Here is a 72,089-nt window from a genome sequence, read left to right as displayed (position 1 = left end):
TTTTTAACCCGAGAGGCATGCGCGGGCGCGCCTAACCTCATGCATGGGCGCGCCTGATGAGAAATTTTGAGCATCCGAAGACAGAGAGTCATGCGCGGGCGCCCCTCTCTTTAGGCGCGGGTGCGCCATCGCCAAAGTCAGTTTTTTGGGTTTTTCGGGAAGGAAACCTTCGGAATTTCGTGGGCTTTTATTTATTGGATTTGAAGCACATATAAAAGGGATTCTTTTGCACATAATTGAAGGAGAAGCCGCCGCATAGAGAGAAACACATCAAGGATCGATCGAGAGAAGATTTTGAAGACTTTGGAAGAGAAAATTCTGCACAAGTTGGAAGAACATCAAAGAACAAAGACGAAGATAGATCGTCCGGACACGGAATATCGAATATTTGGATTTGTTTTATTTCTCTTGAATTTATATTATTGATTTGATGTCTAGTTTCATGAATATGATTTGGTTTCAACTATTTTTGATTATGAACTAAACTTTTAAGTCTAGAGGTTGACGTAGCTTGGTCAAGACATATTTATGAATTATTGATTTTAATGAATTAAGTTCTTCTAAACTAATTGTGATTCTAGTTTTGATAGTCTTTTCAATTTACTGGCCATAAATTGATTTGTAATATTTATTCAGAATCCGGGACTCGGGAAAGGGATTTAGAATATGATCAATAAAATTCACACTATTAATTGTTTATATGACTCGGAAGAGCTAATAGCTTTAATAGAGCCTAGAAAGAACATTGTTTTACACATATCATTACAAGTAGATTTTTAATAAGGATATTTAAATCGATCTGTAATTGATACACTATATTTAATACTCGGGAGAGAGAAATAGTATAATTTATGTGTTCTTGGTTATTAATTGAATTGAACTCATGAAAATAGATTAATTAGGAATGAATATTGTCGAGACTAGGTGAAATCAAAACCTCTAGAATATTTCTCTCTGATTGATAATCTCTTAAGGATTGTGTGTACGCGCGTTTCACAAACTTCTTTATTTATTTAAATTTGTCAGCAAATCTCTAAAGTTTAATTTTCTAAATAAAATTAAGACTATTTTAATTACAAGTATTGAATATTTTCAATTTACTCCTCGTGGGATCGACACTCTCTTTATCACTATATTAAAACTTGACACTCGTACGCTTGCGAGTATTTTTCACAACAAGTTTTTGGCGCCATTGCCGGGGAGTAAATTTTGATTTTTTTTAGTCTTATTACCAATTAGTCTAAGTTTTAATTTAGAGTTTTTATTTTATTTTAAGTTATTAATTGATTTGTTCTTATTTTTAAATTGCAGTTTATGCGACGATCTCAAAGTGCGAATTCTTTACTTTTTGATTCGGAGATCGAGCGCACTGCACGTGCTTTGAGAAGAATTAGAAGAGAAGAAGTCAATAACATGGCTAAAGAGAATGTGAATCAAGCTCCCCTGGTGCCTATCAGAGATCACTTCAGTCTAGACCTGGCCAAGGACCGGGTTGGGCCCGGACCCGGCCCGGAACCGGGACCGGACCGGCCACTAGGCAGTTCGGTCCCGGTTTTCCCTTAGGAAAACTGGCAACCCGGCGGGTTGGACACGTGGCGCCCATCGGGGCGCCACATGATCCAACGACCACTAGCAAGTGGCCGTTGGATCTCTCAACGGCCACGATTTCGTGGCCGTTGAAACCCGCCGGGTCAACCGGATTTTTTCTTTTAAAAAACCTATTTGTTATCTATAAATACCCCCCAACCTCCTTTCATTTTGTTTACACAATTCTCTCTTTATTCTCTCTATTCTCAATTCCTTTTAATTTCTTGAATTATCAAAAATATCAAGTTTTGATTATTGGTTTATTGTCAATTGTTGATTTATTTTCATATTTATACAATTACAAATGTCCGGAGCGGGATCAAGTCGTAGGGGTGACAAAGGAAAAGGAAAGGAAAAGAGCATCATACCACCCGAGGTCGAGTATCCTCAATTCAATGTCGATGGATTAGATCTTGAATATTTCGATGATGAAATTCAAGAAATTCGACAAGAGGCGCAACAAAGATAACAAGTTGAACAACAACCACCACCACCACCACGTCATCATGCAAGTCAAGAAAGTATGAACGATCCGGCGGCCTCTCAAAGACAAACTCGAGCGGTGCCTCGCATGACATCCGATATCTTCACCAAACACTTCGACAAGGTGACGCTTCCCTCCGGTGATTTGCAAGCCAAATGCAAATATTGTTCAAAATGTTACAAATTTAAACAAGGAGGTGGTTATGGAACTTTGACGCGGCATATCGAGAAAAATCATTCGGTGGAAATTGGTATTGATCGTGGTCAAACTCAAATTCCGGCATTCTCTTCTCAATCGGGTAATGAATCTCAACTATTTAAATATAACGAAGCTAGATTTAGAGAAGAAACGGCTAAATTTTGTGCGGTTGAACAACTTTCTTTTAGTTTTAGCGATAAATTATCTTTTAAAAATTGGCTTTCTACAAGTGCAAATCCTTCTATTAGACGTATTCCAAGAAATAGTCTCAAATGCACAATGAAAAAGTTAGTCGTTGATCAAAAGAAAGAATTAATTAAGGAATTTTATAGTTTGAATAATAAAGTTTCTTTGTGTTCCGATATTTGGAGTGATCATTGGCAAAGTTGTTCATATATGAGTATTACATGTCACTAGATTGATAATAATTGGAACATTCAAAAAAGGTTGCTTGCATATAGATGTTTCAACGAATTACACACGGCACAAAATATTTCGCAACTTATATTTGTTATTTTAGAAGAATATGGTCTAACTACCAAAGTTTTTTCAATGTCTTTTGATAATGCTAGTGCAAATACTTCTAGTATTAGTGAGCTTATTGAAATATGTAAACCATCACTAGGTGGAAATTTTTTTCATATTAGATGCACATGTCATATTTTAAATTTGTGTGTTCAAGATTGGCTAAAAAGTTTAGGCATACATATTCAACCAATTGGGAACGCTATTTATTATTTATGGACGCATCCTCAAGTTATGAAGCAATGGGGAAAATTTTGTAGAGTAAGTGGTATGAAGCCTAAGCGGTTTGCACGAGATGTTCCAACTTGTTGGAATTCAACATATAATTTGTTATTATCCTCTTTTGAATATAAAGATTTATTATGTACATTTTTTCATCAATTTGTTCAACCTCGTGATATTTATTTGTTTTCAAATCAATGGAACATATGCACTAGTATTTGTGAAATTTTAAAAGTTTTTAATGATGCTAATGACCAATTATCCGGTGTTTATTACCCTACTTCACATTTAGTTTTAACACATTGTTGCAGCATTGCTTGTATTTTTCATGAACATGTTAATTCTAATGATAGTGCTTTATCACAATGTATTCTCGTCATGAAATCAAAATGGGAAAAATATTTTTTGCTCATTCCTGAAATTTTTTATGTGCTTTTGTTTTAGATCCTAGACTTAAATTAGATGGCTTAAGCGACATGTTAACATTATATTATGAATCTTTGGAGCCTATTGCGGAAACGATTCCTTCTATCTCATTGATTTTGTTTAATATTAAAACTCATTTACTTGATATTTATAATGAATATAACATCAAATATGGTGGACAAATTGTTTCACATGAAACACAATCCACTGCAACTAGTAATGTTACTTCTAAACTTACTAAATCACAACTTTTATTAAGGGAATGGACGAAACGTCCACGAGGATCCTCAAGTTCCAGTTAGGAACTTGAGAATTATTTTACCACTACTTTTGATTTTAGTAATACAGATGAGGAAAACTTCGACATTTTGAGATGGTGGTCGCAAAAAACACAAATATATCCAATTTTGGCTATAATGGCAAAAAAAATTCTAGCTTCTCCGGTTTCAACAGTTGCAGTGGAGCAAGCATTTAGTATTGGAGGAAATACATTGGACGAGAGACGTTCTAGCTTAAGGCCGGAAAATTTGGAAGCCCAATGTTTGCTCAATGATTGGTCAAAAGCCGCTACTCGAACACAACATATTCAAAGTGATGAAGAAGACCAAGATGATACCGAAGGAACATCCGGAACTACGACGGGAGGAAATGCGAGTGAAGTGGAATAAAATGTAATATATTTGTAATATTAAGATTAAGTCATAAGATATTAAGATGTTGAAATTCTAATATATTGTTTATTTTAATAAATGTAATAGATTTTTATTATGGAGACATGAAATATTTGATTGAGATTATTTAAAGAATATGTCTTATTAAAAATTTGTTTAAAAATTTAAAAAAAATTAAATTTCGAAGGTGCAGCGCCCCAGCACAGCGCTGCCCCTTCGAATTTAATTCGAAGGTTTAGCGCCCCAGCGCTGCCAATACAGCGCTGGAGCACTGGGGCTCTGCCCCTTCGAATTTAATTCGAAGGTTGAGCGCCCCAGCACTGCATTGGCAGCGCTGGGGCGCTGCAAAATATATATATTTTTTAAAATAGCACGGGTTAGCCCGAACCCTGAACCGGCGGTTAACCGGACCCGGACTGGAACCGCCGGTTCACCGACCTGGACCGAAACCAGCCATTGGCGGTCCGGTTAAGGGTTGGCTAAAAGCCAACCCGAACCCGGACCGGACCCGGACCGTGGCCAGGTCTACTTTAGGCCAACGATCCAGGCTCACTATTCTGGAATCGCTCAAGGGACCATTAACGCCAACAATTTTGAACTGAAGCCGTCGTTGATCAACATGGTTCAACAGAACCAATTTAATTGGAGCGCCACTGCTGATCCTCACCTACACCTACGCACTTTCTTGGAAATATCTAATACGGTAAAAATTAATGGTGTGTCTGAGGATATTATACGTTTACGCTTGTTTCCTTTTTCTCTCAGGGATCAAGCAAGGAGTTGGTTGCAGTCACTTTCTCTAGGGAGCATTACTACATGGGAGGATATGGCGGTTAAATTTTGTAGTAGCCCGTATCCAGATAACGATAATGAGTAATTTATCGTGTGATCATGTTAGATTTAGTAAAAATGTGATTAAGGAGACTTCTAAATGGATTAACGGAGCCCGGGAATAGACCCAAAATGATCAGAAATGGTACGGGGGGTCAGGCAGATCAAAAGCTCCGAAGTTAGGATCGGAAGCTCTGATGAACGATCGGAAGTTCCGATCAAATTACGTCATCTATGACGTTTGGTTGATCGGAAGCTCCGAACAGGATCGGATGTTCCAATCACCCCTATCCGAAGTCAACCAGTGAGATTTTGACACATGGCAGATGAGGATGTTCGGAAGCTCCGATGGCAGGATCGGACGTTCCGATCAAGGATCGGAGGTTCCGATCGATGTCTTTAAATATGAGGTCCGAGGCTTTCATTTCTTGCCAATTCCTAGTTCCTCTCCTTTGCCTGCAAGACTCTATTTTAGGGTTTTGGGTACTCTTATTTTAGAGTTGGAGTAGGGAATATATTTAGTATAGTCAGACAGTGTCTGACATAGTAGCGGAGCAGTGCTCGAGGCTGTGGAGCTGCAGCAGGGGTGTGCCCCTAGTTGCGGGATAGTCGCCATCAGTGGGCTGACGACGGACGCAGGTATAGCTATGGTCTCCTTAAATTATTTAGGAGTATGCAATAACTTAGTTAAGGCTTTTAGAGTTTATTGAATGATGCATGAGTATTTGCATTGTAGACTTGATGATAGGCTTGGAACCTAGAGTGGGACTACTAGGACTGCCTTAGAAAGGTACGTAAGTACTGACTGAGATTGCCAGCGGATATGCATGCTTATATGTTGCATTTATGTGTTTGCATGTTATTATTGTTATGCGGCATGTGCATATCATCTTGTGCCTGTACATCTGTATATCCTTTGAGATGAGCCAGTTAAGGTTGCTCAGCCCTATTGGGACGTTCGATATCGAGTACCCTTAGGTACTGATATCTAAGGACTTCGTGGTCCGCGTCCGTGATTCGAGAGTGAGTGGTCGCACACAGTGGTTAGCTACCCCGATGTGACGAGCTTATATCCCAGGCGCCAGTTTGAGCAGTTTGTATACAGTTATCCCAGATATGGATACCATGTCATTTGCATGCATCATATTTGTATGTCTATCCGTGCTTTCGTATTGAGCTTAGAGCTCACGTCTAGTATTTTCTGTGTATTTGGACACCCCATTCGACGGGGCAGGTTTAGGTGCAGGATTGAGCACCAAGAGCTTGGAGTGGTCAGTAAACCATGAAGACAGCAAGATTAGCTGTAGGTTTTATTTAAGTTATTCGATTGAGTTGTATAATCGAATTTGTTTAACCGGTTGTATTTCGCCGGTCTGTTTGTATTTAAGTCTTCCGCAGCAAATTATTTTAAATGCATGCTTAATTATGCTCTTAACTCTGATTAGGTAGTGGATCCGGGTCGGGTCGCTACAAATTTCTTGCAAAATATTTTCCACCTTCCAAGTCCACCCAACTGAAAATTGAAATCAGCACTTTCCGGCAGATGGATTCTGAACAGCTCTACGAGGCGTGGGAAAGGTACAAAGATTTACTTAGACGTTGTCCTAACCACAATTTTGCAGATTGGGAACAGATCGAGTGGTTTTACAACTGACTGAATGCGCCTACAAGGATGTATGTGGACTCTGCTTCTGGAGATACCATATTTGCGAAGGACCCTATACAGTCCTACGATATGCTGGAACAGATGACAATCAATAGCTTTCAATGGCCTTCTGAGCGTATGGAAGTTAAGAAGCCAGTTGGAGTGTATGTAGTGGATCCTCTCACATCTATCACTGCCCAATTATCTGCATTGACTACACAGGTAGCTGCGTTGAATAAAGTGAGTGTTAGAGAACCAGCAGGTGTTTCAGGTGCTATGGACGAATCTCACTATCCTGAACAAGTGCAGTACATAAATCAGAGAGGTTATGGAAGCTACAAAGGTAATCCTTTCCCAAATTCTTATCATCCTGAATTGCGTAACCATAAAAATTTTTCTTATGCAAATAAGGGAGAAGGGAAGCCTTCTTTGAAGGATGTTGTTAGTACTTTCGTGCAGGAATCGAGTAAGAGGATTGCGAGGACTGAAACTCGCCTAGATAGCCTAGAGACGCACGTGGCCAACATGGGCGCGGTGTTGAAATCCATGGAGACTAGCATTGGACATTTGGCGAACGCACTGAAAGATAACAACCGCGGCCAGTTCCCAAGTAATACTGAGGTGAATCCCATAGAACACTGTAAGGCCATAGAGTTGAGGAGTGGGAAATCAGTTGGAGTCCAAGAACCTGCTAATGAAGAGAAGAAAATTGAGGAAGAAGTCAAGGAGCAACAGTGTGAACCTGAGCTGAAACCGATGTACAAGCCGCACTTCCATACCCGCAGAGATTCAAGAAGAAGGCGTTGGACGAACAGTTTGCCAAGTTTCTTGAGATCTTCAAGAAACTTCACATCAATATTCCATTCGATGATGCTTTGCTGCAAATGCCAAATTATGCTAAATTCTTGAAGCAGGTGATGTCTAAGAAGCGGAAGTTGGAGGAGTTCGAGATTGTTAACCTGACTGAAGAGTGCAGTGCTATCTTACAAAAGAAGTTACCACAGAAATTAAACGATCCAGGGAGTTTTATGATTCCTTGTATTATTGGTTCTTCTAATTTTAATAAAGCACTTTGTGATTTAGGAGCTAGCATTAATTTAATGTCTTTTTCTGTTTTCAGAAGTCTAGGACTTGGGGAGGTGAAGCCCAAGACAATCGCATTGCAGCTCGCCGATAAATCTATCAAATATCCGCGTGGAATCATTGAGGATGTTCTGGTAAAAGTAGATAAGTTTATTTTTCCGGCGGATTTTGTTGTGTTGGATATGGAGGAGGACGGAATTATGCCTTTAATTTTGGGGAGACCGTTCTTGGCTACTGCTGAAGCCAAGATTGATGTTAAGAAAGGTGCGTTGACGATGAGTGTAGACGGTGATAAAGTTACTTTTAATTTGTTCAAGGAGGCTGAAAAACCATCCACGGAGAAGGTGTTCCCGATTGAAAAATCAAAGAAGATGGAATGTTGCTGCGAATTTGTTAGTGTTGTAAAATTTCCAAGAGAGAATAATCCGAAGTTGGTGAAGATGAAGAAAAATAAAAAGCGATCTAAGTTCAAGAGGGTTGTTGAGTTTGTTTGGATGGTGAAGGAGAATGGAAAAACCTCCAACAAATAGAGGGAACCGGGCTGAAAGCGGCATAGAGTCGGGCTATGAACTATATGTAATGAACTGGGCTGGCCCAGTTCATTCTTGAACTCATGATCTTCTCTCCCCTGGTGGGGAGTTTTTGCCCTCCCCAGGATTCCTAAATGGTACCAGGATTAAGGGAAGGAATCCTGGGGAGGGCAAAAACTCCCCACCAGGGGGGAGAAGATCATGAGTTCAAGAATGAACTGGGCCAGCCCAGTTCATTATACTATAAACTAAGCACTTCTTGGGAGGCAACCCAAACTATTTTTGTTATTTGCTTTATTTTGATTTGTTTTTATTTTTATTTTATTTTATTTTTTTTCTTTTCTTTTGTGTATGTTGAGACTAGACATCAATAATAATTTTGAGTTGTGTAGGTAAAAAACGTTGAAGCGGTGAAAGTTTAGACGCCACCCCTGCATGAAGAGCTTTGAGTGATTAAGATGGTGTCGAGTACTGACGCTCGGTGCCCAAGGTATGTGTCCTTGTTTTGATTTACTACTTTACATTGAGGACAATGCACAATTTAAGTTTGGGGGGGGTGTGTGAAAATTTGAAAATTTTGTTGAGTGGTGTGAGTTAAAAGTGATGTGTATTTGTGTTGGCCTATAATGAAAATAATTTTTTGTGCTGAAAAGTTCATGTTAGCGATATTTAATCTTGAGTTCTCACTTTCATGCACGAATGCCATGATTTTTTATACTCCTAGCAATTAGAGAAATTATGTGGATTTGTGATGTGGATTAGAGGATTTGATTCTTAACTCTTGTGATTTTTACTTGAAACTGGGGTAGATTTTTAAGAGCACAGAAGTGATTTAGGCATTTTTGAATTCGTTGAGCCTTTTTAGCCATTATTAATTTGTTAGTCATATAAATCATGAAAAAATCCAAAACAAATTGAGTAGCTAAAAAGTTCAAAGAAAAGTAATGGCGGAGAAAGTAAGGTGAGGGGAGGCCTTGAAAAGAAAAAAAAATGGATTGAAATTCTAGTCCAAATACAAGGCATAAAGATGGAGATGTATGGAGTAGAAGAAAGCTAAGACTAATGTCTGGCAATACAAATAAAAAAATTTAGCTACTCATCATCCTGCACAAATTGAAAATATTCAATTCCCTTTGCTTTGAATTCTGAGTCCTTGTTTACATTGAAATACATATGGATGTTTATCTTCTGCTGATTATACTTGAGCCTAATGATAATCTAAAAAGTCCTGTTGATCTATGTAATTAAGAGTTGAACTTGGTGGAGAGTATTTTGAAACTTGAGGGCGAGATTAATGAATCTGTGAAGCTTACGGATTGCATGATTTTATCGAAAGTTGGGTGGGTAGATGAGATTGGAAAATCACACACACACGAGAACTCTTGAAAAAATTAGCCTACATGTGTATTTAATCTTGGAATTTAAAAATTCAAAGGTCGATTACATTACTCATTATTGTTTTGCTCGGGACTAGCAAAAGTCTAAGTTTGGGGGAATTTGATAAGTGCAATTTATGCACTTAATTTATATATGATTTGGCTTTACTTTTGTGATGTATCGAGTGGATATTATGTGTATTAGTTGTTGTTTTTGTGAGTTGCAAGGATAGACGCAAAAGTAGCAAGAAGAAGAAGAAGGATGCATTATGGAGTATCAATTTCAGAAACTTACTGGGAATTATTGAGGCATCAAAATCCAATCTCCACCGTTCATAATAAAGTTTAGAATGTTTGAAGCTGATGTCAAAATTTCAGCTCAATCCGACGGTTAGATTGTGATATATGATTTTTTGAACATTGTCGCGCGATGCAGATTTTTTAACCCGAGAGGCATGCGCGGGCGCGCCTAACCTCATGCATGGGCGCGCCTGATGAGAAATTTTGAGCATCCGAAGACAGAGAGTCATGCGCGGGTGCCCCACTCTTCAGGCGCGGGTGCGCCATCGCGAAAGTCAATTTTTTGGGTTTCTCGGGAAGGAAACCTTCGGAATTTCGTGGGCTTTTATTTATTGGATTTGAAGCACATATAAAAGGGATTCTTTTGCACATAATTGAAGGAGAAGCCGCCACATAGAGAGAAACACATCAAGGATCGATCGAGAGAAGATTTTGGAGACTTTGGAAGAGAAAATTCTGCACAAGTTGGAAGAACATCAAAGAACAAAGACGAAGATAGATCGTCCGGACACGGAATATCGAATATTTGGATTTGTTTTCTTTCTCTTGAATTTATATTATTGATTTGATGTCTAGTTTCATGAATATGATTTGGTTTTAACTATTTTTATTATAAACTAAACTTTTTAAGTCTAGAGGTTGACGTAGCTTGGTCAAGACATGTTTATGAATTATTGATTTTAATGAATTGAGTTCTTCTAAACTAATTGTGATTCTAGTTTTGATAGTCTTTTCAATTTACTGGCCATAAATTGATTTGTAATATTTATTCAGAATCCGGCACTCGGGAGAGGGGATTTAGAATAAGATCAATAGAATTCACAATATTAATTGCTTATATGACTCGGGAGAGCTTATAGCTTTAATAGAGCCTAGAAAGAACATTGTTTTACACATGTCATTACAAGTAGATTTTTAATAGGGATATTGGAATCGATCTGTAATTGATACACTCTATTTAATACTCGGGAGAGGGAAATAGTATAATTTATGTGTTCTTGGTTATTAATTGAATTGAACTCATGAAAATAGATTAATTAGGAATGAATATTGTCGAGACCAGGAGAAATCAAAACCTCTAGACTATTTTTCTCTGATTGATAATCTCTTAAGGATTGTGTGTGTGCGCGTTTCACAAACTTCTTTATTTATTTAAATTTGCCAGCAAATCTCTAAAGTTTAATTTTCTAAGTAAAATTAAGACTATTTTAATTACAAGTATTGAATATTTTCAATTTACTCCTCGTGGGATCGACACTCTCTTTATCACTATATTAAAACTTGATACTCGTACGCTTGCGAATATTTTTCACAACGCGTACATCCCTCAACTACTTAGTGGTTTAGTCAGAGTTCGATTTGCAAGAGCCAGTGTGTTTCAATAAAAATTTTGCAGAAAAACTTGGCATCAATTGAATCAATGAAACAGAGATTTAAACACTACACATAACAGAGTGAGTGCAGAATGCCTAAAAACCTAAATATGCATGACAAGAAAAACAACAGTGTTGTCGGTAGTGTTGTAACACCGAAGACAACACATGCAAAGGATTATAATGCACACATGCTGAGAGACCTCCGAAGAGTTGAGAATCTCTCATGATCTAATGTTTTAGTAAAAATGTCTGCCAATTGGTTATTGGTTCCAACAAACTCCATTCGAATCATACCTTTCTCTACCAAATATCGAATAAAGTGATGACGAATGTCAATGTGTTTTGTGCATGAGTGTTGAACTGGATTCTTTGATATTTCAATAGCACTCGAATTATCACAATAAACAATGGGGGGGTTCACTCTTAAAACCATAATTGTAGTAACCCAGAACACATTTTAAGATAATAATATGTTAAACATAATTAAGGGTTAGTAATTAACCAATTCTGGGGCTTAATCGAACTTCAGAATTAAGAATTTGACTTTCAATATTTTGGCCAGTTCGGACGATCCAAAGAGGACTTCGCACGATCCGAACTTAGCAAGTCGGGGGCTCCGAAGAGGAGAGGTTAACTTCGGAGTTAAGGCACGTTCGGACGGTCCGAACTAAGGATCGGACGGCCCGAAGTCCCTTGTGCCAAGTAGGCAGGATTACTCAACAATGGATTTTGACAAGTGTCGGAATTAAAGCACTTCGGACGACCCGAAGTGGCGATCGGACGGTCCGAACTCGACGTGTCTCGCATGCAGGCAGTGAGCTGGATCGGACGATCCGAACCCCAGTTCGGAGGGTCCGAATTCATCTGGAAATTTTCCTATAAATAGGGCTCATTCGATTTCATTTTGAATTACGAATTCCCGAGTTTCCTTCTTCAGTTATATAGTGTGAGATATACACTTGAGGGCCCTATCGGTAATAGTGAGATTCTGGAATAGCAAAGAAGTTGTTATAGTCATCCAGAGTCAGCGACATCAAAGGGCTATCTACGGACGAAGGTATGGTTCGGGAATCTATTTAAGTTTTGGGAGTACATATTAGCTTAGTTAAGGCTTATAGAACTTGTGTAGTGATACGGTGAACTTTTGAATATAGGCTTGAAACCTAGGATCCTACTATAATTGAACTAGCCTAGAGGTACGTACACATTGACTGATATTGCCAGCGAGTATACATGTTTATATGTTGCATTTATTTGGCATTATTATATGGCATGATATATGATTTACCGCTTTCTATACTCATATGTCATGTGCATATACACGTTGAGCCTATACCTTGTTATACCTGATTATAGAGCCGCTCAGCTCTATATTCGATAGTCTGTCACTGAAAGTACCGCGACGGCGGGGACATGTATGTCTGACTACTCTGTGTACTAGACGAGTAAGATTGCACCAGAGGATGATCCGTGCGGTGGCAGCACTAATGTGGCGCCGGTACTGAGCATGACTTTTCAGATGACCCTTTATCAGTCATCATGTTGCATGCATTATATACATATGTTTATTCATGTTTATGTACTGGGCGTTAGCGCTCACGTCCTAGTTGTTATCTTGGACACCCTATTCCACGAGGCAGGTCGCAGGATGGACGGAGCTGGTAGTTCAAGGCAGGACTAGGGAGCAGGAGCCTTGAGGAGTTAATTATACAGCAGGATTCGATATAGCTGTATAATGTTTACTTTTAAGTTTTTCGATATAGTTGTATCACTACAGTATTAAGCCTGGATATATTTTACTAAGCTGATATGTAATTTATGGATTATGTTTCCGCAAGTTTTTACTCTGTTTAGAATTTTGTTGTATTAAGTTTAATGCATGCTATTAGTTGTCAGTTAGTAGGTGATTCCATGTTGGGTCACTACAATAATCTTCAATCATTTGGTTCATCCAAAGAAGTTGTGAACAACTTTCGGCTGCCACATATTCAGATTCAGCAGTCGAAATTGACACAATTTTTCTTACGACTATACCATGAAACCAAATTATTGACAAGATAAAAACACCCACGCTTTGTGCTCTTTCTATCATTAACATCATCAGCCCAGTCAGCATCACTAAAACCTACAAGGTTAGTGTTGGTTTCCCTCGTATACCACAATCCCAAATCCAATGTACCCGAAACATATTTCAAAATTCTCACATCTTTTAAATGGGTTACCTTTGGATCAGATTGATACCTAGCACATAAACACACACTGAACATGATATCAGGACGACTAGCAGTCAAATACAAAAGACTCCCTATCGTGCTGCGATACATGGTGTTGTCAACACCAGCCGCAACACTGTCTTTTCCTAATTTTTCACTCGAGCCCATAGGAGTTTTCATGTTCTTAACATTCTCTTTGTAAAACTTTTTCACCAAATTCTTTGCATACTTACTTTGACACAGAAAAATACCATCACTTGATTGCTTAAATTGCAATCCAAGAAAGTAAGTTAATTCTCCTACCATGCTCATTTCAAACGTAGAAGACATGTTGTAGTACCTAAAATCCAATCTACTAAATCGCATGCGTTAAATTTAATAAATATTCGAATTATTATTTTTTAGGTTTAATTGATTTAAATTCTTTATTTGAAGTATGTGCTAATAAAATATTTTTATTATTTATTCAGTGATTTTATTTTACTAGCTATTTAATTAATGTTTTTAATTGTTTAAGTTTATTTTTTTAAATGCTTTTATTGTACAATTTAATTGTTTTAAATATTTTAAAGGTTTAAGCTTGCATATTTAAATGATTTTAATTATTTAGTTTATTCATTCAAATGATTTTAACTGTTTAGCTTACTAGTTTAAATATTTTCGAGTGTCCAACTTATTTATTTAAAATAGACTAAGTTTAGCGGTTAGTTATTTTAAATTATTTCAAATGTCTAGCTTATTTATTTAAATCCTTTTTAATTTTCTAAATCATTTTAAAGGTTTTAGACTTATTTATTCAAATCTTTATTTTTATTTGCCCAAATTATTTTAAAGGTTTTTATTTCAACTTGTGTATTTATTTAAATTGATTTTAAACGTTAATCTAGTTTGTTCAAACTATTTTAATCGCTTGGGTTGTTATTTAAATATTTTACTCGTCGCCGTGACATCAGAATATTTTAAGTGTTTAATTCTTGGAATTTCATGCCTAAATTCATTTTTAGCATTTATACTTTTAATTGCTTGAATTTAATTACTTAAGTTTCTTTTAAAGATAGAGTTGCGCAATTTATTAAGTTATTTAATTTGAGATACTTGAGTTAAGTGATTTCCAGTTCCGGCAAGCGACGATGGTGGACTTCGTCGATAAATTTTCAAGAATCGTGTTTTTAGAATTTTGAGGTGGGAGAAATGAGGAGTTTAGACTGAAAGTTTGATTTTTGAATTTTTCGGGTGTCAAAAAGTACTTTTATCATTTTCTCGAGTTTATTATTTAACATTTTCGAAAGTTAGAATTTTATTAAACCCGGACTAGTAAAAACTCAATTTAAATACCTTGACTTGGAATTTTTAAACTTAGGTGTTTTAAAGGTGCAAAGTTGTTGAGGTAAAGTTGCAATACCTAGACTAACATTTTTATTAGTGAAGTAGCACTTTTAAATTACACCTACACACTACACACTCAAACATTTAACCTAAAATTTAAATCATTTTTCACAAACCCTAGCCCCAAGCCCCTTGGTAGCCGCCCCCTCTCCTTCTCCCATTTTCCCATTCGACCGCCCCCTTTCCTTGAACTTCAGCCGCCTCCACCGCCGCCGCCTTCATCGGGAAGTCTCCTAAAGAGGTTCAGCTGGTGTTTGGTCAAGAGTTCCAGCCCCTTTCCCCTTTCATTTTCGGTTTTTGGTTAGTTGGAAGTCAAGGCAAGTATATGCAATTCCTTGGGCATTCAAACTAGCTATTATGTTCTTGTGCTAAAACCCTAGTTAAGAGATTTGTATGCGTTTAAGGCATAAAAATCTCTCCTTTTTTGATAATCACAAAATTTGGTTAAACAGGAGATATAATTTGCAATTGAAATACATATAAAAAGCTCTCCCTTAATGTAACAATATTTTAAACAAATTGTTTATCACATAATCAATTTTTATTTATCTCATTTGAATATTTAACCAAATTAATTCTCCCCATTTTTGTGATAATTAAAAGGCAACAAATATGCTAAAGGAATAACACAAATAAAAAGACATATTTTATTGATAGAGAAATTTACAAAATACAGCAAAATATAAAACTAAGAGTCATCATCCGAAGAATTTGGCTTAAGAAGATCTTTCAACGTATTACATCTCTCGTGAACACCATCAAAAGAGCGTCGCATCTCCTCAGTCAAGTTTGCGATAGATGTCTGAATAGACTGAATGGCGGAGTAGTTGCGATCCATATTGATCTCAAGCTGCTGAAGATACTCAAAGAGTCGATCGAAAGGTGGAGCCGGAGTAGGTGGAGGCTGAGGCATCATAGGAGGAGAAAAAGGTAGATCGCCATAATCAAACGTATGTGAAGAAGATGGAGGAACCGTAGAAGAGGAAGGAATATCGGTGTCAGTGAAACCACCAGAAAATCATTTCTCTTGAATGGAAGGAGGAATAAGAGAAAAAGGAATGTGAAAGTTGGTTTCAGTATGATAGCGGGTGAAAATATGAGCTGGATCATGCACCCATCGAGACAATACAGGATTCCATGACAACTCCATTTTAGTGATGGAGGCATGGTCAAGAGTATAAGTCTCAGTGATAGGTATCTTATCCAAATCATCAAAGACTATGTCAAAGTGAGTCAAAATTCGGTTAATAAACCGAGCAAAAGGTAGAATGACTTTTTTTGAATTTTTGGCAGTGTGATGCATGACCTGAATTATAAACCTAGGCAGGTTAAAAGGTCGCTGAGCAACAATGTGAAAAAGGACATAAAGGTCCAAATATTCGCACTTGGAGTGGTTTCCAGCGCGAGGAATGATCGAAGAGGTGATAAGCTTTTGGATAATTTGGAAATCAGGATAAAGCATCTTAAGAGATGGTCGATCATCACCATCGTGAGGTGGTCAACCGAGAATAGTAGAAAGAGCCTCGACACGGTTAAACGCGGGACTATCCTCAGGCCATTTGAATGCAAAAAACTCATTGGGTCCATTTCTAGGAAGAGAGAACCAAGCAGCAAGATCACTTGAAGAGAAACAAATGTACCGATTTTGAACAATTGTAACAGCATATATGTCATCGATGTACAATTCAAGTTCAAAATTGGCGTAGAATTCATGGATAAGGGAGGTATAGATGAAATCTAGGTGAGAAGGCTGGAAAAACGCACCCCATTGTTGGAAATCAATAAGATCCAACAAACAAAAATGAGATTTTGATAAATAAGGGCGATCAAAAATACGACCAGGAAGAATCTGCCTATCACTATAGTCAAAAGGAATAGGTCGCAAGATAGCAGGTTGGTTAAGGTTGTGGACAAAGGATTGAGTACGAGCACGAGTGCGTCGCCTCGGATTGGCGGGATCAACTTGGCGTCGAGAAGCCATTTTTGGAGGAATATTTCGAGCAAAAGGAAGAAAGAAGTTGGATTTTGGTGTGCAAAATTCTGAAACTTTCGGCCTCTATATATAGGCCTCGGACGGAACGGACGCAACGTTCGTCCTGGCGGGTAAAATGTGCGGGAATTTTGAACTGAAATTTTAAAAAAAAGGCGGTAAAAAGTACGAACGGAAGAAATGTTCTACCATCGGAAGCAACGTTTGGTCTTTTGGCGGTAAAAGTTCGCGGTAAATTTTGAAACTGAGGTGGGAATGCTGCCAATGGAAGAAACGTTGGTTCATCGGACGCAATGTTGGTGCTTTTGGCGGTAAAAGTTTGCGGTTAAAAATATTAAACTGAGGCGGAAATAGTAGGTAATGGAAGCAACGTTCCAAGAACGTTTGCAACGATAGTGCAATGAACGGATGCAACGTTCCATGGAATAGATGCAACGTTCGGGCAGGACAAGCAAATTTTGGATTTTTCCTCTTATAATTATATTTTTGAAAATTTTATACCAAATAATACACATAAAATGTGAGCTTATAATTATGAATAAATACAATTAATTTTTATTATCCAAATTAAATTGCTCGAATTTAATATTAAGCTCCACCTTAATATGACATTAAATTTTAATTTATGTCTACAAGTTATTTCAACTCAATCATAACAAGTTCACCACGCAAACTAATAAAAGTATTTTCATCTAGTGGTTTTGTAAAAATGTCGGCAATTTGATTTGTCGTGTCAACATATTGAAGTTCAACTTCATTTTGTTCGATGTGGTCACGAATAAAATGATGACGAATATCAATATGTTTGGTGCGCGAATGTTGAATCGGATTCTTTGTAAGACATATGGCGCTAGTGTTGTCACAGAAAATAGGGATTTTTGAAAAAGATACACCATAGTCGAGAAATTGATGCTTTATCCAAAGAATTTGCGCACAACAACTACCGGCAGCCATATATTCGGCTTCGATCGTTGACAACGCAACACAATTTTGTTTCTTTGAAAACCAAGAAACTAAACAATTTCCTAGAAAGAAGCAAGTTCCACTAGTCCTTTTCCTGTCCACCTTATATCCACCAAATTCGGCATCACAATACGCTTTTAAATCAAAGAAAGAATTTTTCGAATACCACAAGCCGAGATTTGGAGTATTTGAAAGATATTTGAAAATGCGTTTTAAGGCGAACAAATGTGATTCCTTTGGACATGATTGAAATCGTGCACACAAGCAAACACTAAACATAATGTCCGATCTACTAGCAGTAGCATACAGTAAGGAGCCAATCATACTATGAAAGAAAGATTGATCTAAAGATTTACCATTTTCATCCTTGTCGAGTCTGATTGCAGTGCTCATCGGTGTGGATGATGATTTTGTGTTCTTCATCCCAAACTTCTTTAGAATCTCCTTTATGTACTTGTTTTGGTTCACAAAGAACCCATCTTTGCATTGTTTGATTTGCAATCCGAGAAAATAGTTAAGTTCCCCCATCATGCTCATCTCAAAGTGTTCCTGCATAAGCTTGGAGAAATTTTGGCAGAGAGTTTCATTAGTAGAACCAAAAATGATATCATCAACATAAATTTGCACAATCAATAAATCATCTTTAGCATGTTTGGTAAATAAAGTAATATCAATATTTCCTCTCGAAAAACCATTTGAAAGAAGAAAAGTAGACAATTTTTCATACCAAGCTCTAGGAGCTTGTTTCAAACCATACAAAGCTTTGTTTAATCTATACACATGATCAGGCAATAAAGCATCAACAAAGCCATCAGGTTGTTCAATGTAAACTTCCTCTTTTAATTCACCATTCAGGAATGCACTCTTAACATCCATTTGAAATAACTTGAAATTTCTAGAGCAAGCAAAAGCAAGTAGCATGCGAATAGATTCTAGTCGGGCAACAGGAGCATATGTCTCATCATAATCAATGCCTTCTTCTTGACTATAACCTTTCGCTACTAGCCTAGCTTTATTTCTAGTGATAGTACCATGATCATCAAGTTTATTCCTAAACACCCATTTAGTACCAATAATAGATCTATCATGCGGCCTAGGAACAAGATACCAAACATCATTGCGCTTGAAATTCATCTTGCATAGCAATAATCCATGAATCATCTAATAAAGTATCAGCAATGCACTTAGGTTCAACATGCGAAACAAAAGCAAGATGATTGCAAATATTATTAAGAAAAGATCGAGTGGTTATTCCCTTTGAAGGACTTCCAATGATAAGATCCATAGGATGATCTTTGTGAAGCGTCCAATCCTTTGGAAGTGATGTTTCCTCAACAGAAACATCTATATCATTTAAGCTTGAGGAGGCCATCTCTTCTTCGAGTAATTCTACATCATCATTGTTAGCGCGAGAAACTATAGACATAGATTCATCAAATATTACTTGCATAGATTCTTCAACTAATAAAGTGCGTTTATTAAATACTCTAAAAGCCTTACTTGAGGTAGAATATCCGAGAAAGATGCCCTTGTCAGACTTGACATCAAACTTACCGAGATTATCCTTACCATTATTATGAATGTAGCATTTTGAACCGAAAGCTCGAAAGTATGAAATGTTAGGCTTTCTCCCTCTCCATAATTCATATGGAGTTTTCTTGAGAATGGGCCTTATTGATAACGATTAATGATGTAACAGGCAGTGTTCATTGTTTCGGCCCAAAAATATTTTGGTAGAGAATGCTCACATATCATGGTCCTCGCAATCTCTACAAGTGTCCTATTTTTCCTCTCAACGATCCCGTTTTGTTGAGGAGTCCTAGGACAAGAAAAATTATGACCGATGTCTTTCTCTTCACAAAAATTTGTAAAACTCTCATTTTGAAATTCAGTTCCGTGGTCACTACGGATCTGTTTTATTGAAAGATTTTTTTCATTCTCAACACATTTGACAAAAGTTTTAAAATAATCAAAGGTATCATTTTTGTGGGCTAAAAACAATGTTCACGTGAAACGTGAGAAATCATCCACAATGACAAATGCATAAAGCTTCCCTCCTAGGCTAGCGTTCCTCGAGGGACCACATAGATCTAGGTGAAGAAGTTCAAGGGGCATAGAATTTGATACAAAATTTTTGCTTTTAAAGGATTTCTTTGTGTGTTTGACAATTTGACACGCATCACAAACAAAATCTAATTTCAAATTGAGTTTTGGCATACCAACTACTAGATCAAGTTTAAAAAGTTTTTCAATAGTACTAGGACCAACATGGCCTAATCGTCTATGCCAAAGAATGTTGTCATCAACATTCAAGGATACAAGGCTTTTAATATTTTTATACCAAATAATACACATAAAATGTGAGCTTATAATTATGAATAAATACAATTAATTTTTATTATCCAAATTAAATTGCTCGAATTTAATATTAAGCTCCCCTTTAATATGACATTAAATTTTAATTTATGTCTACAAGTGATTACAACTCAATCATAACAAGTTCACCACGCAAACGAATAAAAGTATTTTCATCTAGTGGTTTTGTAAAAATGTCGGCAATTTGATTTGTCGTGTCAACATATTGAAGTTCAACTTCATTTTGTTCGATGTGGTCACGAATAAAATGATGACGAATATCAATATGTTTGGTGCGCGAATGTTGAATCGGATTCTTTGTAAGACATATGGCGCTAGTGTTGTCACAGAAAATAGGGATTTTTGAAAAAGATACACCATAGTCGAGAAATTGATGCTTTATCCAAAGAATTTGCGCACAACAACTACCGACAGCCATATATTCGGCTTTGATCGTTGACAACACAACACAATTTTGTTTCTTTAAAAACCAAGAAACTAAACAATTTCCTAGAAAGAAGCAAGTTCCACTAGTGCTTTTCCTGTCCACCTTATATCCACCAAATTCGGCATCACAATACGCTTTTAAATCAAAGAAAGAATTTTTCGAATACCACAAGACGAGATTTGGAGTATTTGAAAGATATTTGAAAATGCGTTTTAAGACGAACAAATGTGATTCCTTTGGACATGATTGAAATCGTGTACACAAGCAAACACTAAACATAATGTCCGGTCTACTAGCAGTAGCATACATTAAGGAGCCAATCATACTACGAAAGAAAGATTGATCTAAAGATTTACCATTTTCATCCTTGTCGAGTCTGATTGCAGTGCTCATCGGTGTGGATGATGATTTTGTGTTCTCCATCCCAAACTTCTTTAGAATCTCCTTTATGTACTTGTTTTGGTTCACAAAGAACCCATATTTGCATTGTTTGATTTGCAATCCGAGGAAATAGTTAAGTTCCCCCATCATGTTCATCTCAAAGTATTCCTGCATAAGCTTGGAGAAATTTTGGCAGAGAGTTTCATTAGTAGAACCAAAAATGATATCATCAACATAAATTTGCACAATCAATAAATCATCTTTAGCATGTTTGGTAAATAAATTAATATCAATATTTCCTCTCGAAAAACCATTTGAAAGAAGAAAAGTAGACAATTTTTCATACCAAGCTCTAGGAGCTTGTTTCAAACCATACAAAGCTTTGTTTAATCTATACACATGATCAGGCAATAAAGCATCAACAAAGCCATCAGGTTGTTCAATGTAAACTTCCTCTTTTAATTCACCATTCAGGAATGCACTCTTAACATCCATTTGAAATAACTTGAAATTTTTAGAGCAAGCAAAAGCAAGTAGCATGCGAATAGATTCTATTCGGGCAACAGGAGCATATGTCTCATCATAATCAATGCCTTCTTCTTGACTATAACCTTTCGCTACTAGCCTAGCTTTATTTCTAGTGATAGTACCATGATCATCAAGTTTATTCCTAAACACCCATTTAGTACCAATAATAGATCTATCATGCGGCCTAGGAACAAGATACCAAACATCATTGCGCTTGAAATTCATCTTGCATAGCAATAATCCATGAATCATCTAATAAAGTATCAGCAATGCACTTAGGTTCAACATGCAAAACAAAAGCAAGATGATTGCAAATATTATTAAGAAAAGATCGAGTGGTTACTCCCTTTGAAGGACTTCCAATGATAAGATCCATAGGATGATCTTTGTGAAGCGTCCAATCCTTTGGAAGTGATGTTTCCTCAACAGAAACATCTATATCATTTAAGCTTGAGGAGGCCATCTCTTCTTCGAGTAATTCTACATCATCATTGTTAGCGCGAAAACTATAGACATAGATTCATCAAATATTACTTGCATAGATTCTTCAACTAATAAAGTGCGTTTATTAAATACTCTAAAAGCCTTACTTGAGGTAGAATATCCGAGAAAGATGCCCTTGTCAGACTTGACATCAAACTTACCGAGATTATCCTTACCATTATTATGAATGTAGCATTTTGAATCGAAAGCTCGAAAGTATGAAATGTTAGGCTTTCTCCCTCTCCATAATTCATATGGAGTTTTCTTGAGAATGGGCCTTATTAATAACGATTAATGATGTAACAGGCAGTGTTCAATGTTTCGGCCCAAAAATATTTTGGTAGAGAATGCTCACATATCATGGTCCTCGCAATCTCTACAAGTGTCCTATTTTTTCTCTCCACGACCCCGTTTTGTTGAGGAGTCCTAGGACAAGAAAAATTATGACCGATGTCTTTCTCTTCACAAAAATTTGTAAAACTCTCATTTTGAAATTCAGTTCTGTGGTCACTACGGATCTGTTTTATTGAAAGATTTTTCTCATTCTCAACACATTTGACAAAAGTTTTAAAATAATCAAAGGTATCATTTTTGTGGGCTAAAAACAATGTCCACGTGAAACGTGAGAAATCGTCCACAATGACAAATGCATAAAGCTTCCCTCCTAGGCTAGCGTTCCTCGAGAAACCACATTGATCTAGGTGAAGAAGTTCAAGGGGCATAGAATTTGATACAAATTTTTTGCTTTTAAAGGATTTCTTTGTGTGTTTGACAATTTGACATGCATCACAAACAAAATCTAATTTCAAATTGAGTTTTGGCATACCAACTACTAGATCAAGTTTAAAAAGTTTTTCAATGGTACTAGGACCAACATGACCTAATCGTCTATGCCAAAGAATGTTGTCATCAACATTCAAGGATACAAGGCTTTTAATATTTGTCAAAGATAAATTATTTAAAGAAACCTTGTAAACATTTTCATTTCTATATCCTTTGAAATTTATGGATTTGTCAGTCGTGAGTGATATAGTGCAGTGATGGGGAGTGACTTTGACTTCATAACCTCTATTGCACAATTGACTTATGCTTAGTAAGTTATGCTTAAGTCCTTTCACTAGGAGTACATCATCAATTAAGCAAGATTTAGAAATACATATTGAGCGGATTCCTTCAATTACTCATTTGTTGTTGTCTTCAAAGGTGACAGTTCCCTTTTCCTTTGTTTTGACGGATTGAAGTAGCTCCTTGTTCCCCGTCATATGTCTAGAACATCCACTGTCTAGATACCATATGCTAGGGAGAACATTTTTCCTATTTCCCTGCGAAAATTTATTTTGGTACCCTTTAGATCTTTTAGGTCCCAAGTGTTAGAAAAGAGAGATACAAAATGAACTTCTAAGAGTTCAATCTCTCATAGCGACATCATCGCCATTTTCCAAGAGTGCTCCCAGTAGAAGGTAGGGCTATGGCCTCTTTAAAAACCTATTTTCTTGGACAGAGCAGCGTTCATCATGAAGACCAGTCACAAGTCAAGGCAGTTTAAACCGGTCTATGATGAACTCTCTTAGATCATGATCTCATAATGCCGACTGATGAGTTGTTAAGTACTCTTAGGCCTCCATTTCATATAGCTCTTTTGATCATATCGAAATTTTAAAGATCTACATTTATGTCTAACATGACCAATTTTACAACAATAAGAGCATCTAGGGGGTGATCTCATTTTAGCTTTAGCCATAAGACTAGTAAAGTTTATTGATTTCTTACCATACCCTATTCCACCCTTATCAAAGCTACATTTCTGCATGCTTAGTAAATTATTCAATTTATTACTACTAACATTGAATTTATCAAATGATTTTTTTAAGTGAGCTATGTCATCCTTTAATCTTAGGTTTTCATGCTCCTTAGTTTCTAATTCATTTTTGAGGTTTCTATTTTCCTTTTTAAGTGATTTAGTCATATCAAACATGTGTTTATATGCATGTAGTAATTCATCATAAGAAGGTACCTCGTCAACTTCTTCAGAAACGATGTCATCACTTTTAGCCATGAGGCAGATGTTAGCTTCCTCCTCGTCATCATCACTATCGCTCAAAGTAGCTATGAGTGCTTTCTTCTTTCCCTTGTCAACCTTCTTCTTGAGAGGATACTTATTTGCATAGTGGCCTTGTTGTTGACAGTTGTAGCATGTTACTTACTTGTCCGTCTTCTTCTTGAGGTTGTTTCCTCACATAAATCTTTTGAACTTTTTTGCGAAGAGTGCCATATCAACATCACATTCTTCTTCGACTTGGGTGGATAAGGCAATCCCCTTTGCCTTGGTCTTTTCATCCTCCCTCTTTGATTCTTTCCTTGTAGACACTTCTAACTCATGGGTTTTAAGGGTCCCATGAAGTTGATCAAGATCATAGGATGCGGTGTCGCCTTTATTGGATTCAATGATGGTCGTTCTCTTGGCATCCCCCTCCTTGGGTAGAGCGCGTAGAGCTCTCCTCCATACTTGCTTGGTTGGATATTGTTCTCCAAGTTGGGCTAGCTCATTGATGATTTGAGAAAGCCTTCGGAACATTGTATCTATGTCTTCATTGGATTCCATCTCGAAGGTCTCATATTTGAGTTGTAGTAGATCGATCTTTGTCTCTTTGACTTGATTTGTTCCCTCGTGACATATCCAATTTGTCCAAAATCTTTTTTGCGGATGAGCACATCGAGATCCGGTTGTACTCGTTCATATCTAGGGAAAAATGCAAAATATTCATAGCTTTAGCATTTTGAGATATTAATTTCATATCCTCTTTCGAAAAGTCATTCATTTCCTTTGGAATGTTAACCCCTTCAACCTCTTTCATAGGTATATAGAGACCTTTCACCGTCACTTTCCAAAGGTCATAATCTACGAATTGGATGTATAGGGACATTCGATTTTTCCAATAGCCGTATTTTATGTCGTTGAAAAGAGGAGGACGATTGGTTGATTGCCCTTGAGTATAATCGCTTGCTAGATTTGCCATAGAGCCTTTTTGAAAATATTTTATAAAAAGGTGACTCTGATACCACTTGTTAGAACCTAATGGGGGGGATTTAAGTTTTATTGGCAACTTTAGTAATTTAAAGCGATTATGCAAGTACGCAAGCGGAAGACTTAAAGCAATCAAATATAAGTGCAGTAAATAAATGCGTTAAATAAATAAAGCAGTAAAAGGGATAAGAGATGCTTATGGAAGTTCGACGATAAATCGTCTACGTCTCCCCTTCTTGGTTAAGATCGATTAACTAAGGATTCACTAGCACTTCAACGTCTTGGCCTTGATGGCTTCAAGGATAGCCGTACAACTCAACACGATCACCGCGTTGATACAACTCGAACACTTGGCCTTAAGGGCTCCAAGCATAGCCTCAACAACAATTACACACTCGGACTTCACACTCGAGAGTACAACGAAAGCTCAACAACTCACAAAAAATTTCTACAATTAACTCTCTAATTGAAAGAAATATGTATGAAACTCTTGAATGAACACTTGAGAAGTATAGGAGAGGATTGCTTGAGTTGTGTTTGAAATGGACTTGGAATGCATCTATTTATAGCTGAAAATTCGGGCAGGTTCGTTGCATCCGTTCTGGCCTTCGTTGCGTCCGTTCGGTGCATATTTAATTCTTCCGGCATTGGTGACAAACGTTGCATCCGTTCGTAGGTTCGTTGCGTCCATTCGGTGCATTGCGTCTTTGGTCGGGCGAATTTCTTTCTTAAAAATTGGATCATGTTTTTTATAGAAATGTTGCTTCTGTTCGGGTTCGTTGCGGAGCGACAAACTTCAAAAATTCATAACTCACAATCCGTCAGTCGGATGGACTTGAAATTTGGATAGTAGTTTAAAAACATCCTGAATTGTATTTTGAACGGTGCAGATCGGATTTTGACGCCTCAAACGATTCCAGTATTTTTTTGAAGTTACTTCATCGTATTTTTGCTTCTTGTTCTGCGCGGCACTTTTGAAAAATTTATTTCTCATGATCTAGCCATTGGATTGAGCTGAGATTTGAACCGTAGCTTTTGAGAATTCTAACTTTAATATAATAGGTGGAAATTGGAATTGGATGACTCAAAAATGCTCAGTAATTTTTGCAATGTTCTTCTCCATAATAATGTTTATAATAATCTAATCTGCAAAGTCTCACTTTAAACGATTAGAAATAATAACCTATTTTTGTAATTATCAAAACAAGATAAGTTATCGCATTAAAAAAATTAATCTCGTTTAAGAGATTTGTATGCGTTTAAGGCGTAACAGATTTCATAGGAAGACATCGAAAAACCACTTCTCAAATAAACACGATTGGAAATATGGAAAGCTGTGTTTAATGCTTCTGCCCAAAATCTCTTGGAGATATTTTTTGAGCTCATCATTACCCTAGCCATCTCCTGCAACGTCCTATTCTTCCTTTCGGCAATTCCATTATGTTGAGGAGTTTTTGGAGCGGAGAACTCTTGTGAAATGCCCTTCTTATCACACAAAGAAGAAAAATATGAGTTCTCAAATTCCTTTCCATGATCAGTTTTGATCCTTGCTACTGTCAAAGTATGTAGGTTAGTAATTTTGGTAAACAACTTCTTCAAAACATCAAAAGTGTCTGATTTTTCTCTAAGAAATCTCACCCATGTAAAACGAGAAAAATCATCAACACATACCGAAGAATAATTTTTACCTCCATAGCTTTCAACTTCCATGGGACCCATCAAATCCATGTGCAAAAGTTCAAGACACCGTGTTGTAACACGGGGTGCGAAACACGGGTTTGCTTACTTTTTTGGCATGCACCGCAAACATATGGAACACCAGACTTTAGATTTGGAAGACCTCTGACATCTTCAAACTTACTCAAATTCTTTAAAGTCTTGAAATTCACATGTCCAAGCTTTTGGTGCCATAGACTAAACTCATCAAACTTTGAGTGTCTACAAGCCAATTCCTCACCGAGTTGGTAGCAATTATCAACTGATCTTGTATCTGTAATAACCCATCGATTAGTATTATCAAAAACTTCACAAATATTCTTATCAAACTTCACATGTAAGTCATCATCACACAGTTGACTAATTGATATTAAATTAGCGTTAAGTCCTTCAACATGTAAGATGTTATGAATTTTTGGAAACCCTTCCACATTGAGTGTTCCTTTGCCAACAATTCTTTCTTTTGCACCACCTCCGTAAGTCACTCTTCCTCCATTTTGTTCGATGTAGTCAGTGAGGTGATCTTTTAAACCTGTCATGTGCCGAGAGCTTCCACTATCAAAGTACCAATTACCTGCAGTGTTAGCTTTCAATGAAGTATAAATAACAAAACTTTTAACATCAGACTTATATACCCATACTTTTTTCACAATGGGTCCTTTTCTGTCAGTGTTGCGCTTGGTGTTGTGCAACACGGGAGGCAACACCTGCTTAGATTCCCACAAAATATAGTCATTCTTAAGCTTACGACAGAAAGGCCTGATGTGACCAGGTTTGAGACAATAATGACATACAAAAGGACTCTTCCATTGTTTTGGCTTTGAGACAGAAACATTTTTATCAACAATGGGTTTCTTACCTTTAGAAGCGGTTGAAGGATGATTTAAGGAATCACTACCTTTCTTCACAAACACTGGTGTTTTGGAAGATTCACCAGTTTCAAAAACACTTTCTTTAAAACCAAGACCAAACTTTTCATTCTTACCCATAGTCAAAAGAGAATCAAGTTTGCTTGAACTGAAATTAAATTTAGCAAATGTTGTTTTTGCTATTTCAAGTTCCGAATTTAGCAACCTTAATTCCAGATCTTTCTTACTCATGAGAACCTCCAATCTAGCCACAGCAGCTTTCAATTCAGTATTCTCTTTTGTGAAGGTTGTGTTCAACTGATTCCTCTTGATCCAGTCATAGTACAATTCCTCATAGAGTTTCTGAATACCTTCCAGAGTGTAAGCGTCAGCTACCTGATCTTCATGATCACTGGAATTATCAAGGTTAGAAGCAACAAAGCAAGCATATTTTTGAACTGTGTTGCGTCCAGGTGTTGCAACACCAGAGCCAACACCAAGTGGATTAATCTGAAAATTTTTCTTACTCTCGAGCAAAGCAAAAAGATATGAGATATGCATGTTCAGCCTTTTCCTGTTCTCCTTCTGATTCATCATCACTCAGAGAAACATTCATACTTTTCGAAGGAGATTGACACACTCATACGCATAGTGTCCATATCCCTTACATTCCCTGCATTGAACATTATCAAAATTTTTACTTGAGGACTGAATCTTACCTTCATACCTTTGAGGAGGTCCTCGAGTATTAGCTGGCTTTTGAGGCTTCTCTGAAATAGGCAGTTTAGGAAATTTTGAAGGTTGTGCACCTTTCACATCCTTCTTTTCTTTCATTATCTTGAGATAATCAGTGAATTTCTTCGAAATCAAGGCAATAAAATTTTCTTCAAGATCATATTCCTTCACTTCCTATTGAACTTCAGAAAAATCATTGTAAACATCATTAGATACTTGAAAGGCAATAAAATTACTTTTAGTGTCATCTTCGGCTTCCATCTCCATCTCATATGTGCGAACAGAACTTATCAACTCATCCAAACCCATTATATATGTATCTTTGGATTCATCTATAGCACAAACTTTGGTGTGAAATCTTTTAGGGACAGAACGAAGCACTTTGGACCCAAGTCTCTCGTTCGAAATAGGATCACCAAGAACAGATGCTTCGTTTGCAAGGCTCTTCAATCTTCCATATATTCCATGATGGTCTCTGATTCCTCCATTCTTAATTTTTCAAATTTTGAAGTTAGGAGACGCATCATTGTCTTCTTGACACTTGCTGAGCCTTCACAATGAGTTTGAAGTTTCTCCCAAGCATCTCTTGCACAAGTACAAATACCAATTAGATTAAGCATATTCATATCAACAGAAGTAAACATAGCATTAAGAACTTTTGCATTATAAATAGCCGCAGTATTTTCATCGGCTGTCCATTGTGCTCTTGGCTTTGGTCCGGGTATATCATCATCTCTCATAGGAGGTTTCCAACCATCAAGAACACGTTGCCAAGCCCTATACTCAATGGATTGAATATACATGTTCATCTTCAATTTCCAAGGACCGTAATTTGTCCCATCCAAAATAGGTGGACGAATTGCACTTGTTACGGAGTATCCATAACTAACCTGTAACACAAACCAGGAACTCGCTTATTAAAGTCAAGTGGTGGCTCTGATGTCACGTGAAAGAAACGGTGTACGTGGTTCGTTATGTAAAATAAGCAGTGTTGTACACACCACAGACAACACAGTGTAGCGGAAATTTAAAGCATAAATAAAACACAAGTAATTAATTTTGCACGAGTATAAAAACTCGTGCGGGTGTCTTAGGGCTAAATATCACTAGTAAACGTAAGATCAGTCTTACAAAGATAATCCTAGTGATTTTACGAAAAGTCAGTAAATCCTAAATTTCTCAACAAGTTGAGAAATCAAACTTGCATGATAAACAAATCAGAGTAAATATAACAGATGCAACTCCCGTAGCCTAAATTTGAAGAGACGGTAAAGATCTTTAATAACACAGTTCCCACAGTGTTGTCTCTGATGTCTTCAACACGAACGGCAACACGGGGACATGCAACAACGAAGGTTGCAAAAATCTTGCTTCAGAATTCTTCAAATTCTTCAATGAAATTCTTCAATGGTTACGCAGCGAATTGTACGTCTGAAGACCTTTTTAAATCTGTGTGTGAAAACCCCTTTTATAGATAAGCATCCAAGTCTTTGAAGGTTTCCATAGATAGAGTCCTACATGAATAAGGAAACATGTTTTAGTAGGAATAAAACTCTATCAAATCTTGCAAATCAAATCTTGATAATATCAAATAATATTATATCTAATAACTACCTTATCAAGACAAGATTTTAGCATGATAAATATATTTCTTAACATATTCGAGATATACACAAGATATTTACCAAATATTGTAACTTGTCTAGAAAATAAAATTTAATAATATTAAATTTATTAAGGGCCGAAATATCAAGGAATAAAATTCCTTTCATTAATTATTTATAGAAGAATAGATTTTTGCATTGAAACTTTGCTTGAGATCATTAGCATTTGAATAAGTTGTTATTCACACTTAAGAATTGGGTTAGTTTTCGATATATTTAGGTACTGTTTATTTTGCCATATTATTAATCTATTTATAACTTATCTTATTTCATCTCATATTTTTTTTTGTCATATTATTTATCCATCCATTAATTATATATCTTACATCAATCAAATCATTAATTATTTATCCTACATCAATCAAATCATTAAATTTAAATTACTACATTACCCTTTATAAATAATAATATCCATTTTTATTAATTATTAAAAGGTCAAAATGGTAATGTACTATTTTTATATAAAATTTAATCAATCAAATCAAATATACTATAATTTATCAATCAAATCAAATATATATTATCTATCATTTCTTATTTACTTTTTATTACAATATATTATTTATCTTTATATTATTTATCTCATCTTTAACTTCAAACGGTACCTAACTAATACCTTTTGGTTACACCGTGGGACAAAAAATTACTAGAAGTCTAGAAGTTGTTGCTTTCGTTTTTTTTTTTCTTGATCCTAAATCCGACACTATACATGTCATTTGTGCTGTAATTACATAAAATTCTCCAAACAAAGATGCTTAAATTCGATCCAAGACTATAGCGAAAAACGTCCTAGTACCCCTGTAATAATAATAATTTTATATATTGGAAATTTGGAATTAGACAAGAGTGGCGCATGGTGCAAGAAGCATATAGTGGGCTGATTTGATGTACGTTGTTAGTCCCGGCCCAAACACCATCGGTTTTTATGTCACATGCTACTATGCTAGTATTTTGAAGTCTCATCAAATAATTCGTTGTCAATTGTCGAGAGTATTTTTTTTATATTTTTTTTTGGCGTGAGAACTGACACTCCTTGCTTCTAGTAAATTTTCGAACTGACGTAATAATTAAATCATGCTAGCCAGATTTTGCACTTGACAAGTCCTGTACGACAAGCTCGCTCGAGAAAGTATTGGTAGGAAAATCAAACTTATGATAACTAGATGACACTTATCTACTTCACCAACTCGAAGTAGAAAACTATTAGACACTTTTAATACGAAAGTGGGAGTGCATTATTAATATACGTGCAATAGATTGATATTTAGAAAAATTCAAAGGAAACTCATCAATATTTAAAACTATTTTTATAAATTTTGAAATTAAGTGGAATGGCTCCATACAAAACATTATATGAAGGGAATGCAAATATATATATATATGTATATATATATATATTTATAAAATCAACAGGGGAACAACACAGTACATGCACTTAAATGTAGCTTGATGCATTTGAGGTCCTTAATTTCATTTCATCAATTCCGTAATTATTGATGCAGTTGGCAACCTATATTTGCAAGACCTGACCTAGTTCGAAGTTCGAACCTATTTCGAAAAGGGGCGAAAAAATGAACTTTTTTCTTAAAAAAACACAAAAGGGGACGACCTCCACTCTCCGGACATACGTTTTCGTTTAATCGATTTATGCGAATTAAAATAGAATTTGTAACAAGTTTTATTGAAAGTTTCTAGTGAAGCATTAGTTACTGTATCTGTAACCATTTAATTTGGGGAGATAATAGCACTTATCAAACTTGGGAAAACACTAAAGCATTGTGTGAAATGTAGTTCGCCAATTAAGTGAGATATATGGTTCAACTGAGTGGAAATTTATTTAGTTCCAACATAAATTAGGTATCGTAATATAATTTAATATATATTCTTAAAGGAAATTTAATGGTGCACGATCCCACTTTTTATATATAAATCTTATATACAGCTCGATCTATTTATTTGTCTATTATTATAAACCGGTCCTGTTAAAATAAATGTGATAATTCATGTTTTCAAAACCGGACCGGTCAGTTCGGTCGGGATCCAGTCACTAATCCGGTCCAGATTACTCCTAAAAACCGTTCTAACGATCAGAACCGGTCAAGAATCGGTCGAACCGGTGAAAACCGGCCAAGAACCGGTCAAGAACCGTTTCAACCGGTTTTTTGAATTTTTTTATTTTTTTAAATTAGTTTTTTTTTATTTTAAAACATTAATTTAATATTTTTTTATTTATATACAAGACTATTTGGAATTTGTACTTCATTAAAAATATTATTTTAGTAATGTTAGAGTTTTTTATACAAACTTTTTTTAATTAACTTATTTATTTTTAAAAATATGTAACTATAATTAATACTAGTAAAAAATGCACTCTCATGCGTGTGTAAAATAAAAGTTATTTTTATATGTATTTTTTGTGGGTGGAGTGAGTGGAGGTTTAGCGGGATAGTAGATAAAAAGATGATGAGAGGGTAAAACCGGAACAAAATTTGGTGTCTCTCAAGATAGCAGTTACTATGTATCTCTCAAATATTATAAAATAGAAGAGATTTTGAATATATTTATATGGTTATTTAGTTTTCAAACTATGATGAATAGTACATATTTTTTCTATTTATATATATATATATACATTTTTTAGGTTTTAACATTTTAAAATATATTATTAATGATATTATATTATATAAACGGTTTTCCGGTCCGACCATCCAGTTGAAATGGTCCAACCGATTGAACTATTTTTAAGGTAAACCGGTTCGATCACTAGTCCGGTTATGAAAACATTATTGTGATTTATTACGGACTGACTTTTCATTAACATATTATCACATAAATACTTTTTCAAATCGAGAAATAGCATAAATTTTTTTTTTACATAATTATGACATTTTGAGAAATGATATGTAATTAATCTGCATGTACTGCAATATTGAAATACCAACAACAACAATAACAACAACAACAACAACAACAATAATAATAATAATAATAATAATAATAATAATACTTATCTTGGAGATGGATACATGCATGCATGCTCGAGGCAATATTAAAATTAATGTTTTCTTAGTTTCTTGATATTATTCGGTTTGGAAAATGCTATGTGTATACACATAATACAGATTACAAACACGGTTACACTACAACAAATATGTTAATTAACCACACTAAAAAGACAACGGTTTTATATCTAAACTGTTGTCTTTTGATTTTTAACAACGGTTTTTACAAAAACCGTTGTCGTTGGCCGTATTTTAATTAAAAACGACAACGGTTTTTAAAAAACCGTTGTCGTATATATGTCAAAGACAACGGTTTTAAAAAACCGTTGTTTATGAGCGGGTTTTTTTAACCTATGACAACGGTTTTAATTAACCGTTGTCAATGTGTGTTCTTTTTGGCGTCTATGACAACACATTTTGTAATCCGTTGTCGTTGATATTTTTTATTTGTTTTTATTTTTTAAAAAAATTTACACCTATATAATAACCTACTACACGCTTGAGTGGTTTAAGAGAAGAAACAATGGAAAAAAAAAAAAAGAAACCCAATCCCTAGCCCCAACCCGTCGCCCCTTCAATCCAGCTCATTTCCGGCGCCCTAGACGCCGATCGATCGCCAGAAACTGGTCGTCTGACCTTCTTTCAGCTAGCCCAAGCCTTAAAAACTCCAATCGTGACTTCAATCTCGAGTTTACAGCTTGGATCGAAACTGCACTGTCGCGACCATCACTGTGTAAGTTTTGTTTCTTCGTTCTCTTGCTTCGTTTTTTTGCTTCGTGGTCTTTTATTAGATGCTGAGGTCTACGTTTACTGTTGTTTGGGCTTTCGGTGAATGGGTAGAGAAAAGGGGTTAAATATTGAATACGTATGTTTTCTGTTCTTTTTTTGGGTTCCTTCTTGAGGTCTGTCTTCTCCTAATCTTTGCTCCGATTTTCCTTTTATTTACCTCAATTTTTCAAGACCTATAGAGATTTCGACACCACCCGCCAGCCGCGGCGGTATGGTTTCTATTTTTATTTTATTATTTTTCTCGAAGGAGTATGAATTTTTATTTTCTAATTTCTTTCAAATAACGTTACTTATGCTGCAGATTTAATTATTTTTACGCTTCTGAATCTTGTTGTTTTGGTTGTGTCTGCAGGGGTTTAGGGCCTTAGTTTAGAGCTGCATCAACGGGTCAGCAATTGGTCTTATGATTTTCTTGTTAGTTGTTTGTTTGGAATTAATAATGTGCTTGATGGTTTTTTGTGGGGTTTGGATGTGCTTTACGCGATTCTATCGTTTTTTGGCAGAGTTTGTGGTTTTGTTCACGTTCTTGCTGTTTTTTATATCTCAAGCATGTGTGCGTATGTACTGTTCTTTGCGGAAGAATGTCAAATAAATTTTTTTTCCAGCTGGGCTTGATTATGAGTTTTCATTGGACTGTTACTGCTTTGAATTTTGAGAGAAAAATGGTTGATCTGTGAGAATTGATTCCAGACATTTATTACGAGTTTAGACTTGGATTTGTTTGAGAGGTCGTGGTGCTATTGTATTTCTTGTTTCAGTGCCATCTGTTCATGCAAGTAAAATGTAGTGCTACTCATCCTAGAGAGTTTTTTTCAGTTATTTAATGATTTTTTATGTGTTTTGGTAGTCTGGTGGAGTGATCTTAACGATCTTTGCTGCTATGATTCTGTGCTTGTGCGGTTTTATTCTATTTTACAAACACCATATGGCTGATCTCTATTTGATCATATAATTACTTGCAATCCTACATGTCTTTCACGGAGGTCTTATGTTCCAGTGTCAACTGTTGATAGAAAGTAATGTTAATCAATCGTATGTGTTGAGTTTTATCAGCATGCAAGTGGGGTGATGAATTTTTTTGTTCTTGGCAGGTTATGGTTTAAAGGCAATTATGAACATTTTGGGTTTGATTTGTGATATTAGAGAGAATGGTTTTTGATGCATAAGTCAGTCCATTGGCTGGTGCCTAGTTATGGCTATGCTACCTCTGGTATTAGTTCCCTAAATCTTTAGTTACGCCTCAAAAAATTGTTGATTGTGAAGCTCATTCTATCAATTAATTTCATCTAAGGATCCTGAGTGATTTAAATTGGTAGTGACTAGTGCTTATTAAACTATTAGAGAAAAAATAAATTAAAACGAAAACCTTGCCAAGTCTCTTCATGTATAGGTAAAGGGAACTTGCTAGGGAATGTGTGTAATTGATGATTGATGATTTATTTCTAACTCTGAATAGTATGAAAAGATCATGGAACTGTACTTTTTTGTTTCTGTTTTTTTTTTATGCTTCAACTTTTTTAGAGATACATTTTTTGCTCTCGCTGTTGTATACTTTGTTTATCCATTTTTTGATCTTCCTATTTTATTGCTTCCCGATTACTAAGGAATTTATCATCTTATAAGTCAATTAACTTGGTCTCCCCTATGTAAAATTCATAGCCTTTTAAAATCACATGTTCTAAAAAAAGAGGAATATTTATTTACATTACCCCTTTTGCGGGGGCTTTACGCCTGATTTTTAAAAGCAGAGGATCGTGAAAGATCATTCAGTTTATATGTTATATGCTATTTGCCCTCCAAGAATATATCCTGATTTTTATTTCTTCATCAGGATTTAGGTGGTCCAATATGGTGTTCAAAAGTTTTCAACTTGAAAATAATCTATCTTTGTCTTGTCATCATTTGATCAAAGATATAAAATCCCATTTTGTCTAATCCAGCATCTCCGCAGAAACTTGATGAATCAATTTGTTGGCACTATAAAGGGATTCAATCTTTTTACTTTTCTGCTTTATTAATGCACCTCTTATTATGAATGTCATGTACAAAACTGTCCGACCAAGATCCTCTAGATTATATATATTTCTACGCATTAGAATTGCCCAATATGTGTTCAATTGGATTCAGCAACCTTTGTGCATTTTGCTCTGCTGAGTGCCGGGACTTGCAAATTGCAAAAGACCAATTGGTTGAGAGACAATCAGGAAATCCACGGGAGAAGATAGTTCCAGGCCCGGGGATCTACAATGTGAAGGGTTAGTCTTGTTCTTTTTTTAAGTTCCCTGCACATAAAGTGTTGGTGATTAATGATGGTTCTCTAAAGAGTTGTACTTTATATGCGTGACTTTCTGAAAATCATATTATCATTGCATATTGTTATAATTTTCGAGTAAAATAAATTTGGAGTTCACTACCTTTAGGCTAGCTTACTATGTTAGTTTTTCGATGTTACGTTAGAATAGAGTAAAAATCACTAAAAGCAGAAGTGAAAATTAGTGAATTAAAAATATGGATTCATTGACAACGTTTATATTATGAGATTATATTGATAAAAAATAGATAAATCAATATTAAATACGGAAAATAGACAGAATATTTGGAATTAGAATAATATACATATATGTATGTATGTATGTAGGACTGCATATTAAGTTGTGTTATTGATGTTTCTCTTATTGGTGTCGCGACGCATGCGGTACCTAAGAATTAGTAGAATAGATCATTTCTAGCTTTGATGTACAGTAGTGCATCAATTTTTAATATTAAATTATTATTATTATTTCCTAAATGCAACATATTAAAGTAGTAAACGAGTAAAAGGAATATACAACTTTAAAACTTGAGTTTTTTTTTATGTAAAGTTTATTTTGATTAATATATTTGGTACAATGAGGTATTATTTTAGGAGTCTTTCTTGTGGCGGCAGTTGATCTATCTACTTGGCATTTTATATTTTGCCTCATTCAAACCATGTGTTGCACGTGTTTTGTGCTTATCATTTTCTTTCTGTATGCTATGTGATATTGATGATAGGAACCTTGATGTGATAAATTCCTGTTTCAAGTCTTTTTCATATTCTTGTGATTGCTTTCTTTTATCTTAGAGAAATCAATTGTTGATGTTCAAACTTATATTCAAAATTGTTAATACAACTAAGAAAGATTGTTGTGATGCTTTCCGAGCAATTGGCGAATGACAGTTGTTTATCACAAATGCTAAATGAGTTGAATAAATCCTCTTGATGTGCATTGCCCTTCCCTTTGGAGTTGCTGAGTTTTTTTCTTTTCTTTTTTTTCCATAGCAAGCGAGATATTATTTTGCTATTTGTGATTGGATTCCATGTTTTTAAATTGGTCTAAGTTTGTGTTGATAATTTGTAAAGATGGTCTCTTCTGCATTCTCACAAATTTTGAATTAAAAATGTTTTTTCTTGTAGGAAACCCGGGAGTAATGCATAAGGGTTTTGATGCAAGAAGGATTGAGTTGTGTTTCAGATCGCCTTGGTAATGCGTATAAGTCATGTCGTGAACATCGTTATCAAGAACATGTGATTTATGTTTTGATATGACTATCCTTTGGAACTACTACTTTCGTTACATTATCTTATTAGCTGGGATATTTTGAGTTTCGATTACATGGCATTATCTTCCAAATTAGATGTGTGTAACTCTTTTGGAACTTGAAGATAACATTTTCATGGATTGAATGTAGTAAATATTTTATTTTATATTGGTTTCTTTATTTATATTATAGTTCGTATGAAGATTCATTAAAGACAACGGTTTTAACATGTGGTCGGATAATATAAAATTTTTTGTTCCAGTAAACGAAAACAAATTTAACATGTTGCAAAACGACTCCAAAGACAACTGATATACACAATTGCAAAACCGTTGTCGTAAACAACAAAACACAACGGATTTACACTGTTGCAAAACTGTTGTCGTAAGCCACAAACAACAACGGATTTACACTGTTGCAAAACCGTTGTCTTACACAAAAGACAACGGATTTACACTGTTGCAGAACCGTTGTATTTGGAGACATACGACAACGGGTATAAACTGTTGCAAAACCGTTGTGGTATACTACCAAAGACAACGGATATAAACCATTGTCGTAGGGCATGCTTTTTACAACGCCTACAATTACAACGGTTTTATCCCCCCTACGACAACGGATAAAATCCGTTGTCGTTTTGCATTTTTCTTGTAGTGTTATATGTGTCATTTGAAAATACAAAATTATCTCGATGAAAAAATATCTTTTATCTATTAGTGTATTCGAGATATTATCAGATTTTATCTACGTGGAACCATAAATGGTCATGTTGAGATATTATCACTTACTAACCTCGTGTCACAAGGAATGGAGCTAGGACTGTTATGCTGGAGAGTGAAACTCAATATTATGAAATAATTAATAATTTAAAAAATAAAATATATAGTATTTAATATTTATTTACAAATTAATAATAACAATAAATACCTTTTTTACTCCTCTCAGAAAGAAAACCTGATTTATGAAAGTTGATACAAATTGTATTAAAAAATTCAGCAAATATAATTAATACTAGTGACGAACCATGCATGTCATACGAAATGCATGTGTATAGAATCTAAATAAAAACAAAATTTGTGCATTGAAATCTTGTAAAATCATGAGATGATGCGCAGCATTTGTAATTAAAATCAGTACAGCTGAAAGGTTAAAGATAGTAAAAAAATCACACACCCGCGTTTTGGTGTGACAGTAATTACCTATCTTAGTTGATGGATGTAACTTTGAATGATTTATTGAATGAATATATCAATCTGAACCTTAAAAAAATGTCATTAAAATTATTTTTATTAAATTTTTAAATTTCATCTGCAAATATAATATCTTATTAAAAAATATTGTTTAATTACTTTTGAATTTTTAAATAATTATATCATAATATAAAATTATTAAAAATATATATAATTTTTAAAGTTTAATATAACACCAAGATATTTTAAATCAAAAAATATTTAATTATTAAAAAATTTAATATTAGAGAAGCTGTAGGATCTCTGGTACATCATCACAGAATTAATCCAAATTTCCATCTATTTTCAAATTTTAAATTATTTGAACAAAACAAAGAGAGAAATAACTGATATAATCTATTATATTTTAACTATTTCATACTGTTATTATGTTTAACCCAAAAAACTTTTATTTTTCTACCATATAAACTTATTAGATTATTTTTTAATTGAAATTAAGTTTAATTAAAAAAATCAATTTGTCATTACACACAATGAATTTGTGCGAATACGGTAGTATATATATGTGTGTGGGTACACATCATGTGATAAGAGATCCTAGTGATTTCTATTTAGTAAAATAAATATTGTTTTGTAGAACATAATAAAATATTAATTTCATACATTATTTTTGTGAAATCTTGATTTTGCTATAAAAAATACCTAGAAAAATACAAAAACTATTGTGAGATTGTCTCACATGTTAATGTTATGAGATGAATGTTATATTCGATCCGACCCGTAAAAAATATTAATTTTTATGTCAAAAGTATTAATTTTCACTCTATAAAAATCGGGTCAACCCGTTTCACCGTTTCGGGACACCTACACAAAAATATCTTTTAGCTCTCAACGTTTTTCAAATCTTGAACACACACATCCTCGTATTTTCAAATTTCAAATATAAACACCCTTATTTGTACATGTTTTTCAAATTATCAACATTTGAAAATATAAAAATTAATAATCAATTTCAGAATTTCAAAAAGAGAAACGAATAAAGAAATTATCATTAATGAATAAATAAAAAAGAAAAATGAACGCGTACTTTGGCATGTGCGTCTTTTACTATTTACTTTTTTTTGAAGAGTTTTTTACTATTTACTCAATATATATATATATATATATATATATATATATATATATATATATATATATGCATTGCGTGTGTTTTGTTTATGTATGTATTTTTAAACTACTATTTTAGAAGATAAAATATATGTAATAGTTATTATTATAATTTAAAAAAAGTATTATTATTTTAAAAAACAAACTCAAACAATTTAATACACGATATGAGTTACCTTCAAAATCTGAAAATAATTTGAAAATAATTGAAATTATTGAATTGCTGAAAGATAATAAAGTGAGAGGAGGTTATAGTAACTGTTTTAGTACTTTTAAGTGAATTTTCAAAATTACCGTCCACTTAATAAATTAATTTTTAATTAAAAAATCAATGTGTTTGTTTTTAAAATTTGAAAAGTAACTCCCACGATATGTTTAACTGTTTGAGGATTTTTTTTAAAATAATAATAATAATAATAATAATAATAATAATAATAACAACAACAACTATTACATATATTTTATCTTCTATAGTTTAATAATACATATATTAGCAAACACACACATTATGTGTGTAAGTCGCTAGTATGTAATTAAAATTAGTACAACTGAAAGCTGAAAGATAGTAAAAAAAATGAAAGAGAATGAAAAAATTAAAACTAAAATGTAAAAAATGGAAGATGGGAGAGTTTTGTGAAAGAAAAAATTGCATTAAATTTTGAGAGGTTTTTATGATGTTGTTTGAAATATTTATGTAAAATTATATTGGTATAATTAGATCGGACTAAATTAGTTACTAGTAGTAATCTTGGTTTATATAATATAGATTATATAATTTTTTTTTTAAAATTATAATTTAAATTGTTAACGATAAGAATTCATCAATCTCATAAATATAAAGTAGGGCTCGTGTTTTTTAAATAAGTCCGTTACCGCATCATGTCAAACAGGGTTGGAAAAAAATATTTTAATAAGATCAAACTTTAAGATTATTTCAAATCCGAAAACAAAAAAAACTATGCTTACGTGGTGACCAATTTGGTCACTTCCCATAGAAATACCTAAATAAAAAATTATAAATATTTTGACTCAAATTTCAATATCAATCTCATTATATTAATCTAAACACTTGACTCCCAAAATCGCACTTGGTAGTTGGTACCAACTAATTCAAGTCGAGTCAGGTTAGATCTACTATTGAAAATTCTCGCATAACTTTATTTCGATCAGTTCACCATATTCAAATTAGACACTTTATTTGAAAATTGCGAACTTCTATAAACTCAAAATTGAACATCATCATCATCATCATCATCATCATCATCATCATCATCTGTTGAAATCAGTAGTACATGATACATGCATGCACCAGTAATGTAATTAATGGACCGAAAACCATTGTAAAATAAGCCTTTTTTGATCCCATGGACATTAAATTACACCAATCAACCTTGGGACTAAAGTACCTCAGTTGCATTGCCATTTTAAGCACCTCCTCACATGGCATGTCTTTTTTGTCTTTTTTTTTTTTTTTTTTTGTTACTAGGCACGATTTACACGTTGTAATTATTTTAGTTTCCAATTATTCAACTAAAAAATTTATTTGACCAGAGTCACGAATTTTAAGTAAATAAATAAATAGAAATTTGAACTTATATCATTTTAGGAAGAAAAAAAAAACTGCCAAAATCAAGCAAATTAACTTACGTATGTTGATGTTTAATGGTAATCACTATTATCGTATTGACCATAAGGTTGTCATTAAACATGGCAATGTTCCCTCATTTGGTCCACTTGAAATTGCCGAAACAATTTAAGATATGTGATCATGATAAACCTTTATGTATATTAGATCAGAATGGAAATTAGAATAGTCAATAGCTTATAAGTTATAACATATTATTTGACGCTAATGTATCAAGTTTGGGACAAACTTCTAGGCTCAATATCCACTTATATATCGATGAATTAAGTTCGAAATCCATTTTTAAAACAAATCTCTCCGCACAAAAAACAAAATAGGAATCAAAATCCTTTTTGTCGCACAACTCTTTAAATTATTTAATTTTGACTACTTAACAAGAAAATTGTATGTTTTATACAGTCTGATACAGAATAGGTTTCTTTATAAAACTGTTTCACAGATATTTATCTGTAAGATAGATTAACTCTGTTCATATTCATAAAATTTATTAATGAAATCGTCTCACACGATTCTTTGTAATATATATATATATATATATATATATATATATATATATATAATGTACAATTCAATTTGGAAAAAAATAAATATATATATAAACAAAGTAAATCAAAGTAAGTGGGCATTAATCTTTATATGGATGATGGGTGTCCAACTATATATGGTAAGATATAGCGAAAGTTCGGCATGGTGACAGCCTTAAGAATCTTTTTTCACCTCATCATTGCTTCATCACTTTGAAAAAGGTATAATGGTTATCGGGCATCGTGGCCATCCTTGCAAGCCTATAATAGAATTTTTTTTGTTAGTTTTAATATTTTTAAAATATTTATCCTAGTCTTTCACATTAGTGCGACGAGTTATGAACCAAGTCTAGTTCATAAGTTGATTTATTTCGAATTTTTAGTACTTATTAAAATTGATTATGGTGTAGTAAGTTGGATTATTTTGCACATTTAGTTATGTGTTTTGCAAGTGAATGTTGACGTAATCTTTCGGAATAAAAAGATTAAATATGGAAAAAAAAGTGAGAGAGTTATAGATAATAAATTCTTTTACAACTATTATAAATAAATTTTAATAAGGCTTCAAAAAATTTTAATGTTTTTTATTTATTATTTTAGAGTGAGATTGACGACTACCAATTCTTTAAATAAAAAAAAAAAGAGAGAGAGAGATTGACGACCACCTTTTTCGTTGGATCTTTTTGAAACTTGGATTTCCATGGTTGTCCTTTTAAATTAAATTATTGGCTCATCATGATGTCCGTACAGTCTTTATTTATTTAACGCAACATTTTATAACATAGCAAATTTAGACAAAAGTGTTTTTTTTTTCTGGAGTGAAAATGCATTTTACTTCAGATATTCTATATAATTGAAATAATGAAAAATAGTGTGAAAACATATCACCTCCGTCCAATATATAAGCTTGTTTGTTTTTCCAAACAAGTTACAAAATCGTTGAAAATAATATGATATTTCTCGTTTTAAACACGGATTACTTTTTTTGTTAGATAATTAAGAATCATGTTTTATTTATTTATTCTTCAGTTTTCCATAAAATAATAAATGCGTTTCCCTTATGAGCAAACATATTATATCAAGGGGAGAATAGGATATATTCTCGGCTCACATATTCATGATGCTAAATACACCAATTTGGGGCAAATAAAACATACGTTTAACAACAGGGATAATGACGTGCATGTATTATTGTAACGATTTTCATATTCCTTTAATTTTATTTCAATTATACGTTTCTTTTATCGTTCGTCTTAAATATATAGTCCACTTTTCATATTTAATAAATTCTTGAATGCAGGGGCGAATCAAGGAATTTTGTCGAGGGAGGAAAAAAAACAAAGATAAAAAATAGTTCATATGTTTTAATTATATAGACTTGTTTTTTCAAACTCACAAATTAAGAAAAATAATTGGAAAAATAAATATACACACAAAATTCATATTTTATCCAACTCGATTCATTCAAAAATGATTACAATTTTTTTTCAAAACTTATTTAATAGGAGTATATATATTAGTAAAATAGTAGAAACAAAATTACTAAATATATTATATAAGCCTATATATTTGAGGGAAAAAATGTGACATATATAATCGAGACACAAACAAACTAAGAAATATCTCATTTTCAATACACGTAATTGAACTATCATTCAGATATTCATCTCTCAATGGATTACGAAGACGATTCTTAAATGACATAAGGAGTAATAAACTTTGACTTCTATATCATTGACTAATTTTATGTGCATAATTGTAATTTAAAATCTAAAGACATACTAGTACTTTGATATCAAAACTCAAGGAGGGGCATCTGCCCTCCCTTGCCCCTTAATAGATCCGTCCATGCTTGAATGGTCTTCTGTAAGATGGTCTCACATATATATCTATATATCTATTCTATACATTAGTAAAATATGTCGACTAGTTTTATGCCTGTATTCAAAAGTAATAATTAACATAGAAAGTGATATATATTTCATGATTTGGATCGAGTTGAAGATTTGTCTTGCAAAATTGCTCCTTAAAACAATCTCATATGAGTTTTATTGTGCAATTATTTTACTAATATACCATATTTAATGTGTATAATTGTATTCATTTTTTTTTTCTCGATATCATTAATGAAGAGTGTTAAGAAATTAATTGCATTTCAAATTTGTTTTCCCAATAACATTTATAATCAGCGTAAAAAAAAATGAACTATACAAAGGGACGGAGGGACAATGTTATTTTTTTAAATAACTTAGATATCTGTAGTCTTTTATGAATATTTCAATTAGAAATGAGGCATTTAATGTTGGATGAAAATAATGTTATGATAACAAAGTAATTCATTAGGAAAAATTATCTTTTAGGTCTCATAACTTATAAACTCTTGGTTATGTTATGGATCAATTCATGCTTTTATTCCAGTAATTTTCTTTTTTTTTTTAAAAAAAAATTAGTCATTTTTTTATTGAAGTGCTAATTTGCAACATCCTTATGCTAGCAATGTCGGATATCATATAAGCATTTTTCGATTACACGTTAGTCGATATCATGTCAGTATTTGCAGACATACGTCATAAGAAAAATGATTAAAATTGGGGGAAGAAAAAGAAGAAAATGTATGTACTAAAACGGTCAATTAACCGACAACAAAATCAAATAAAAGTGAAAAATATGTAAGTTAGGATACAAAAAATTGTAAATTTTATCTTCTCAGAAATTGGAGTGTCCCGCAGCAATTGTGACTACCAAAAAACGAAAAGTCGACAAAAGGCAAATTTAGTTATATTGGCATGGGCCATCAATATGCTAGAGAAAATAATTAATGAAAATAAGAGTTTATTAACGAATATAAAAACGACATCAGTTTCTAATTCATAAAATTTCTACACAAGCAGTCGAAATAGTTTCATTTATATAAAATTTGTGATAATCAAGTTGACATCAATATTATACATTATTCAAATATTACAAATATTTACTCGCTAGCTAGTTGAACAAAAATAGTCACATGATTACCAGGGCTCACATCTCTGAATTTTAAATAGAACTAGTATTTTACCAAAAGATTTTAGTTTGATACTCCGACGAAAGTTTTATGATAGTACATATGTGGTGTAGATAATAAAGATGAGAAAAAATATCGAATTTTCGGCATACCGAGTTTATCGTATCGAAAAATATCGTATTTATCGAATTTTTGTTATGGTATGATAACTATACTGACTTTTTCCGTACGGTAACGATATGAAATGTGAAAATTTAGGTATATACCGGTACACCGATATATCGAAACATTATATAAAAAAATTAAAAATATATAATATTTTTAAACAATGAATTTATAATTTTTTATATTTTTTAAAAATATAAAAGTTTTTTTTGGTATAAAACGATATATACTGACACCGTACCGAAATCTCGATATACTGTAAAATTTTGGTATAATCGGTATGCTAATTATATGTACCGAAATTTTTCAGTATACCGTAATGTTCGGTATAAAAAATTTTATAGCATAATTTTCGATACGATTTACGGTATACGTTTTTCGATAAGATATACCACCCCTAGCCGATAATGCATAATGTTCATCCATTTCTTGCTCTTCGTCAATTTTATCATCCATTGACTCATTTCATATATATTATAGAGTAATATTATAGGTATAACGAAATGTGTACATCAATTTATACAACACAAAAAATTCAATAAATATATTTCATTTATCAAAATCTCGTGATACTTACTTTGAATACAAATCTTGCGATATAATAACAAAATCTCACGATTTGATTGTTGTAAAAATCGTTGTAAACGATATTTGTTGTACCTTTATGATTATTTTATATCTTATACCTATCTTAGTTCATCATTAGAAAAAAATTGAATGGATCACCTGAAAAACAATTTCAAAATTTTAACTATATATCAGCTGGGAATTGGGAAAGGGGCAAACGATGATGCTTTGTTAGGCATACAATTAAATTAGGGGTGTCAATTCGGATGAGCCGGTGGGTTTGAGTCGGGTTTGACGAAAATATTTTTTAAAAATTTCTCAACTCGAACCAACCCGAAAATGACAAACCCGAACCCGACTAACCTGATCAATCCGAACCAACCCGATTTTATTTTTAATTTTTTTAACAAAATAATTAAATAAAAAATAAGACATACAATAATAATAATAGTAATATTTAATTTAATCACATAATAACAAAATTTAAGCTTATATATAATTTAAATTTAAAAGTCTAGTTGTAGAAAATCTAAAATATACTTACTACAAAAATAAATATTTAAAAAAATATATACAAATAAACATTAAATGACGAAAATCTATTATATCAATATACAATAAATTATTTTTTTCAAACATATAATGTATAAAAATGTAGCAAATCTTTCTTAGTTTTATATAAAAAAAATATAAAAAATTTCGGGTCATCTCGGGTTAACCCGAACTCAACCCGATTAATTTTTTCGGGTTAATTTTTGGGTCAAGCCGATTCGACCCGAACCAAAAAGCCCCAACCTCAACCCAATAATTTTTGGGTCGATTCGTTTCGAGTTGACAAGTTGAATTGAGTTTTGTCATCCCTGTATTAAATAGAATATATATATATATGATCAAAAAACGTGGGCCAATAAATGATGGTGCATTCATTATCTGTCAATATCACATAACAATTTGATTAATATTATGCTAAAAGCGCAAAATCCCGAGTCCCAAGATATCATTAATTATCACTAACCTTTCAACATAGACACCCGTAATCATTAGTCCCAACAATCATAGTCAACTTTCGTCGGTAGACCCTTCTCGAACTACTAATTATGAAGATTGTGTTTCGTCTAAAAAAAAAATAATAAATTTATGAAGATTGTTTTGTGTACATTTATTATAAATTGCATCAAACATATCTCATATCATGAAAATATTTGTTGGAACATAATCACTTGAGCTTACACATTTAATTATCACAAAACTCTTGCAAAATTATTTCACGGATAAATTTTGTGATATGAGTTTTTTAATTGGATTATCCATGATAACGTATTACTTTTCATGTCACATGTAAAACTCTTTAATAAATATGAACATGATTGACTCGTCTTACAAAAGGCCAACTCTTTAATTATATGTGTTAATGAGTTTATCTTACAAAAGTGAACCCCAAATAATAAGTTATAATGACAACATCAAATTTAAATACAAATATTATATCGTGTACAGACTTGTTTTCTTATTTACTAATTTATGATGAGGTAAATTGAAAATAAGGCAATTGAAGTTTATAAATCTTTCCGGTCATAACTATGAGTTCAGATCTCTATTCCATATGTTTTTATTGAGATCTCATCATCATAAAATTATCGTATCTTCATCATTTGATACGGAGGATCGATCATGGATTTAGATTTTATTCAAATATAAAATTATTTTCTAACAATGTTGTATTTTAAGGTTTATTCAGTATATTTTAATGAAACAAAAAACGTTGGATGATAAACAATAATAATTCTTTCAAAAAAAAACAATAATAATATTTTATTGAAAAATTGATTTTCTACATCTATTTTTAAAAACAAAAAATTATTATGAGATCGTCTCACTGGTTAATTTTGTGAAACAGATCCCGACCAAACTTTTAAAAAAATATTGTTTATGTAAAAAAATATTATTTTTCACCATATATTCGACACGTCTAATAGATAAGTACCAATGACACGTAAGACCTACCGTTTTGGAAAATGGGTAATGCTACATATACATGGAGGGTTACACGTTGGGTTACACAATGCACTTTAAATTACATGATTATCCCTGCACTTTATTTGGAAGAAATCTTTCAAAAATGCATGTAGGATAATCATGTAATTTCAAGTGCATTGTGTAACCCAACGTGTAACCCTCCGTGTACATGTAACATTACCCTTAAAAAAAATACATATATTTTCAAATCTATTGAACAAACAAGTGCGAGATGGAGATTCCAGCCGTTAGTAGTGATTGTGTGCGACCTATCCTTTCTGAGTATCATACAAGTATATTTGTTACATCCAACAATTCATATTATTCTTAATTACACGATGTCCATGATTTTTTCCGTAGACATGTGAGCATGAATATGGACTAATTGATACAACCTTAAGATAATGACTTAAAGATATCATCTAATTATTACAAACCACACGATTTTATTACCAAGACACTTAACGATATGCTAATTATTTGAAAACTTCCTAAAATTTTTGGTTATTATTATTGTTGAGCTGCCACGTACGTTTCAACTTTATCACACATTATTATAAATGTACGTATGTAATTTGCTATCTTTTACGTTTGTTATTGTTATTCATCATAATTCGGTGACCGATCATCGACGGCGGACATAACAGAGGAGGTGGTCCATGTAGGTCAAGTTTGGTAGACTTCAATTCCTATAATGGTCCATACACTACTTGGGAATGGAGTAAAGGAGCCATATATACACATACACAAATACACAATAATGTATACATAACATACAAACACGCACATATTAGTTGTTTATTTTCCTTTATAATATATATTATCATATTTTGAATTTTATGATAAAAATTTATTTGGAAATTATAAATAAGTTGTTTATATGCTATGCTAATATAGTAATTCTAATATAACAAGTAACAACGACAATGTTAAGAACAAGAACAACAACAATAATAAATCAACTCTTCAAATTCATTTTAGTAATCAGTAGTTGTATTAATATCAAATCCATTGTGCATCAAGTTAAATATTTTCAATAGTTATAATTGTGATATATTTCAAATTAACGACATATATCCGCGCACAAAAACTACTATAAAACGATCTCACACGTCAATTTTGTAACATAAATCTTTTATTTGAGCATGATCATGATAAATACGACCTTTTATTATGTCAAAAGTATTACTTTTTTATTTTAGATATATGCGATTTATATCCATAAAACCGTCTTACACGAGACATACTCATATCTCGAGCTATTTTTCAATCTTTCCACAATTCAAATTTTTTTTTTGAAATCAAATCATTTCATTCAAATGCAAATTAGAGTTATGTTTGTATTGATGACGGTCGAAATAGTGAATTTTCAAACTCCCTTCACTTGTTTGGATATTCAAAATCTAAGAAAATTTCAATTACACCATATATTGAATTAATCAATTCTATCGTAATCATAACACATTTCAAATATTACATATCATTTAAAATATATTATTTCAAATTTTCTTTCAAAAAAAAAAAAAAATCCTCGGTGTAGATGAGCCAGTCGTAGAATAGCACAACCTGAAGCTTTTAATACACTGGACACTCCGAGAAAAGCTCACTCAAAAGTCACTTCTTTTCTACTCCCAAGATCTCTCTCCTTCGCTCGCTCTGCTTCTCAGAATCTATTGTACGCCAGTGGGTACACTACGCACCTCCCCTCTCCACGGAAAGGAGGAGGAGGATCCACCCTCCTGTTCCCCTACCCACACCCGACTATACACACAACATTATTGTATGTATATCTATCAACACTAACACCAGCATCGCTGAATTCGTCGGGCCCGGGGATGGATCCGCAGGGGGCAATGATGAATGACGGGGCCGGAGGTGCTTACAATTTCTCGGAGATCTGGCCGGGTTTTCACGTCAATGCGACGTCGTATGCTCTGGCAATGGATCCGACGGGGATGGACCAGAGATCGAATCGTGGTCCAGCCAATCATAATAGTTCGAAGAAACGCCGCGACGAAGATGAATGCGCCAAAGGAGGTGCTTCCACCAGTAACAGCGAGGGAGACAATTTGGTACCATTATTTTATTTATATGTTTGGTAGTGAAATTTAAGCTTTTCTGAGTTCAAGTTATCATTACCAGAGCAAATCAATTTACTTGGCCGTTATATTGAGCATAAAAAAAAATAATGAATTAATTATTGAAATAAATGCAGAGCTTCTCCATTTTCAACTTGGTAGTTTGGAAAATGTGCTTGAATCCAAAATTTTGTTCAAATCAACGTTTTGGTCGATATATAATTAATATTTCTGAGTTCACAAATTAAATATTAATTTATATTTGTGATGTATATTGTAATATATAATTTTTAATTATGTATGTAGCTGCAACTTCCAGGGTAATGTGATATACTTGCTTCAATTGTTGAAATGAAATTAGCCCATTATTTTCGTTGCGTGGGTGTGCAGAATGAAGGAGATGGTAAGAGGTTGAAGGCAGAGGGCGTTTCGAATGGGAATGGCGAAAATAAAGCTCAAAGGGAAGGTGTTGTGAATTCAGGCAAGGCAACGGAGAAAAGTGCAGTTAAAGCAGCTGAACAACCGAAGCAAGATTATATTCACGTCCGAGCAAGAAGAGGTCAAGCTACTGATAGTCACAGTTTAGCTGAAAGGGTAATGGATGCATCACCTTTCTATTTAAGTAGTAACATTTAAGAGATGTAACACCATTTTTGTAGTTCTATGCTATTGATTGTTACCAACTATTAGTTAAGTTAGGGTGGATAAGAAGCTAGACGACGCCTATTAGTCAAGACGTCTATTATGCTGTGTGGATTGTTGAAACCTAACAAGAGCCTAAAAATAGTCTATTATGTTATGAGCATCTCAAACCTAGGTTCTGCTCCACCATTTTTGATGAAGTTGATACATGGTAAATGTACATTTTATGAGTGATTTTTAACCTGTCGGTTCCTCTTGGTACAGGCTAGAAGAGAAAAAATAAGTGAGAGAATGAAAATCCTTCAAGATCTTGTGCCTGGTTGTAATAAAGTGAGTTCCAACATCTTGGGATAATTTTCGTCATCTGATTGAATACGTGTATCATTTCATTTAAATATATTTTGTTACTTTTTTCCTTGTTCATTTGATTTTGAAATTCGTGTAGCACATGGACATATTAATCTGTTTGATATGAATGTCGGGCTTCTCGGGAAATCTTATGCATGCGACTGTTGATCTATTTTGATATCCATAATTCCACTCCATGCTCATTTATAGTGATTGAATATTGATATACCTACCATGGGTATCTGACCATAAGATACCAATAGTTGTCTTTTCATGGGTTCAAGTTTGATTCTCACTCATTTGCGCATATAAGAGTGATAACAACTTTCCGAAGTTCGGAGACTGTTCTAGATACATTGCAAATGCTCTTAATAGACGAAGTAGCTAGATATGTAAAAGTTGGCATTGTTTTCAGATTATCTGATTCTTTCCATGATTCCATCTTATATTGGCGTTTCAAGGATATGCAAAAAATTGTGGTTTTGCATTTTTGAAAGTAATTATTATCCATCTTTCTCTTTGTGGGTCGATACTGCGGATACTACACTCATATTTTCTGAAATGACAAGATGATAAGAAGATTCATTTGGTTCAGGTAATTGGCAAAGCACTGGTGCTCGATGAGATAATTAATTATATCCAGTCGTTACAACGTCAGGTTGAGGTAAATCGTTTCTCCCCCCTCTGTCCAAAGCGTAGTCCCTTGAATGTATGGCGTCGGTGCTTTGATTTTAACTTATTTTAAGAATGTTCTCACTTGAAAAACGAACTCATAGTTCACTTGTCTCCCAGTTTCTGTCGATGAAGCTTGAAGCAGTTAATTCGAGAGTAGGTATTGATGGATCCTATCCATCAAAAGATGTAAGTGTTCTTGTAGCATGGCTATCAACTGCCTGAATTTTCTCCTGAACTATAGGCTATTTCAAATTTCCTATATGCCATTTAGCTTCAACCTTCGTTGGAATTTGCCTCTGTTCTTCAGCATGACTATCGCATTTTTTTCAATTTGTGAAGTTCTCTCAGCAAGCCTTTGAAACGCCGGGCATGGCATTCGTGTCTCAAGGTACAAGGGAATACGGAAGGGATTCATCACCAGAATGGCTACACATGCAGATTGGTGGCGGCTTCGAACGACCATCATGATTAACACAAATAATAGAAAAAGACAAAAACAAAAACAAAACGCCACCAAGAATGCAGCGGACAGCATGCATGTTTCTTGAAGCCGAATATGTTTCCACGTCTATCTATCTTATACGTGAAATGGCTACGTGTTAAAGCAGATTGCTCGAGTCTCCCGGCGGCCATGATAGTTTGATTTTGAGAGTTGTGAAACGCTTCTCTCGTTATAAGCTTTTATTTGTTGTACTATGTTTGCAATTTGGTGTAGTGAGAAACTTGGAGTTCATTGAAAAGAAACAATTCAAGCTTAATTTCTTCTTGCACGTTACAGCCATCCAGGGATCTGATAGAATTGATATACTCTTTATGGGATCAACATATATTCATTAGCCTTCCAAACGAAGCACAATTTAAACGTTCATTTTTCAAAGGGTTTTTAAAAATTAAAGTGGGGTTTAGTTGAATTGTCTTTTCTAGAAAAGGAAGATTGAGAGAAGAAAATTCAAAAAGTACTCGTTTTCTATTTATGTTTGCTATAATTTTGTCTTAACTATGGAATTACTTACTTGTATAAATTACTTCCCATATTAAGAAATGCTATGAAATCACAATTTTACTTGTTTTTGCATCCAAAAAAGTACTAAAAAACTTAGTCTCACCAATATAATACTTATGATGAACGTCAGTACTTATATGAGATTTTTCGACCCCGATGAAATATCACGTTTTGTTAAAATGTGTACAACTAACAATAGAAAAGAGTTATTATTGTTATTATTATTTTTACCTATAATTGCAGGAGATAAAATAATAGGAGGGTAAAAATAAATATGATCAAAGGAGCTAGTTGGAATTAAGCCAACATATATATGAGAGGAATTATTCTATCAACTGCCAAGTCAAACATCGCCACCCTGAATATTTCAAAATTTTCTAACCAGAAAATAACGACGTCGTTCCTTCCCGGAGATCCATCACTGACAATCATTTCCCTGTCATTAGCCCACCCTCACTTCTTCCGCGTTCAAACCACGCATAGCTAACCTCGGCCAAAAACCATCTCCATCTCATTAAACCGTTTTCCAACACGCGCCGATCTTCGCGTGGTTGAATCTTAAATTTGTTTTACGCGGATTAAATTAAATTTTCTTGTATAATCAAACCCCCTCTCCTCCCTCCCCTCATTCGCATTGCACAATTCAACCATCGACAACTGCTACAATTTTCGTTTGTATTCTTCGTCGCTAAATTTCAGATATTTATGTTTATTCCAATCCCTTCCCTATCTTTCGTAAGTATTTAGGGGTTTATGCACCTCAGTCCGGTTCGATCGGACCAACTGTAGGGAGAGAAAATGGCCGGATGGAGGGGATCTAGATTGGGCGGCGGCGGGGGGGACGGCTCTCCGACGGCGAACGGTGTCTCGTCGTCTCGTACGGTTCGCCTTGGCAAGGTTCAGCCGCAGGCGCCAGGTCATAGAATGGTTTTCTGCAACGATCGTGATGCAAATACCCTCGTTCAATTCAAGGTTATAGTTGCAGGATTGTTTACTTGTTTTTATTTCATCACCTGCTCTTGATTTATTTCTATATATATATGTGTGTGTGTGTGAACTTTCTGTAGTCAACAATGCGTAGGTGAGTTCATTTTTATGGGTGCCAATCGCATCGCACAAACCCAGAAACTTGAATAATGAATGAACTATTATTTTGAGCTTTAGCTGGAGTTTGATCCGTTATATTCAAATTTTAGATGTATACTAATGAGCATATCACATTCGAGACGGACACATGAGCTATGCATCAGAGTTTGAGGCAGAGGGCACACATTCTCTGTGTATATATAAGTTGTGATTCTTATAATGCAGGCGAATCCAAGGAGAATGCAACGTAATAATATTCATATTTGCTTATACATTGGCAAATATATATGTTTCTTATTTTCTTATATTAATGTTTGATAGTTTGTAAATCTATGTGATATAATTTTCTTCGCCCTATTAGATTTTGAATTTTCATGTTTTAGCACATGTTGCTTTGATGATGAACAGATTTTACCTTGCATCCTGAGGCTCTAGGGAACCTGTTCGCCTTGTTAATCCTGATATTGTCTCCAATGATCCAATCTGGTGTGAATAATTTCTGTAATTAGATCTGATTAGTTCCATAATTGATTTTCAGGGAAATTCTGTGTCTACTACGAAGTATGATGTCTTTACATTTTTACCAAAGGGACTTTTTGAGCAGGTAATATAATGTTGCACTATTTTTCAAAAGAGTAACTTGTTATAGAACGTTAGAGTTTGTCATGAATACCAGTTAGCATTTATCTGCTTCACAATGATGTGCAACCTTGAAATGACTTTGTCCTCAATACTTAATTTATTCGTTTACCTGTATATTGGTTTCAGAAGGATTTAAAATCAATCCACAAACTTGGCATTAGGACTGCAGTTGCACTAAATCCGTTGGGCTCACATTTTTCTCTTGAACAGTATTTTTCAATCCGACTTAGTTTTTTTAAACAATTCTGGAGATGAGGTCCCTTGGTGGAATGAAATATTGGTTCAATTGATCTATTTTTAGCTGCCATCCAGGGAAACAGGTAAAAAGACTAGCTAAATTTGAGATACGTGTAGAAGGTTGACTTATCAGTTAACTGCATTTGTTGTAGAGAATAGTGCATATAGAACATTTTGGAGCCTTATAATTTCTACTTATAGATGACAATGTAAAATCTATAAATAAATAAATTTTTACCATTCTATGTAATGAAATTGAATTCTAAGCTCGGCATCTGCTAGATAAGAATTTATGTTGACATAGTTGCTGACTGTTTAGAATGAAGTTTTTTTTTTAATCCTTCATCTAGTGACCTGCTTAGCAAAAAAGAAATATGAGACCTCATTTTCCTGGTGATTTAGTTTGTAATACCTGTTTCCTCTTGTTTAATTTATGCTGACAGTTCAGACGGGTGGCTAATCTCTACTTTCTCATGATATCAATATTGTCATGCACTCCAGTCAGGTATGTTCCTGTAATACAGTTTAGATCACCAAAAGTTCCATAAAAGATGATATAAACAATTTGAGTATTTTTGGCATCACAATTGACTGAATTGAGGAATGTTTAGATCTCCATATACTGATTTTTTGCTATATAGAATGCAACAATTCGTGGAGAGGCTGGTGAGGCCAATCTAGCACTTTTTTGGCATTTGTGTAGAGATAACTGGTTAATCTGAGATGTGATATAGCTAAAAAATGTGTATTCTCTTCAAGTTTGTTGGATTTTCTGTTGCATGGATGTGGATGGTGATTGCCAATATAATGATGTTGTAATATGTGTCAATACAACATTTTGCTCTATGTGTCTGAAAAGGTTCTGTTAATTTGTTGTTTCAGCTGAAGAGGAGAGAGCTTGTCTACGCACATGTTATGTTTAAAAAACTATGCTGTGCATTCTGGTTATTGTCTAAAATACCTTTACTTGTATTGCCTTCTTTGTGCAATTCTAGGTTCTCAGTTGTTTTCCTAGTTATGTGCATTAGTTTTCTTGTTGATTGACCTGTGTGAAAAGTTGCTGCATAAGATCATTTGAAGCAAGAAGTTTATCTTAACAATGACTTCCATGGTTGTTAAATGCAACATTTATGAGGAACCTTTGTTTTCATGCAGTCCTGTGAGTCCTATAACAAACGTGCTTCCACTCACCTTGGTGCTTCTTGTATCTCTCATCAAAGAAGCGTGGGAGGACTGGGTGAGAATCATATCATTTTATCTCTTTGGTGTTTTACAATATATACATCTTGTTCTGAAGGTTCTCCATGCCTCTTCCCGCTTCTATTTTTTTTCCATTTATGCATGGCAGAAACGTTTCCAAAATGATATGGCAATCAATAATTCCAGCATCGAAGTGTTGCAAGATCAGAAATGGGTATCCATCCCTTGGAAGAAGCTGCAGGTTGGAGACATAGTCAAGGTAAGGTTAACTTATTTATCTCCCTTCCTTATACCCTGTATTAACTGTTTGTGCTAAATCATTTGGGTTCTGATGTTTTAAGTAGCTTCGTATTTTCTTTTCTCTGCTGTTGGTAGTATGTAGGTAGCAATGTCTGGGCTGCTCATGTTCGATAGTAGAAATACATAAGTTATTGCGCTATGTCTCTGCAGGAGATTATGATGCACTGGGGCCTTAAGTTAGCAGCAATATTTAGATAATTTGAAGGGGGGTTTCTGGTGGGGAACTGTTAGTGCATTTGATTACACACCAGGTCAAATATTTGGTTAATCACTACTGTATCACTATTATAGCCCTAAAAACTTTTAGGGATCTTGAAAACTAGTCAACACAATGTTTGTGTGTACGAGTTTGCTTAACTATCTTGAGAGGTTTAGATTATGAGAGCTTTACTCATGGGTACGGTAAAACATATATATTTGTACTTGGGGTTTCATTTTTGGCATTTTGGAATAAGGTTTTTGGAAATGTGATTTTGGAAATCATATTGCTGAATTTGGTGGTACATTTGGTTTTCTAGTTTTCTTAACAGTGTATGGTGTTTCTAAACGAGGAATATGGTGTAATATAATACTCATGACTTTTTTATGAGTGATAAAAAAGTTGAATTAAAGTAATGACCATGCTGATAGTTGTGAAAATGGGATGAATTTACAATTTTGGAATAAAAAGTGAAAATAGTTATTATTGTTTTATTTTCAGAGATAGAATATTTCTGGAAATGAATCTAAGCGTATCCTTGCGCTCTGATGGCTAATTTCATTCGACCTGCAGTCAATAGATGACACATCTCAAATTTGATTGAAGATAATGTTTTTTTGTATCGGCTGCCAATCACAATTATGAATTATGTCTCCTTGAGTCTTGACTGTTGCTTCTTACTCTGAATAGTTCAGTTGGTTGATAAATGTTCATGACCTTTAAATTCTCTATGGAATGAAATCAAACCTAGTGATGATAATTTTTAATCCACTCGGATGAACTATTTTTCATTGAATTTACCTGAAAGTTAGACCGTTTTTCTGGTTGAAGGTGAAACAAGATGGATTTTTCCCAGCTGATCTATTGTTCCTTGCTAGCACAAACCCCGATGGTGTCTGCTACATTGAGGTTTGCTCTCTTTGTGTTCGTGGTGGTGTACTGTTTCTTCTCTTTTTGGAATAGAACAAAAATATTTATCTTTACTCTTTCCACGAATCCACATCAATTATCAGCTATATTTGGTTGTTTTACAGACTGCAAATCTCGATGGAGAAACTAACTTGAAGATAAGGAAAGCATTAGAAAAGACTTGGGACTATGTGACACCGGAGAAAGTGGCTGAGTTTAAAGGTACTTTACTTTCAGTATAAGGATACAACATGTGATAACACACATAAATGTCATGTCATCTGCCATATTGTGGACCGAAAAATTTCTGAATGACTATTTTGTTTTCAAATGCAACCTCGTTGATTTGTGATGCTTTGTAAATAGTCTTCATTGTGGGAATGATGTGCATCAATGTGATTGTAACCCACTGCCTAAAAATCTTGTTGCATGTTTATATATTGATGAAATGTGTCTGTTAAATGCAGGTGAGGTACAATGTGAGCAACCAAACAATTCGTTGTACACCTTTACTGGCAACTTGATCCTTGACAAACAAACCTTGCCGCTCAGTCCAAATCAACTTCTGTTACGGGTATGGCATGACCATTTTTGGCATCATCTGTTTTCATTTGATTCATGTTTCAGTAGGTTTTGAGTTGAATCAATTTCTCGATAAAGAGAAATATGACCAACAGTGGTTCGAATGTATATAAAAAGAATTATGTTTCTACAAATCTGATAAAGTTGCTAGCTGCATTCTCTTATTGCATTATTTTTTTACGAGAGTCCGATGATTGATAACACTTGATTTGTCTTAATATGGATTGAAATTGGGAACAATTCCTAGAAAATACCAATTATAATTTTCAGTTTCTATTCTGTTAATTGCTTGCTACTTTCTACTTAGTTGCAGTATGTTTAAGTTTAATCTATCTTTGCATGTTTCAGGGCTGTAACTTGAGGAACACCGAGTATATTGTTGGTACAGTTATTTTTACAGGGCATGAGACAAAGGTACATTTCTTACTTTATTCAAGTCTTGTCCATTATTTCGTTTTTATTTTTCTAGTTGAGTATTCTGACGGTTTCCTGGTGAAGGATGTATATATTAGCCATTTGTTACTCTCATCATTGGAGGGTTTCGTTTAGTTGCTGATTTTTGATAATTTTTCATTCCAATTGATGAATAATCAAGTGCCATATGTCATGTCTCAATTTTTATGTATTTTCGTATCTAATTATCATCTTTGAGGCTCATTTTCCTATTCTACCAGTCACTTGTTTCTGCATTTCAGTGGTGTCTTTGGTGCAAATGCAGGTTATGATGAACTCCATGAAAATTCCTTCCAAAAGAAGCACGCTAGAGAAGAAACTTGACAAACTTATACTAACACTGTTTAGTGTTCTCTTCTGCATGTGTCTTTTGGGTGCTATAGGCAGGTTTGACCTGTTGTCTATCATGTTTCACTCTTAAAATTTCTGTAACTCAGTCTGTATTCATTTCTTTGAAGTTCAATGCTATACTGAATTATTTTCGTAATTTTGTAGTGGTGTGTTCATAAATCAGAAGTACTACTATTTGCGGTTTGACAGTTCAGAGAAACAGTTTGATCCTGGCAATAAATTTGTGGTAAAGAGTGGGATCACCTTTCTTTCATGATCGTGTTTATGGTATTAGTTAATGCGTTCAGTTTCAACTTCTTCCTCTGACTCACCTTTTCTTTTTAATGTTCTATAGGTTGCTGTGTTGACATTTTTTACCCTCATAACTCTCTATTCACCAATCATTCCTATCTCTCTGTATGTTTCTGTTGAGGTAGATTTCACGGCGATCTGTTATCTTCTGATTTCACTGAGTTTATGTTGTCATAATTCACCGACAAGCTTTTGTTTATATCAGATGATTAAATTTATTCAGTCCACTCAATTTATTAACAACGACTTACACATGTACCACGCTGAGAGCAATACCCCCGCTTTGGCACGAACATCCAATTTGAATGAAGAACTTGGGCAGGTAGAGTTTTGCATTGTTTCCCCTTCTTTTTAACATTTTGGTTGGTGGCGTAATAATTTTCATTTTTTTTGCATGCTGTAATATCTGAATATGCCATCTAGTTCAGGGATACATGTTCTAGTGAATATTTGATCACTTAGATTTTGTTGCTTGTTGATGTCTTATTTGTCACAAGTGGATTCTCTTTGCAAATATTGTGACAGGTGGAGTATATATTCTCTGACAAAACCGGAACCCTGACAAGAAACTTAATGGAGTTTTTCAAATGTTCAATTGCTGGAGAGGTATATGGTTCTGGCGTCAGCGAAATTGAATTGGGAACAGCTCAAAGGACTGGAGTAAAAGTTGAGGTAAATATTTCTGCCCCAAAATAAAGAGATTCCTATAAATCTTAACATGTGTTCTACTGAGGTCTTTGATTTTCAGGTTGAGAGACCTTCAAATTCAGCACACGAAAAGGGATTCAACTTTGATGATGCCCGACTTATGCGTGGTGCTTGGAAGAATGAACCTAATCCAGAGTCTTGCAAAGTAGGTTATTTAATTGATAGCAATTTACAAAACTGTCCCAAATGTAAACCAGTATTATATTCTATTTCTCTTTCTTATGTGCTATATGTCCCATGGCGCTGCTTGACTGTTAGTCTAACGTCTTGTGGACGAGACTAATATACACCAATTCTATCAGATGTTTTCATTTCCCTGTGGTCATTTGATCTTGTTGTCAAGCTTTGAAAATTTCTTTGTTCTCATAAATCCTGTCATTGACTTCATCGGTCTATTTAGTCAAGTAGCCATGGCAATGGAAACTTTTTTTGGGTTATTTTTGAATAATTTTTTTCGTTTAAACAGCAAGAAGACGGCAATGTTGAGCATTCGGTTTTCGTTATTGTATGTCTACCTTTGTTTAGCTTTACATTTAACATGGATTTAGTATTGAGACAACATTATAGGATTGAAAATTTGGGCCGTTTATTTCATTAGTGCTGCATGCCCAACCTTCTTTCATGGTACGAAAAACAGTTAATTTGTCAATTTCTTTTCTTTCACTTCTTTTTTGGTTTACCAGGTGTGCCTTTTGTGACTTTTGTTTGAGACCCCTTGGATAGCTCCTACGTAGAATCAATCAATAATTTCTCGTTATTCTTGTCCTGGTTGATGATAATTTCGTCCTTGAGAAAATGTGTTCCTCTCGTGTAGGAATTTTTCAGGTGCCTTGCAATATGTCATACTGTGCTTCCTGAAGGCGATGAATCTCCTGAAAAGATTCGATATCAAGCTGCATCTCCTGATGAGGCTGCTTTGGTTACGGCAGCGAAGAACTTTGGCTTCTTTTTCTTCAAGTATGTGGTTTTACGTGTAGATAATAATTGCTTGTGGTGAAACTATATTTTTATTTATTTTGGAAAGCGTGTACTGAAACTTTTTAATGTCTTAACTTCAGGCGTTCACCAACAACAATTTATGTTCGTGAGTCACATGTTGATAAGATGGGAAAGGTTCAGGATGTTCCATATGAAATTTTGAATGTCCTTGAGTTCAACAGGTAATACATTCTTATTCGCATGCTTATTTTGAACCTGATCAATGGAACTTCGAGTTAAGACTCAATAATCTTTTTGATGTTTTAGTACAAGGAAGCGCCAGTCTGTCATATGCCGCTATTCAGATGGTAGACTTGTACTCTACTGCAAGGTTACGGAATAAAGCTGTATACGTTCATTAGTTAAAATTTACTCCTAGACTTAAATTTTAGCTTCCTTTTATTTATCCTTATTACAGGGTGCAGATACAGTAATATATGAAAGATTGGCCATTGGAGACAATGATTTGAGGAGAACAACCAGGGAGCACTTGGAGCAATTCGGAGCTGCTGGATTGCGTACACTCTGCCTGGCTTATAGAGATTTGAATTCTGACGTGTATGAAAGTTGGAATGAGAAATACATTCAGGCAAAATCAGCTCTCCGGGATAGAGAGAAGAAATTGGATGAGGTGTGCATCTGACAGCTATGTTTATGTAGCACTTTCATGCATGTTTTTTTCATGAGTATACTCAGCATACTCTTTTTTTTTAAATCTGTTTATAGGGCAACCCTGCAGGCATGACATCTGATGAATTTAAACGATTAATTTCATGTTCATAGTAATATGCAATGTACATACTCGAAGTTTATTTGGAATTTAGACCTTTTGTGTCACTTGATCTTCTGTTATCCGGTATATGTTGAACATGCACTACTCTGATTTTAATCTCTTTGTATAGGGTTCTAATTTGTTTTTTAGGTTATAGAAAGCCTTGTATTGTTCTTTTATCCATGTCATAACTCTTGTCTGTGTGCTTTGCCAATAATAATTACAAAATCTTAGACTTCTGCTATAATGGATAAAAACTGTTTCAGGTTGCTGAACAAATAGAGAAGGAGCTTGTTTTGATTGGATGTACGGCAATTGAAGACAAGCTTCAAGAGGGAGTGCCAGCTTGCATAGAGACGCTCTCACGAGCTGGAATTAAAATATGGGTGCTAACCGGAGACAAGTTGGAGACAGCAATAAATATTGCTTACGGTAAGAAAGTCAATGATTTCATTTTGTTTGCACTTGATAACTGGTGTAATTTCTTTTGTCTCTGCTTCATTTCTCGCAGCGTGCAAGTTAATGAATAATAGCATGAAGCAATTTATAATAAGCTCAGAAACTGATGCTATCAGAGAAATTGAGGACACGGTAAATAACACACTGGCATTGTTTTCCCATTAAAAAAACAGAACTCATTTTAACCTCCAATTCCTGAATATTTTATCAGGGTGATCAAGTTGAACTTGCTCGTGTTATAAAAGACACAGTGAAAAATGACCTAAGAAGATATCATGAAGAAGCTCAACAGTATCTTCTTTCTGCACCTGGATCAAAATTGGCACTTGTGATTGATGGAAAGTGTTTGATGTATGCATTGGACCCTAGTTTGCGAGGACTGCTACTTAATTTGAGCTTAAATTGCAGTGCTGTAGTTTGCTGCCGAGTTTCTCCACTTCAAAAGGCACAGGTAAAGTTTCTAAATATCATTGTGATCTGCTTTTATTTCTACTGTTATAAAGTTAGATAAATGATAGTTTTACATCTATATATGCTGACTTAGAGTATGCTATCTCTACAACCCTTTGATAAAATAATTTTGTCAGTAGTTCTGAAATTTGATTGCTATCATCTGCAGTCATCATGACAGCTGAATAGTTTATATTTACTGTTCTGAATAGGAATCTAGAACTTTCTGAAAATAAATGATATCAATGTTACCGTCATTTTGGTGCCCAGAAATTGTCTCAAAAGTTTAGACAAGTTGCTCATTCCATGTATATCTGAGATAGAAAAGATTCTGGTTAAGTGCATTTTGCAGTTGCTTCATGCATCTTCCATCCTGCATCATCCTTTATAAATTAGTGGCATCCTCAGCTAAACTGGTCGCTTTGCAGTTTGGTGTTTGGCTTCTCTTGCAAAATAACCTTTTCCCTGGAAGTTACCCAGGACATGGGAGCATAGCAACGCGATTTCTTTTTCTGTATCTGCTTTGGACTATTGAGCATCTTTACAGCAGAATATGGAATTTGCATAGTCTGTCGAAGTTTATGTTGTTTTCTGATTGAATCATTTGGTGTCTCTTTTGTCTTTAGATAGCTAGATAGCCTATAATGAAGATGGCAAGAACAAGATAACATTTTCTCTTTACCAATGCATTTGCAGTTGCACATGGAAAACTGTCATCAAATGAAGCCATGAGCCCATGAAGAAATTAATGGATATATAGTCAATGAATTGTTGATTCATGTCATTAATGAACTAGCAAATGAATGCTATTGCAAAGAATCTTTAGGTCATTGTCATGATCAAAACATCATCGCGGCATTGTTATCACAGAAGCTGCTCGATTTTGTGAAGTGCTTCATAATTTGACGGGCTGACTTATCATTTTTTTTTTCTGCTTTTAGGTGACAAGTTTAGTTAAGAAGGGTGCAAAGAAGATTACCCTTAGTATTGGTGATGGTGCTAACGATGTTAGCATGATTCAAGCAGCTCATGTTGGTGTTGGAATAAGTGGGCAGGAGGGGATGCAAGCAGTGATGGCAAGTGATTTTGCCATTGCACAGTTTCGCTTCCTCACAGAATTACTCCTTGTCCATGGGCGGTGGTCATATCTCAGAATATGCAAGGTTCGGCACTCTACAGTTTTATGCCAGTTCTGCTGTTCCAAGTTCTATCGTTGACAGCTCCTAATTTTTTCACAGGTTGTGACTTACTTCTTCTACAAGAACCTGATGTTTACTTTCACTCAATTTTGGTTTACTTTCCGGACTGGATTTTCTGGCCAGAGGTTTTATGATGATTGGTTTCAATCTCTGTACAACGTGATATTCACTGCCCTACCTGTGATCATTCTTGGACTTTTCGATAAGGTACTGAAATGCACAGATTTATTATTGTGTGCCTGTTTGATTATTACATAAGCTCAAATTTTTGTATTGAGAACAAGCACGAGCCTTCTGTTGCATAATATTTTTTGCCTTTTTGCTGGTTTCACAATTTTTGTTAGTCGCTTCTTTCAGGATGTTAATTGTTCTCTATCCAAGAAATATCCTGAGTTATACAAGGAAGGAATAAGGAATACTTTCTTCAAATGGAGGGTTGTGGCAACATGGGCCTTTTTCGCAATCTATCAATCACTAGTTTTCTACTACTTCGTCGTTGCTTCAAGTGATCGTGCTATGAATTCAGCTGGCAAGATGTTTGGCTTGTGGGATGTCAGCACAATGGCATTTACTTGTGTTGTTGTGACTGTCAACTTGCGCCTCCTCATGATGTGTAACACGATTACTAGATGGCACCACATAAGTGTTGGAGGAAGCATATTAGCTTGGTTCATTTTTGTCTTCATTTACTCGGGTGTCGTCTTACCTAAAGCACAAGTATGATCTCTCACTATTATTTCAGCCACTTGTTACGTACTTGTTACTAACTCCTTTTCAAATTTTGTTAATTACCGCAGGAGAATATCTATTTTGTGATTTATGTCCTAATGAGTACCATATATTTCTACCTCACTCTGATTCTCGTTCCTATCGCTGCACTATTTTGCGACTTTGTTTACATGGGGTAAGTTTTACTTTTACAAGAACTTGCAGCTTTGGAGCATTATTATTTTCATAGGTTATTTACTCTCAACTCTTCTGTGGCTAACCTTACTTCAGGGCTCAAAGATGGTTCTTTCCTTACGATTATCAAATCGTCCAAGAAATTCACAGGAATGAGTCTGATGGTAGTAGGATAGGATTACTCGAAATAGGAAATGACAATCTCACTCAAGATGAGGCACGTAGCTATGCTCTGATGCAACTCCCTGGTCAGAAGTCGAAGCACACTGGCTTTGCTTTCGATTCACCAGGTTATGAGTCTTTTTTCGCATCACAGGCAGGAGTTTTTGTGCCACAGAAGGCATGGGATGTGGCTCGGAGAGCGAGCATGAAGTCCCGACCCAAGGCAACACGAAACAATTGAGAATATACATGTTTGTACAAAGTTTTGTGTGTTTTTTGTATCCCTGTATTGTTAATATAGCATCGGCAGAATCAACTGTGATTATATCTTATAATGCAGTAATGATTCGTTTTGTAGGAAAAAAAAATCAATTTCACGTAGACCCTCTAGATTAAATGTTGATTAGTTATAGGATGTACGAATTGGCTTCTCTTTTATTTGTATAATTAGATTATTAGATGAGGGTTTATTAAGTATCACTTGAGTGACATTGTTCATTCTTTTATCTGTGAAAGGAGCCTTGTTGGCCGTACTATATACTATGGGTGATCATATGCCTGTTGATTCGATTTTTTATTACAAAAAAATAAAAATAAAAAATTGAATCTTATCAGTCCGATTTTGCGAAGAAGTTGATAAAATCAATCCGTTAATAATTAAAAATGAAACCTTATTTGGTTTGATTCGGTTATTGATTTTCAACTTGATTGTTTTTTCGAATAAAAAATTGTATTATCCTAAAATTAACTAGCTATCATAGATTGGCAAATATCGATACTCTTTAAACCATTGAACAGTGTAATATATGATGTTGACATTACAAAATTAGCATAAAAAATATAAATTCTGAAATATATATTTATAAGTTTGATGATGGGTTAAAAGATTAAAATTAAAAGATAAAATTGTGTACTGCAACCTTAAACATATACTTTTGCACATAAATATGGGTCAACGTAAATAATTGTAAGTCTAATGTTAGTTGTTTCATATAGGTTGAATAAAGTTCTTGGGAGTTTTGTATATAGAATTGAACAATCATTTCCTCTAAATTAGTTTTTGGGGTTGAATTACGTTTAATTCTCCATCTTATATATTGGAATGCTCATAGTTGAGTTACCCGAGCTAGCTTTTGGGTGAAATTCATAATCTTAACATTGTTAGCTTTTGATGTTAAGTTAAATCCAAATCCACCGTCTTTAACATCTAAAATAAAATTTACGGAAAAAAAATTATTATATTATTATATTTAAAAAAAACTACTAATTGTGTAATATAAGCTAAATATCATATATATACTTAAAAAATTAGATATTTTTTTTTTAAAAAAAAACTCTTATTCGACCCTGTCACGGCTAAATTTTGTGAGATGAATCTTCAACCAAATACAACTAATGAAAAGTACTAATTTTATGTCCAAATTATTATTTTTTGCTGCAAAAATATCATTTTCTATTAATTATGTTAAAAGAATATTGTGTAATTATATATATGTAACACCATGTTCGGATAACTTCTGAAAATCATAATGTGCACCATACGGTCCATACCCATCACATATAATGCTGAACAAAAAATTGTTCTTCATTGGTATTCTCACTATCCACACTAAATATAGTTAAAATCCTTTATTACGACAATTCTTTACCACTTCGATTACTTGCTTTTAAGGCAAAAGGAAAAGAAACTTAAATTAGATAACTAAAATTCTTTACGCTAGAATTTATACATAAAAGAACTCTTCGATTTAGTATGAAAGTCCCTCTACACGTAATGAATGTGCATCGAGAGTGAGTTCATAGTTACAATTGTGTCGTGACATCTTTAAGTCACAACCCCTATCTCTAATTTAACAGCAACACAGCATAAAAGTGCACACATCCAAAACTTTCAAGATACAAAAATAAAAAATGGCAACATAATTGGCTTTCAATTTAGCTACATTCTAATATCTAACAGTATTGTGTATCTCGTAATGGGTTAGTCATCAAAACCTAGAACTAGTTGGAAGCCTGACTAGCCCAACTGCGGCGACGGCTGCAGCACTTCTCTTCCGTCTGAAGTAAATAAATGAGCCACTGCTTACCAGTAAAGCCATCATAAGCGCCTGGACAGTGTGTAATTTCGAAACCCAAGTCAAATACATTGCATATGTTTATGGATACAACGAAAACTTCTGTGTATCAAGATGAGAGTGAGTTTTATACATACATTTCAGGCATAGATGTATACTACATGGTCTAGCATTGGGTAACCTAGCGTCCTAGCCACAATTGTGAATGGCCACTTAAAACACATGTCCCAACTACATAAAGAAAGTTTCGTCCCCTCAACATACACAGCACCGCCATCCGCAAAATTTCAAGCTTTACCCTGGTGATTGGTGATGTGCCTGCAGCACACAAAACTACTTGTTCCAGAAAAAAACTGCTAGACTTGGGTCAAATCATTTTATTGTTATTTTGGTAAGCTGTAGTTCTGTTATTGTTATATTTAAACTCTGGAGGTCCAACAACATGGAAACGAGCTTTTCTAAAGTCTTGCAAAAGAAAGCAACTAATCTAAACTTGATACCTACAGGCATGTATCCTCGCAATCGATCCACTCTTTAGGAGAGTATTATACTGGTCTCTTAAAGATAACTCTCATGGTTAACATCTTCTACACAGGCTACACAGCCCGTGCATAAATATTCATTTTTTGAAATCTTCAAATCCTAGAGCTTCATCATGTATAACTTCAACAATTGCCAAAATAACTGGAGATAAAAGGGATAATTTTAAATCTTGTCACCTTGATAAGTACCAAGATTATACATGTAAGTTTCCATTTTTTCAGGCAAAAAACATTGTGCACAAATGTAAAGCAGTATTAATTTACCTCAAAGCCAAGAACGGATAATTTTTCTTCACTTACTGCAGGTATGCAGCTTCTATAAGTGACATGAACACCCGATACACTTTCTAATTTTGCTGTATCACTCAGCAATGTCCTTCTTTGCCCACCATTTGCATGCAAATCTACACTCTCGAGAGCAGATCGAGTCTTTTTTTCTTTGAGGCCTTTTACATCTTCTGAACCAGATCCAACTGGAACACATTTCAAACGAATACGATAACCTGTTTCACCGCAACGGAAACTTTCATCCCTCTACAGAAAAAGCAGCATAGGTTCCATGAGTTCTTGAATATTTTCGGTACAAATATATGAATGAATATGAAATTTACAGTAGTAAATAAAATTAAATGCAAGTTTTGTCCAATTTTTTAAAAAATTACACAATCATTATGGGACTCCAACTTCAAGCAATTTTTAGTCCACCGGACTAACTTCTGCTTAATATCATGTAGTTATAGTTGAGCGGCCAAAACTACTCTCACTCAAAAGAGTTTCTGTACTCAGACCATGGATGCACTAAATTTAGTAAATTTGAAAATCCTTTGCGTTTGTTCATACTTCATTAGATTGGAAAAGTATTGCTACAGATAATGAAAATACTGGTGAAACAGAGCACCAAATTACAGAATCCGGTAGAGTTCACAAGGCGCAACCACTCATTACACCAAAAAGAATAGCTTATTTGGACAACAATGAAATTTTGTACACACAAGAAGTTCTCACTGCCAAGTATTAGACAAGCTAAAAGCATGTATTTGATAGTTTCCAGGAACTAACATCCAAATTTCAAAACCAAAATACCCAGTGAAGAAGCTATAGTAATTCTCCGCATCATAATATAGGATGATGCTATAGTAATTCTCTACCCAACAACTCTTTAAAGATCTATCACATTTATTCTCCGCTTAAAGATAGCTTCACTGCCTGATAAGTGTAAAATTTTATATCAAACTCTAAATTTATAAACAAATTGTTAGTAAAGTCGATAAAAGACGCGATCTTGTACATAGAAGATCATATGGTTTTTCATTCTCAAGAATGACTTCTTATGATCGTGGTTTGAGATTTTAGCACTGCCTAATAATCAGCGTCAACAGAATAGTTTCATCTACCGAAAACCCAGAAACTAAAATCAAACAGGAACTGAGACCTTTTCGGAGCGAGAGCAGGGAATGCAAGGACCAGAAGGAGAGCAATCAAACGTGACATTTCCTCCAGCTGGTGTCTCCTTAATACCCATTAGAGCCCTTCTCTTAAGAACCCTTCTTTCACTGAAAATATGGAAATAATTCACTCCAAGAACAAAGGAAGACATAAATTAAGAAGTATAGACGCCACAGATCCAAACTGCGAAGGTTCCAGAAAAGGAAATTGAGCAAACTTACGAATTGTGAGCTAGAGAATGACGAGAAAAAGAACATATCAACATGAATAAGAGGAGAAGGAAGATCAAAATTGTTGGCGATTGATTTGAACGAAGCATTTTCGCCTGCGAATTCCTCCTCCCCGCAACAGATCTCTGCTCTTTCTCGAATAGCTTTTAGAAACGGGAGTCCCCATAGGTTTTCTTTTATTGCGATTTCGCCCCTATATTGTTTCTCTTCTTACGCCATTATTATTTACGAATATTTGTAAATTTTATACCCACAATTTATGTACTGTTTTAGCTAAGATTTTCTAAAATTTATGTTGCTAATCTTAGCTAAAATATATTTACATTTCATGTCATTAGTTTTCGAGTGTTTTATCAAGTCATCTTACCGGTGGTCGATTTCATGAGATGATATACAAATTATTAGAATTGACTATATCGATTGTTGGTTCTGCCCCCAACTGTCATTTTGACCAAGGAAACCTACACTTCGAATTATCTCACGGACAGTGTATAATGCTTTTCAAGATTATAAAAAAAAAAAAAAAAAAAAAACACAGACACACACACACACAAGAAAAAAAAAAAAAAAAACGAGTTGAGAGAACTCTGTCAAGATGCAATTAATCAATATTCTCGTCGTACCAAATAATTCAAAATGTTTTGTATCTGATGCGATTATCATAAAATGGGTATCCGGGGATGGGTGAATTCCCGAGCGAAATAGAAGGCGAGTTCCTCGTCTTCTTGGAGATGAAATCTATACACTGAAAAACAAGAAAACTCGTAAGTGGGGAGCCGGAATGGTTTTCGGCGTCGCCACTCCGATGCTTAAGTTAGATTAAGATGTATGGAGTGGGCTTATTAGATATAGAGAAATTGAGTGTGAATGTGAAGATGTAGATGAACGTAAAAGAACCTACCTTAGCCAGGCTAAGGAACCTGATATTTATAGGAATTCTGGAGGAACTCCAATAATTGTGTGGTATGGGTTTCTAACATATATTAAATGTGACAAGACGCTTCCCGTAATTTCTGGATAAAGCCCATACATATTTATTAGTTTTCTGGCAATCCCTGATGATGCCCATGTTGTGGGACCCGTGCTATGACTTGGTTTGGGAAGGGTCCTCTAGCCTGGATGACGGGGTGCTCAAGGCTAGGGTGCTCCGAGTGATAGGGTGCTCAGGGCCAAGGTGCTCCGGGTGACAGGGTGCTTGAGGTCAGGGTGTTCCGGGTGACAGGGTGCTCGGGGCCAGGATGCTCGAGGCCAGGGTGCTTCGGGTGATAGGGTACTCGAGGCCAGGGAAGGGAGGACACCTCTTGGCAAGGCAAGACTCCACCTTGCAAGAGAAGGGAAGGGACCTCTTGGCAAGGCAAAACTCCACCTGGCAAGGGAAGGAAGGACACCTCTTGAAAAGGCAAGACTCTTCCTGGCAAGGGAAGGGAAGACACCTCTTCGGAAGGCAAGACTCCTCCTGGCAAGGGAAAGGAAGGGACCTCTTGGCAAGGCAAGACTCCACCTGGCAAGGGAAGGGAAGGGAAGACACCTCTTGGCAAGGCAAGGGACCTCTAGACAAGGTAAGACTCCTCTTGGCAGGCAAGGCAACGGTCCTCCTGACAGGCAAGGCAAGGCAAGGGACCTCTTTCTGACAGGCAAGGGAAGGGAAGACACCTCTTGGCAAGGCAAGGGACCTCTGGACAAGGTAAGGGAAAACTCCTCTTCCCTTATTTTGCTTAAGCTCTACTTCCTCCCTGTCTTCTTCCACCCACCAATCTAGAAATCATTCCGCATTCGGGCTCTCGAAAACCACTCGGGTTTGGTGATAACCCGGGAAATTTCACCGGGATATCACCAGTATCTATATAAATGTACATTTGTTATATGGGTAGGGATCAAATACAAATACAAGCAATTATAAATACCCACCAATCTAGAAATCATTCCTCTGAACATTTTTTGTCTCTCCTTGACTTCTTAACACACGCTCCAAGCACTCAAATCAGATTCAAATCTTTGCCAACTATAAATAGAGGCCATTCAATTTCATTTGGAGACATCCCAACTCATCTCTTCTCTCCTTTGCAAGCAATTTCTCACTATCAAAGTGTTTGTGTGATATATTTGAGAGTGTTTGTAAAAATAGTTTGTGAGTTGGTTGTGCTATTGTTGTAAACACTTGAGTGTGAAGCCAAGTGTGTTGTGCTATCGTTGTAAGCACTTGAGTGTGAAGCCAAGTGTTGTGTTGAGGCTATCCTTGGAGCCCTTAAGGCCAAGTGTTCGAGTTGTATCGGCGCAGTGATCGTGTTGAGTTGTACGGCTATCCTTGGAGCCATCAAGGCCAAGAGTTGAAGTGCTAGTGGATCCTTGGTTAATCAATCTTAACCAAGAAGGGGAGACGTAGACGATTTATCGTCGAACTTCCATAAACATATCCTATCTAATTTATCGCTTTATTTATTTTACGCATTTATTGTAACACCCGGAAATTTTAATACGTAAATTCGCATGCATAATTACGGAAAATAATTATTTAAAAATTTATATTTGGTTTAAATGACATTTATGTGTTATTATGTGAATTATATGCATGATTTAAAATTTATTTTAGCATTTAACTCGTAATTATTGTATTTTTAGATTTTTGAGTAAATAAGTTATTTGATCGCGTAGACGGGACCGTGGACGGACGATATACCAACTTTTGAGCCAAAAATATTTTATGAGTTTTATGAGCCTTAAAATATTATTTTAAGGTATTTTGTCAAGAAAATTTTAGTATTTAGTTATATATTTATTTAATAATTTATTTTTGGCCAAAATAAGACATTTTATTGACTTTTATTAATATTTAAAAATCTCTTAAGTCTTAATTTCGGGATAATGATTTTTAGTATCAGATTATTATTATTTTTAAGAGTTTTAAAGATTTTGCTTAAGGTATAATATCTTTATTTTGAGTAATATCTATTATTAATATATTATCTACCCAAAATTTAAACCTAAAACACTCCCTAATCTATTCCAAACCCCATCAGACGCCTCCACCCTTTTCTTCAACCCCTTTTCACGCCTCTTAGCAGAAAACTCATCCCCCATAGCCGATCAAGCTCTAGTTTTGAAGATTTTGGTTCGTTCGTCGTCCCGGGGACCCGTATACGCATCCACTTTCGTCAATCAATTAAAAAGGCATGTTTAATTCCTTTCCTTTACCACCATATAAGCTAATACTCACGTTTTTATAAGAATGTATGAGTTTGACACTGATTTTTATGAGTTCATGAAAGAATTTAATGATTTTTCCTTTGATTCATGAGTTTGCTCTTGTTTGATGCATGTTCATCACGTTTTTATGGTATGGGTTCGAACCAACTGCTGGTCCATGGTTCAGAGGGTGAGTAAGGGTCCCTAGGGTAGAGCTAAGTCGGGATTTGAAGCTGGGGTAGGCTAAAATCGAAGATGGAGTTTTCTGCCCAGGATCGCAGATTAGGGTTTCGGGTAAGAGAGCTTCGTCCTCCTTCCTTAGATCACGACTTGGGGTAAAGCTTGTTGGGTTAGAACCTCCTAGATGTTT

General features: G+C 34.5%; 4 protein-coding genes and 1 long non-coding RNA gene across 5 annotated transcripts; 3 read left to right on the top strand and 2 right to left on the bottom strand.

Annotated features, from left to right (window-relative positions):
* Positions 1–26,744: 26,744 nt before the first annotated feature.
* LOC140871975 (uncharacterized) lies at positions 26,745–29,134 on the bottom strand. Its single transcript, XM_073274713.1, has 7 exons — positions 28,865–29,134; positions 28,542–28,814; positions 28,310–28,499; positions 28,259–28,263; positions 27,537–28,175; positions 27,356–27,449; positions 26,745–27,274 (listed from the first exon to the last, which is right to left on the bottom strand). Exons 1-7 carry the CDS (start codon positions 29,132–29,134, stop codon positions 26,745–26,747), a joined length of 2,001 nt encoding a protein of 666 aa, XP_073130814.1.
* A 4,395-nt stretch (positions 29,135–33,529) lies between these two features.
* Positions 33,530–37,388, top strand: LOC140872374 (uncharacterized). The gene is made up of 5 exons (XR_012147794.1): positions 33,530–33,724; positions 34,133–34,167; positions 34,872–34,990; positions 35,908–36,035; positions 37,217–37,388. It is a non-coding gene; the product is annotated as an uncharacterized lncRNA (long non-coding RNA).
* Positions 37,389–49,242: 11,854 nt separating this feature from the next.
* LOC140872071 (transcription factor BHLH094-like) lies at positions 49,243–52,155 on the top strand. Its single transcript, XM_073274802.1, has 6 exons — positions 49,243–49,688; positions 50,085–50,288; positions 50,601–50,666; positions 51,280–51,348; positions 51,477–51,545; positions 51,699–52,155. The coding sequence occupies exons 1-6, from the start codon at positions 49,452–49,454 to the stop codon at positions 51,825–51,827; spliced, it is 774 nt and encodes a 257-aa protein (XP_073130903.1). The 5' UTR covers positions 49,243–49,451; the 3' UTR covers positions 51,828–52,155.
* Positions 52,156–52,751: 596 nt separating this feature from the next.
* On the top strand, positions 52,752–64,749 carry LOC140871252 (phospholipid-transporting ATPase 3). Its single transcript, XM_073273673.1, has 27 exons — positions 52,752–53,334; positions 53,987–54,052; positions 54,771–54,832; positions 55,483–55,564; positions 55,676–55,786; positions 56,858–56,935; positions 57,061–57,157; positions 57,403–57,509; positions 57,866–57,931; positions 58,236–58,357; positions 58,466–58,547; positions 58,656–58,733; positions 58,818–58,934; positions 59,138–59,284; positions 59,361–59,465; positions 60,135–60,277; positions 60,379–60,480; positions 60,566–60,629; positions 60,717–60,929; positions 61,337–61,502; positions 61,582–61,661; positions 61,741–61,980; positions 62,921–63,142; positions 63,218–63,385; positions 63,536–63,895; positions 63,976–64,082; positions 64,178–64,749. Exons 1-27 carry the CDS (start codon positions 53,161–53,163, stop codon positions 64,482–64,484), a joined length of 3,666 nt encoding a protein of 1,221 aa, XP_073129774.1. The 5' UTR covers positions 52,752–53,160; the 3' UTR covers positions 64,485–64,749.
* A 1,193-nt stretch (positions 64,750–65,942) lies between these two features.
* Positions 65,943–68,693, bottom strand: LOC140872186 (uncharacterized). Its single transcript, XM_073274973.1, has 4 exons — positions 68,528–68,693; positions 68,293–68,413; positions 67,125–67,394; positions 65,943–66,351 (listed from the first exon to the last, which is right to left on the bottom strand). Exons 1-4 carry the CDS (start codon positions 68,623–68,625, stop codon positions 66,232–66,234), a joined length of 609 nt encoding a protein of 202 aa, XP_073131074.1. The 5' UTR covers positions 68,626–68,693; the 3' UTR covers positions 65,943–66,231.
* Positions 68,694–72,089: the final 3,396 nt, after the last annotated feature.

This window comes from Henckelia pumila, unplaced genomic scaffold (assembly GCF_033568475.1).
Source record: "Henckelia pumila isolate YLH828 unplaced genomic scaffold, ASM3356847v2 CTG_461:::fragment_3, whole genome shotgun sequence".
Lineage (NCBI taxonomy): Eukaryota > Viridiplantae > Streptophyta > Magnoliopsida > Lamiales > Gesneriaceae > Henckelia > Henckelia pumila.
Note: the sequence above shows the minus strand (reverse complement) of the source record. Positions and strands in the feature narration are given on the sequence as shown.

What these genes read in the sequence shown, in the direction of transcription:
- LOC140871975 (XM_073274713.1), bottom strand. Translation starts at nt 29,134, where the DNA reads ATGAACATGTATATTCAATCCATTGAGTATAGGGCTTGGCAACGTGTT. An exon ending in ATTGTGAAGGCTCAGCAAGT is followed by an intron (nt 28,815 to 28,864) that starts GTCAAGAAGACA and finishes TGAAAAATTAAG; the next exon opens with AATGGAGGAATCAGAGACCA. An exon ending in AACAATGGAAGAGTCCTTTT is followed by an intron (nt 27,450 to 27,536) that starts GTATGTCATTAT and finishes GAATCTAAGCAG; the next exon opens with GTGTTGCCTCCCGTGTTGCA.
- LOC140872186 (XM_073274973.1), bottom strand. Translation starts at nt 68,625, where the DNA reads ATGCTTCGTTCAAATCAATCGCCAACAATTTTGATCTTCCTTCTCCTC. An exon ending in CATTCTCTAGCTCACAATTC is followed by an intron (nt 68,414 to 68,527) that starts GTAAGTTTGCTC and finishes CCATATTTTCAG; the next exon opens with TGAAAGAAGGGTTCTTAAGA. An exon ending in TATCCGTTCTTGGCTTTGAG is followed by an intron (nt 66,352 to 67,124) that starts GTAAATTAATAC and finishes CACACTGTCCAG; the next exon opens with GCGCTTATGATGGCTTTACT.
- LOC140872071 (XM_073274802.1), top strand. Translation starts at nt 49,452, where the DNA reads ATGGATCCGCAGGGGGCAATGATGAATGACGGGGCCGGAGGTGCTTAC. An exon ending in TTGTGCCTGGTTGTAATAAA is followed by an intron (nt 50,667 to 51,279) that starts GTGAGTTCCAAC and finishes CATTTGGTTCAG; the next exon opens with GTAATTGGCAAAGCACTGGT. An exon ending in GATCCTATCCATCAAAAGAT is followed by an intron (nt 51,546 to 51,698) that starts GTAAGTGTTCTT and finishes CAATTTGTGAAG; the next exon opens with TTCTCTCAGCAAGCCTTTGA.
- LOC140871252 (XM_073273673.1), top strand. Translation starts at nt 53,161, where the DNA reads ATGGCCGGATGGAGGGGATCTAGATTGGGCGGCGGCGGGGGGGACGGC. An exon ending in TGAATGAAGAACTTGGGCAG is followed by an intron (nt 58,935 to 59,137) that starts GTAGAGTTTTGC and finishes ATATTGTGACAG; the next exon opens with GTGGAGTATATATTCTCTGA. An exon ending in GGACTGGAGTAAAAGTTGAG is followed by an intron (nt 59,285 to 59,360) that starts GTAAATATTTCT and finishes TTTGATTTTCAG; the next exon opens with GTTGAGAGACCTTCAAATTC.